The sequence below is a fragment of the Leucopleurus acutus genome, assembly GCF_964270905.1.
Source record: "Leucopleurus acutus genome assembly, chromosome: 14".
In the NCBI taxonomy this organism is placed as follows: Eukaryota; Metazoa; Chordata; class Mammalia; order Artiodactyla; family Delphinidae; genus Leucopleurus; species Leucopleurus acutus.
In genome coordinates this window covers 47,551,177-47,621,760 of record NC_139156.1, presented here as the reverse complement: position 1 = coordinate 47,621,760, position 70,584 = coordinate 47,551,177, and the positions used below count along the sequence as shown (strand labels likewise).

General features: G+C 51.3%; 4 protein-coding genes across 4 annotated transcripts; 1 reads left to right on the top strand and 3 right to left on the bottom strand.

Annotated features, from left to right (window-relative positions):
• Positions 1-10,609: 10,609 nt before the first annotated feature.
• Positions 10,610-11,584, top strand: ZNF488 (zinc finger protein 488; the record flags this gene model as incomplete). Its single annotated transcript, XM_082853850.1, has 1 exon — positions 10,610-11,584. One exon carries the CDS (start codon positions 10,610-10,612, stop codon positions 11,582-11,584), a length of 975 nt encoding a protein of 324 aa, XP_082709976.1.
• A 9,678-nt stretch (positions 11,585-21,262) lies between these two features.
• On the bottom strand, positions 21,263-40,989 carry RBP3 (retinol binding protein 3; the record flags this gene model as incomplete). The annotated part of the gene is made up of 5 exons (XM_082855176.1): positions 21,263-21,741; positions 23,238-23,380; positions 25,241-25,431; positions 27,678-30,823; positions 40,788-40,989. The coding sequence occupies 5 exons, from the start codon at positions 40,987-40,989 to the stop codon at positions 21,263-21,265; spliced, it is 4,161 nt and encodes a 1,386-aa protein (XP_082711302.1).
• Positions 40,990-44,552: 3,563 nt separating this feature from the next.
• GDF2 (growth differentiation factor 2) lies at positions 44,553-48,789 on the bottom strand (the record flags this gene model as incomplete). Its single annotated transcript, XM_082854062.1, has 2 exons — positions 44,553-45,502; positions 48,444-48,789. The coding sequence occupies 2 exons, from the start codon at positions 48,787-48,789 to the stop codon at positions 44,553-44,555; spliced, it is 1,296 nt and encodes a 431-aa protein (XP_082710188.1).
• An 8,766-nt stretch (positions 48,790-57,555) lies between these two features.
• GDF10 (growth differentiation factor 10) lies at positions 57,556-69,939 on the bottom strand (the record flags this gene model as incomplete). The annotated part of the gene is made up of 3 exons (XM_082853946.1): positions 57,556-57,747; positions 59,679-60,604; positions 69,624-69,939. 3 exons carry the CDS (start codon positions 69,937-69,939, stop codon positions 57,556-57,558), a joined length of 1,434 nt encoding a protein of 477 aa, XP_082710072.1.
• Between the last annotated feature and the right edge of the window lie 645 nt (positions 69,940-70,584).

The following is a 70,584-nucleotide window of genomic DNA, read 5'->3' as shown; positions in this document are numbered from 1 at the left end:
TCAACTCTTCAAGTCTCCACTCCACCAAAACCCTCTTGATGTTTGTTTATGATATCAACATATATACAGATACATTTGGAGGGATTTGAATCTGCAATCAGGACTCCTCGTATCAGTGAACATGGCATTGTCTTCATTTATTTAGGTCTTTTTCAATGCTTTTCATTTATATTTCCCTATGAAGATCTTCACTTCTTTTGTAAGTGCCTTCTCTAAATACCTTATATTTTTGCTGCTAGTGTAAATGGCATTTTGAAATAGAGTTTTAAACTGTTTATTGGTATTGTGAAGAAATGTATTTATTGGTTGATATATTCACTCAACTTGCTAAGCTCTCTCATTCTAAAAATTTAACTGTAAAATCCATTGGGTCAGTATAAAAATAAAAAAAACAACCACTGTCTTGATTACTTCTTCAACAAGTAGAGCTATGATGGAGGCATTTTTGATTTTAAAGAGAATGCCTCTAACACATCACCATTAAGAATGATATTTATTGGGCTTCCCTGGTGGTGCAGTGGTTGAGCGTCCGCCTGCCGATGCAGGGGACACGGGTTCGTGCCCCGGTCCGGGAAGATCCCACATGCAGCGGAGCGGCTGGGCCCGTGAGCCATGGCCGCTGAGCCTGCGTGTCCGGAGCCTGTGCTCCGCAACGGGAGAGGCCATGACAGTTGAGAGGCCCGCGTACCGCAAAAATAAATAAATAAATAAATAAAAATTAAAAGAATGATATTTATTGAAAGCTTTTGGTAGAAATCCTTTATCAGATAACGGTGTTTCACTAATATTCTTGGTGTGCTAGATATCATGAACAAGTCCTGGATTTTATCTAAAATTTTCTGTATATTTTGTGAGAAGTATATATTTTTCTCCAGTAATCTATTAATATGGCTAATTAAATTAATGCATCTGAAACAATATTGACATATTGTAAATAGACCCAGATTGGCCATGATATTTTTTAAACACTGCTGATTGAATTTAGTATTAGTTTAGATTTTTTTTGCCTATGCTCAGGAGAGAGGTTGGCCTGTAATTTCCTATTTTTGTGCTGCTCTTATCTGGATTTGATATTACATAAGTCTAGCCTCCTGAAATGCACTTGGGAGTGTTTTATGTTGTCTTTGGGAAGACTTTGAATGTGATCACAATCGTCTGCTTCTTGAATATTTGGTATGATATCTCCTATATCTGGTGTTTTCTTTGTGTAAAGTCTTTAAACTACTGATACAATTATTTAATATTTACTGAATGCTATGGACTGAATTGTGCCCTTCCTCCCAAATTCATATATTGAGCCCTAATCCTTAACGTCAGGCCTTTCAGGATATGATTAAGGCACTTGGACATCAGGCCTTTCAGGATATGATTAAGGTTAAGTGAGGTCATAAGTATTAGGCCCTAATCCTATAGGTCTAGTGTCCTCATAAGAAAAGGAAGAGACACCAGTGCTGTCCTTCACACAGTCACAGTGAAAAGGCAGTGGGTGACACAGAAGGAAGGTGGCCACCTGAAATCCAGGAAGAGAGGTCTCATCAGAAACCAACCCCGCTGACACCTTGATCTTGGACTTCCAGTCATGGTTTCTTGACTCTCTGTCCTTTCATCTGGGTTCAGTTTCCTTGCTTCTGAAATACATTCTTTAGTGGTTCCTTCACCAAGCTTGTAAGGGTGTTCAACTTAGGCTTTGTACCTCGAAAATATCTGTTTTGTGTTCAATCTTGAACAACAGTTCAGTTAGATACAGGATTCTAAGTGGACAGATTATTTTCAAGGTTTGTCTTAAATATCTATAATTTCACTAAGGCTGAGTGAGCTGCACATTTGGGATTTGATCTCTCATGTCCATATTCATTAATGGGTTCTCTTCACAGAAGAAAATTTTTGTTTTGGGGACCGTTACTCAGAGCTTTACTGTCTGTTCTGAATCTCACTTTGCCCACCTCAGACTCCTCATAATTTTGTTCCTTTACAATCTTATCTGTGTGATATATGCTCCCAACCCTTTGGGAAAAGCACAGAGCTTTGTCTGCTTATGTCTCCACACCCTCTCCTCTCAGGGGCATCCGGAACAGTTACTGAGTGACTGAAGGAAGGAAGGAAGGAGCGGGGACTCAGGGCTCCCTCTCAGTCCCTCAAGGATTCTCTCTTCCCCTATCTAGCCTGCTCTGCCCCTCTTCTGGGCTCAAACAGTGTGACTCATACACCTGGCTGCCACTGCAACAATTCTGGTTACTTGAGACCCCACTCCTATCTCCTCTCACCCTCACTACAGGGAAATGTCCTAGGTAGTCCAAGACCTGGCATGAATGTAGTCACTTAGAAGGCATTCCCTCCTGTCCCCACGCTTTAGGCCCTGACCTGTCCCACCCTCCATGGGTAGTTAAGTTCCCTGACACCTTTGCATTCTGTGAAGTCACAGAACTCACCATTATTTGGCACAATGCTGCCATTTCAGAACTGAGGAGGCTCAGGAAAGGCTGAGAGGCCGAGGATCAGCTCCAGTGAAGTCTGGAAGTTTCTCAGTGCGCCACAAAGATGGAGCTTTCGTGGCCGCTCAGCCTGGAGGCGGAAGGAGAGTCCAACGCGCTGATGGGGTCTCTGGGCTGCACGGAGGATCCGCAGTCGCAGGACACGGAACACCTGCACTGACAACCAGGCTGTTGCCCGGGTCCCCGAGACCCAAGAGGGTAGAAGTCGCGGCGCACAGGGCGAGTGAGCAGCGGTAAGTGCAGCCTCCGCCGTGGCCCGAGGGCCACCTCCAAAGGCAGGTCCGCGCCAGGGCACCCTCCTCAGTCCCGCACCTGGGAGGCGCGGGGCAAGGCCTGAACCAGCGGGGACGGCGGGCCGGGGTTTGCGGAGCTGGACTCGCGGGAGGGCTGGGCCCAGCCGAGTGGGCGCGGAGCCGGCGTGCATTCCGGCGTCCAGATCTGCTCCGGGTGGTGCCCGGGAAGCGGGTTTCCTAGGCGCCCCTTTCTGCGGGTTCAGCCCACTCACAGGCCCCTCCCCTAAGGCCCGCGGACCTCTAGGAACGGGGCGGTGCCCGAGGCCCCGCCCCAGAGGCGGGGGCAGCTCGGGAAGGCGGGGTCTGACCGGCCCCGCAGGGCTCGCGCGCCAAGTTTCGACCCGCGTGTCACTGCCCCGACCTGGAGGCGGCCGGGGCTGCCAGCGCGTCCCCAGCGCCCAGCGCCGCGCGAGAGCCGAGGTGAGACGCGCTGTCCTGCCCCCCGGGACGGACCCGCGAGTGGGCGTGGGGGTCGGGAGTCATCTCATTTCTACTGGCTTTTCCCCAGGGCAGGTTCTCAGTCCTGCCCTCGACTGCCCGGTTCTTCTCTTTCCTCTGTCATATGCTTTCTCCATCGCTCCTTCTTTTTTTTTTTTCCTCCCGTGCTACTCCTGTCCCTGCCCTCTGCCTCTGTCTTTTGTCTCCTTGCCTCTTCTGTATTTTTCTCTCATCTGTCTCACTTTTTCCTACCAATCTTTTTATTACTTGTGTCCCCTGTCCTTCCCTTTCTCTGTTTTTTCTTCTTCTTCTCTCCCTCTCTCTCTCTCTCCTCCCCACTTCTTCCCTTTTTCCTTCCCCCCATCAAGAATTCCGCCTTGGATTTTTCTGCTAGGTCAACTTTTTTGGGCTGCAATTCTTTTAATTCTTCCATTCACCCACCCTGTGCCGCTCCATTATTCTCAGCCAGGGCTTGTACTGGGCACGAGGGTAATAATGATGCATTTGCCCCAGATCCTTTCTCCAACAGATTATATCCAAAGATCTGGGCATGTAACCTGTTCAGTGCCTGTTGTGGGAAAAATACATGAAGGATCAAGTTGTAAATCTCTGAGTTTTCAGGGTGAGCTGAAAGAAATACTTGGCTTTAGAGACAGGCTTTGAATGAATCCTTTTCTTGGCATTTTGCCTTTAGTTACAGGCACAGACAGCACCAGGAAGCTAAATCTTGCAGGATCATTTAGGGAACATGGGGCCCCACACCATCCTTCTGTGGAGGCAGTGCAAGGCTAGGTTGGTGGGGAGAATGAGGGTGGGACTCAGAGAGCAGTTGTGGGAAGACAATAAGCCAGGGCTTTGCATGTGAAACATTTGGGTGAGAGTTGAAATAAGAAATTAACTATAAATTTCTAAAGTATATACTTGTCAATGCTGATGGTGTGCAAAAATTAGGTTCCATAATTACTGTTAACTGATTCAGACTTTTTATAACAATTATTGTGGTATTGGAAATTAATGTTTTTGTGTACACAGTGAAAATGTTTCATCATCATATCAAAGATTGTCTTAGATACATACTAAGTGAAGAAATACAGAAAAACAAATCTGGTTCATTTGTGAGAAATAAAGTAGAAAGTATTAAATAGCAAAGCAATTTTTTGCTTCTTAAAAATATAATCTTATCAGAGAGACATGATTTCATTATTTGATGATATTCTTATGTCATGTATAACTGTATGTTCAAACACACACATACACATACATAATATATATATATTAAGTTGGAAAAAGAAAACTTGTTTGGTTTTAAAGCTGCTAATTACTGCCCAACACTTGAAGCTTTTTGTTCTTATAATTAATCTAACCTGTCCTTTGAGTTTGTTATGGTTTTTAGTGATAATTCAGCTTATTTAACTTTTTGGTTGATATGCAAAAGGAAATTTGTCAATGGATAAATCACACAGAATTGAACAAAAATTAAAAATGATGGAAGAGGATTTCAGTATGTTTATTGAAAGAAATTTTTTTCCACTTTGTATCAAAGAACGTTGGACACATTCATAGGTATAAGCATGATTTGGGAGGCTGTTCTCTGGATTGAAGAGTTAAATTGTCTTTCACATCATTTAACCACTGACTTCCCATGTATTAGAATTTGGGGAGGGGAGGGGGAGGGGATGCTTTTCCAATGATTTAGAACCATCATGCCTGCTTTGCTTAGCAGATATCTTTTTCAAAAAATAGGTGACAACTTTTCTTTAAAACAGATCTCACATCTTTTTTCTTTTTTTTTTGATTCAAGGCTAAGTCTTGAGCTGCAGTGCTTTTAGATTTCTTTTCCTTCTTCAATAGGCTGCATCTCTTCTTTCTAGCTAATGATGCTATTGTAGAGTCTGGCTGAGTAGTCTATTGTACAAACCATGGCCTTTTCCTCTGAAGGCTGCCACAGGAATTGGTCCATGTGGCCAAGTGGTGTTAGGGCCACAGCTGACCCCACAGTGGGCCTGGGAGCTGGTTACATCCTGAGAATCCTGCATTTGGTTTTGCTTGGACATAGCAGGCATTGCTGCTAGGGGGATGTGGGCATAGATGAACATGGAGCCTTCGAGGGCTGCCTGGGAAGTCCTCTTTCCCACCTCGTGGCACCACCAGCCAGCCTCCAGGAAGGCCTGGACAACTCTGCAATTTTTCGTTTTCTCAGGGTTCTAGGGCTAGGAGGATGTCTAGAAAACATGTGTGTTTTCCTTTTCAGGAAAACACAGCACCTCACAATCCACATGTAGAAGAGGTAGATGGATGATTAATTATCCTTAGAAATCTTCCAAAAAGGTGTGAGAAGCATCTCCAGAGTCTGGGGAAACCAAAGAATTGGGGCACAGGAGATTTTTTTCTGTTCTCACTTGTTTTAGCTGAAGAGGAAGGCAGTGCAGGAAGGCACTGTTGGTGTAGATGGTGTCACTAAATAAGACCTAATTTCTGAGCTGCAGCTTGGGACAGCTGGAGGCTGACCAGCTGACTTGGGGTGGTAAGTATCTGCAGACATCTCAGTAACATACTGTCGTTCAGTTGTTTGCAAAGAGTTCTTCTGTAAAGGGAGGGGGAAGGAGAAAACTGCCCAGGCCATTTGGTCACTTGTTAAACACTCTTGTGCACTGGTCCCTGGAGGGGCATGAATGGAGGGTAGGCAACCCTGAGGCTGTCTCTAACCTTCAGAACTAGTGCAATAATAAATTGATGCTACCTGTCATTTATTGAGCCAGGCTCTTTAGCACTCTAGACATGTTAATCCATTTAATCTTCACAAACACCTGATGAAGTGGGCACCAAGGTGATCCAAGATGAGAAAACAGAGGCAGGGAGAAGATTAGCACCTTGCCCAAGGGCATGTGATTGGTAAGAGCAGAGCTGTATTTGATCCAGGCATTCTGACCCTAGAACCCACACACTTAACCTCGATGTGGATGTGAGGCTGGAAGGTTCCTGGGACGGCCTGGTTAGGACATGAACAGAAAGGTAGAATGTGGCCTGTGCTTCTCAGATGAAGCGATGATTCCTGTTATCTAGGAATAGATAATAAAGAGAAACAAGTGCTTTTATGCTATGGGGTGGGTGAGGTATCATTTCTCAGAGAACTTCATGTTTTGGGCAGTAGAATCATGGTTGGTGGCCCAGGAGGACTGAACCCCGAGGCGGAAGTACCCCATCGATAGGGAAGATTGGACATGGTCAGACACCCTGTTGGCTTGGGGAGCTCAGTTTCAGAAGGTTGCCAAGATCATCCGAGGGCTGGGAAAAGGTTCAGAGCCTGGCATTGAAATCAGGTTCTTTCAATAGGAAGACTGTGGGTGGTACTGAAGGATGTCTGTGTGACTCAGAGGGTTGTCTTGCTGAGCTCAGACTGAAAGAACCAAGGAAGACGAGAAGAGTCCCTTCTCAGGACACACACAATAGAGCGACAAGGATGAGTAAATAGTGTCAGGGGGTGAGAGCCCAGAATGAACTGAGGCTATTGAGGGGACTGGAGGACAGCAAAGGTCTTTTAATACTGGATGGGAGCAAAAGAACAAGGGCTGCATAGATCCACTCGCTGCCAGAACCGCTGGTGTCTGTGGAGGGAGAAAGAGGAGGGAGCAGCTCTGCTTTGCCCAGCGATTGTCTGGACAGAGAACCAGCCTCCAGTTGCAAAGGGCGTTGGTAGGTCCATGTAGGAAAGGGGGACAGAGGCAGCCCTGAGCAGCTGTGCATGTGGTCTCCTGACCCAGAACTCACTGTCCAGGGCCAGGAGTGACCCACACATCTGCAGAGAGGAGTTGAGGACCATGGCAGAGGTGCATGTAGCCTGGAGCTGCATGAGGCTCAAAGTCGGATGTTGACCCTGGGAGAGAGCCTGCGATCTCTCGACGAGAGGAGATGAGCATTAAGAGCTGGCAGGGCGGGGCTTCCCTGGTGGCGCAGTGGTTGGGAGTCCGCCTGCCGATGCAGGGGACACGGGTTTGTGCCCCGGTCCGGGAGGATCCCACGTGCCGTGGAGCGGCTGGGCCCGTGAGCCACGGCCACTGAGCCTGCGCGTCCGGAGCCTGTGCTCCACAACAGGAGAGGCCGCAGCAGTGAGAGGCCCGTGTACCGCAAAAAAAAAAAAAAAGAGCTGGCAGGGCTCCCCAGGAACAAGCCACGACAGACTCACATCATCTTCCATCTGAAAGACTTCCATCTGGTGATGGCCGCAGATGGAGTGGACTGAGGTTAGATGGGGCCCCAGATGGAGTTTGGTAGGACATTCTTTGCATTTGCCCGAGTGACCTTACCCAGCAGCGCTGGTGCATGAGAGAGTGGTGGCCCTCAGGGAGCGCGGGCAGCATGCTGAGGTCCCCTGGCAGGTCAGTACCTCGGTCTCCTCCTCCTTGTTCTCGTTATCCTTATTAAGATTTGGATGGTAGCATTGACAGAAGCGATTTGGGGCGGATTCGGCAGTTGGCCAGATCTACAACAAGCTGGAGGAGCACAGAGTTTAGCACTATAGCACTTGCAGGTTGGAGATGAACACATTTGGGTTGAGACCTGCAAATTTCCTCACGTGGTTGTTGTGAAAAGTCCATGAAATAAGGTGCGTTAAGCTCTTGGCATCTCTGGCATGTAGACGCTTACATAGTCAATAAGTGGTGAGTTGCATATCTATATCATGAAGCATCCTTTATAAATGAAGCAAACATTCCATCCTGAAGTAAGACCACATGTTCCAAATTTTACCCCTGAGAAGGTTGTCCCATCTGTGGCTCAGGGCACTCTGGACGGTTCTGTCAATGGGGTCTACATGGCTGTGGTTGGACGAGGTTACCTAAGCTGTGAGGGTAGTGCAGCAGGGCTGTGTGCAGAGGGCTGCAGGGGTGCAGCCGGACCAGGGTCAGCAGGGCAGCCTCCTGCCCGGGCGTGGGATACATCAGGTGGTTCTAAACTGTCATCTGGAGAACAGTGAGAGACAGAGAGTGAGACAGCGAGAGAAAGGTGGAGTTTGTGTGATGGTGTATGTGCATTTGAGTGTGTGATAGTATGTGTATGTGTCTGAGTGTGTGTGACTGTATGTATGTGTATATGAGATTGTGAGTGCGTATGTGTTGTGAAAGTGTGTGAGGGTATGAGTGTGCCTCTGTGTGTGTGTGTCTTTGTGAGCTCAGCATTAGGGCTTCAAGCAGACCAGTTATTCTTTGACAAAAGGGGAGAAGTGGCTTCATCTCAGCTGGAGTCATACACTGGTACATCTGGAAAGGACTGTGGAGATAATTAAACCCAATCCCAGGTGATGGGAATTCGAGGCTGAGAGAGGTGGGAAGGACATCTCAGGGTCAGCTGGTGGAGTGATGTGCCTGCCTCTTCCTCTTCAAGGAACATTGGTGGGCACTGATCTCTGATGTCAGTGGCATCCCCTTTGAGGACTCAGTTTGGAAAGGATGTTACGAGAGGCTCAGCTCTCCCTGGTGGCCAGTCTTGTAAGTCCTTTCAGGTTGACAAAGCTTGAGACCAGGCTCACATAGGAATGGGCTGAAAGGTAGGTCTGGCATGTGTTTCCTCAGGAGCTGTTTAAAGCTCAGAGGTTAGACAAAGAATCTGACTTTTTGATGGGGTAAAAGCTTGGGAGAAGTCGGAGAGGAGGCAGGAAAAGGAGACCTAAACCCTCAACATACCCTCATTTGGTGTTTGGGTCACATGGTTGACTTGGTGTTCACCTCTGGGGGCTCTGGGAGGGCGACATGGCCAGTGCAACCAAAGCAGGCTTGGCGACACACACTTGGGTTTCAATCCCAGCTGCGCCTCATCCTTGCAGGCGACATGGGGCAGGATGCTTAGTATTGCAGGACTTGGGTCCTCTTCATCTGTGAAAGAGGGTGATGACCCTCCATGTGTGCTGAAGATGGAAGGAGGTGACATATGCAAAACATGTGTCACAGACTCCTGTTGCCAAGATAGTGAGAAGGAGGGCAGGCACCTGTGCTTCCTTTTCCAGGTGGGGCAGTAGGCAGGGCAAGAGGAAGGAGCTCAGATGAACTCAAGTGATGTTCCTGTGAGGAAGGAGCAGAGCTGTCCCCTCCTCACAGTCCTCCTGGGCTCAGGAGACATATTTGTTAATGATGACAACTCGGAACACTCAGCTGAGTGTGGTCCAGCAAACCTCTCACAAGCTGAGGGAGCGCTTGAAGATGGGCTTGCAAGCCTTAAGAACTTGCTGGTGGAGCAGATCAGGGAAGGGCAGGGATGAATGTCTTCCCAGAAGGGCTGATGGCTCCCTTTCCTCCTGGGTACCACCCTCACTTATGGCCATTGTGTGTCTCCCCTGCAGCCGTGAGCGCCTCAAGGGCAAAGCAGAAGCTGATTCACCTGTTAGTGCCCAACAGGTGGTCACAGAGGGCATTTGACAGTTGACGGGTGAGCAGAGGGGAAGCAAGTGGATGAATGTGTGAAGAACAGTTGTGGTCACTTCAGGAGAGTGGAGAGGGAGACCCACACTTGGTGCAGGGGCAGGGCCTGGTGGAGAGATGGCTGCCCCCAGGTGTGGGAGCAGGGAACAGGAACAGCTCCAGACCCAACCCGCCATGTCTGGATGTTACTGTCCAGCTTTTACCTTCTGGTCACCTGTGCTGCAGCAGCTCCTGTGTCCAGGGGTTTAAAGTGTCCAAGCACATGTGAGGATTTGTGAGGAAAGCTGGCATGCAGAGCAGCAAGGAAAATAATCTGCTGTGAATCAGGGTGCAAGCGTATTAGAGTTGTCAACCAAGTCAGACTGACTGGTAGAAGCCTTGTGCCGCTGTTAAAAGATAGCAGCTGCTGCCTGGAGGTTGACAGATGGGGGGCAGTACTGAGCCTGGCCTCTGGGTGGGAGCATTGTGCGCTGTGGTCTTTCCCCCCCACGATGGAGTCCGGGGGGTGAAAGCATTGTGCTCTGAGCCAGGGTGAGTTGCTGCATCTGTAGTAGTCAGCGTTCTTTGGATGCAAAGGACAAAAACTGTCTCTTGCCAAGTTAGCCAAGAAGATTAATTAGAAGGGCTGCTTGTCTAATATCACACAGCTGAGGACTGGCCGAGCCTGGACTCACAGGGACACTTGTCTGCCCCGAGTTCATGCTCCTACCAGCACTTGCCCTGAGACACCAAGGTCCCAGGTGAGAGAAGGCTTTCTATAAGTTCCTACAATGTGCGTGCTCCTCCCTGAGTGGAGAGCACACTTCTCACTGCCTTTTGCTTCCTCTCTCTGCAGAGCCCTGTGGTCCGAGTGTGCCGACCCAAGCACCAGGGGAGCCCTTCAATCTCACGGCCCCTCTCCGGGCCCAGAAGCCTCAGAGACTGACAGCTGTTGGAGCATCCACCTGGCTCAGCTGGTCCAGGCCCTGCGGTCCCCATGGCTGCCGGGAAGGGAGCTCTGCGGAGCCCTTCAGCTGAAAACAGATGGCGGCTTAGCGAACCCGAGCAGGGCTGGGGCCACAAGCCAGTGCTGCTGGAGAAAACAAACTGCCTGGGCTCTGAGGCTGCCCCGGGCAGCGGTGGCCGGGATGAGGCCTGTGCCGAGATGGCGCGGTCAGCAGCCCCGGGCAAGTTCAAGCTGGGAAAGCTGAGGCCCCGGAAGGCTTGCTGGGAACAGGGGCAGAGCGCCTTCATGGAGGTGCCTCGGCTCAAGAAGAGGCTTGGGGGCAGGCAGGCCCAGGAGAGGGTGCACAGTGACCCTGCAGGCCAGCCGGGCCCCCAGCAGCTGACCCTGGACCACCCCAGGGACCCGGCTAGCATCACCTGCTTCTCAGTGGGGCCCAGTGGGGCCCACGGGGAGCAGAGAAGTGCCTTCAGTAAGCCAACCAGGAGTCCAGCAGGGAGACCGGGGCCAGCCTCCGTCTTCCAGGCAGGCGGACCCGTAGACACCCTGGGGGAGCTGCTGGGACTCATCAACACAGTGGATGTCAGTTGCTGGGGTCGACTTTCCAACTCCAAGCTTTTGGTGGGTGATTTCTGGAGCCTGCAAAGGGTGGCACCAAATGCTCCTCTCTGCGGCACTTTGCTGGGTGACCCCATGCTGTGGCTCAAGCATGCCACGGCCCAGGTGCCCACACCTCCGTCGTGCTCCTCCACCGCCTCTTGGGCCCTGCTGCCCCCCACGCTCACCTCCCTGGGCCTGTCCACCCAGAACTGGTGCGCCAAGTGCAACCTCTCCTTCCGCTTGACCTCCGACCTGGTCTTCCACATGCGGTCCCACCACAAAAAGGAGCACGTGGGGCCCGACCTGCATTCTAAGAGGCTGAGAGAAGAGGCCCTCACGTGCCCCGTTTGCCACGAGTACTTCCGCGAGCGCCACCATCTCTCCCGGCACATGACTTCTCACAGTTAACAGGTGGTTTGGAGCAAGGGCGTCCAGCACGCGGTCGTGAGGCTGAGATGGCTCACGGGGCCTTCCCCCCGAAAAGACTGGTCACAGTTGTCCGCAGGGCCGTCTCCTTGGGCGTTTGAGGATGAACAGCTCAGTCATAATTGGAAAAAGTCAACCCGCCCCCGGGACGTGCTTAAAGGAAGTAATGTTGTGAAATGATGCGCTTTGCTAATGGCAGGGTATGGTGACGAATGGCATCAAGTGTTTCTGACATTTTCAAGAGTGAGGGCTCTGCTCCCGTCACCGTAACTCTCGCTCCATGTGGAAGCAAGTCTGGCGCCCAGCACGGGCTTTGGAGGCAGACAGACCTGGACTGGGATCTTGGCCCTTTCACATACTGGCCCTGAGCCTGGGCAAATTGCTCTAGCTCTCTGAGTCCCGGCGTACTTCTCTGCAAACATGGAGATGGTGACACCTGTGTCTGAGGGATGTTGTCAGGATTGTATGGGAAGACGTGTGGGAAATGGCCAGCATGTGCCCGGCAGTGTCATCACAGCGTAAACAGTTCTATGAGCATGATCCAGATTAGTCAACTGTTGTTAAGTGACAAAGTTTCAGTGGCCAACAATGCAGAGCCCCTGTGTCTCAGTCATGGGCCTGTGGGTTGGCTGGGGTTGGGCTGGGCTTGGCTCCAAGGTTGCTTTCTCTCTCAGGACTGTTGGGCTGCCCGGTCATGCTTCTCTCATGGTTACGCCAAGAGCACAGCAGGACAAGTCCAAATACCCAAGCACAGCTCAAGCCTCTGCTTGGCTTGCTTCCACTGATGTCCCCTCGGCCAGTACAAGTAGACGGCCAAGCCCAACGTTAAGGGGTGAGGTGTGCATATGGCCAATGGGGAAGTCATGAGTGAGTGTATAATCCTACCGGGGCCGGCGGAATTGGGACCAATAATTCAACCAACACCTGGTCCCTGGTTCTTCACGTTCTGAATACGTGAAAATGGGAAAACGAAACAACGCATACATGCACACATACATGCACACACACCCCTTAACTCTCAGGAAGTGAGCGTGCACGAAACCTTAAGGCTTGAGACATTGTGAAGACTGGGAGAGTTCTGGGTACCGTTTACTATCTGATGCATGTTGAGTTTCAGTACCTATGCTGTTTGTCCACATTTGTCCTTATTCCTAACAATGCAAACCTCAGGTCATACACTCTGCTGTAACACAAGCCAGTCTGTGTGAAGGCCCTTTGTTGGAATTTCTTTCAAGTCACTGCAGTTCTTTTGAGTGGTTTCCACCTCACTTTCAAGATTTGTTCACTTGACCTGCAGTTTCCAACCCCTCCTCTGGGGCCTCGGTCACAGAGCTCAGGCTTGTGGGTGGAAAGGAGCTGGTGGGGGTCTCAGCCAGCAGCGAGCCAGCCATCCAAACACCCGCAGACTCCGCATCCCCTCTCCGTCTCCACGGCAGGCTCCCATCTTGCCCGAGGCAGCTGCATGTCCCCCCTGGCCCAGCCCACACCTGTCCCTCTCTCTCCCACTCCCCCACCTCCCACCCATTCTCCACAGCCAGAGATATATTCATTCATTTCTTGGCCTCCCTGGGCACCTGTGCTGTGCCAGATTGTGTGCCAGGCCCTGCTGGGGGCACAGTGAGTTCGACCCACTGTGTGAGTCGAACATAGTCCTTGTTCAGGGTGTGAGATGATTAGGGTGCAGTGCGACAGATGCAGAACAGAGGCCTGTGCCGGGGTGCTGGGCACGTCGGGGGGCATGCCCAAGTCAGACCTGTGGGTAGGGGAGGAGGGTACCCCTGGAGGCCTCCTGGGGGGTGGGGATGTGAGCTGAACCTCAGAGTCCAGCAGGAGCTGGTGATTCAGACAGGGAGGGCAGTGCTGGGGAGAAGGTGGTCCTGAGCTGTAGTGTCTAGGCTGCTCCAAGGCCCAGGTGGGGCAGACTTAGTGGGGAGGTGGGCCTCTGAGATGGAGACATAGGAAGGCATCGAAGGAAAGGAGTTCAGACCAGGGCCCTGGAGGGCCGGCTCCAAGAAACCCTTCCAGGGGGCCTCTGGCTGCAGCAGGAAAAGTGGGCTGGAGGAGAGGAGATGGACCCTCTGAGCCGTTTCCTCTGCATCTGGAAGGAAGCAGCAGTGCTCCACAGAGGCAACAAAGAAGCACCCCCATTTCTACAGTGAGGCTTGGAGGCCCCACCCTCCGTGAAGGAGGTCAGGAGCCCTGCAGGCCGGGCCCCTTTGGGAGCTGCGTGGGGCTACAATTTGCCCACCGGGAGGCTGTGCCCAGAAGGGGGCTGAAGCTTTGGGGAGCCTCCCTCTCCTGCCGTCCCACGTGGGGAAGAAGATTAATTAGAAGGGCTGCCGTCCCGTGTGGGACAGGAGAGGGCACCTCATGGGCTTGGAATCTGAGACTCCACACCATGCAATGATGTATGTTATGTCATTTAATCCACATGATATGCCCAGGAGGTAGATACTTTTAAAAATTAATTAATTAATTGATTGTTTTTAAATTTTGGCTGTGTTGGGTCTTCATTGCGCGCGGGCTTTCTCTAGTTGCGGCGAGTGGGGGCTACTCTTTGTTGCAGTGCGCGGGCTTCTCACTGCAGTGGCTTCTCTTGTTGTGGAGCACAGGCTCTATGCGCACGGGCTTCAGTAGTTGTGGTGTGTGGGCTCAGTAGTTGCAGCACGTGGGCTCTAGAGCACAGGCTCAGTAGCTGTGGCACACGGGCTTAGTTGCTCCACGGCAGGTGGGATCTTCCCAGACCAGGGCTCGAACCCATGTCCCCTGCATTGGCAGGCAGACTCCCAACCACTGCGCCACCAGAGAAGTCCCACAGGAGGTAGATACTTAATTCCCATTTTACTACGGAAGAAACTGAACTCCAAGAGGTCAGCTGACTTTCCTAAGACCATGGGTTCTGGAGAAGCAGTACAAGAATAAGACCCCAGGACTGCCCCACTTGTGCTCAGATCCTTCCCAGCTTGCCATGCGTCTGCTCAGCCCAGCCAGGTTGTGTGGCATTGTGGACGATGAAAAAACTGGGACTTAAGACAGGCATTGACTCCCTGTCTACAATTTCAACTTGCACCCTTCCTCCCCTCCCCAACATTTTCTATTGCCCTTCTCTTGAGCACTTTGCACCGTTTTGCTTACTCTTTTTACTGATTTGTCTTGTTTCTTGTATTTCCCATCACTAGAAGGTAAGTTCCATAAGGGATCTTTGCTGTTTTGTTCGCTGCTGTATCCCCAGCAGCTAGAGCCATGTGGGCAAATAGCAGGCATTCGACAGACCTTTGTGGGAGGAATGAACGAGATGCCCGGTTCTGGCCTCATTCCTGACAAACCAGCTTCGCACAAGGGTTTCGACATCTGTTAAAATGGATGCACAGCTGTTCTCCTCTGACTTGTCGGATTGCTCTATAATTTCTTCGGAATCAGTTTGACAGGCATAAGTGCACTATACTAAAACAATAGAAATTTAGAATTGAAAGGGATTCTACATTTCTAGTCCATCCCCTGACTTTATGGCAGTGAGCATTGAGGTCCATGATGAGCTGATGTGCAAAGCGATGCAGGGCAAGAGGTGGTGAGGTCAAGCCTAGGACCCCTGAGATGTCTGCACTGCTGTGTCCTCCCTGGCCCACCCACACTTCTCTGGGAACCTCGGCTATGGCCGCAAACAGAATGATTACTGATAGTGAGCACGTCGTTCATAAGCAAGAGAGACATTTTGAAAAAAAATTAGAGTTAATTAATTTTATGAAGAAGCACAAGAAAACATCTCCCAAGTCAACTTTTTAAGATGGAGTTCATTTTGGTAAAAATTGATGTAGATGCAAGTTGCTTTGTAGCCATTCAAATTGACAGACGCCAAGATGACTTATGGAGGTGACGACTTACAGTTTATTAATGTGGCAGTTCCTGCTTGGCACCAGGCCACGTTCTCAAAGTCCCCATGGCAGTTGAAGCCTGTCTCATCCCTTTTCTCTCCTACTCTCCTATATCGACTTGAGATCAGTCACTTTTAATCATGACTTTGCCCACGCTCTCTCTGCCACCTTCCATCCCAGTTAAGAGCTGGCAGATAATGTTGCCACAGAACATCACATCAGCAGGTATGAATTTTACTCAACAATTCTGGGGTAAGAATCATGACATTCCTTAAATTCTCTATATCTAATTTAATCTGTTCTCTACCGTAATCCTATTCTGGTAGGACAGGCAGTCTGTCTTTTTAAAATCCCTCCCCTGTCTGTCCAGTTTACAGAACATTCCCCAGCACCTCCCACCTAGGAATACCCTCTCTTAGCATCAAGCAGCGTCCGCATGCCGTGTCGGTGTCTTCGCCTCTATCCTCCAACGTGCTCTGGATCTTCTCCCAGGATCTCAGCCCTGGTGGTTTTCTGGCAATACCATCATTAGGCAGGTAACACAGGAGCCACTGAGCCAATAAACAGAAAGTCTTGGCTTGCTTTTTGGACAATGGAAGAGAAAATACCTATAGTGGCTGGAAAAATAGCAAATTATATCTCAATATATGACCTCCCAGACAGCAGCCATTCCATTAAGATTTCTAAAAGTCCCCCAAATGTGCTCATGAGGCTAAAATGAGACATTCTGAATTCATATCCATTTGAGTTCTCAATTTTTACCGAGATTTGCTTTTATTTCTGCTTTTATCTGGAAGAGAAGTAAAACCTTAACAAGGCCAGGGTCCTAGGTCCATATCTACTTCTGGCCAATTTCTGAATCTTAGACCACAGATTCTACTCAAAAGACTATATAATTATGTTAATGAAAGTGTGTGTAGCCCACTGGGCTTGGGGAGAGCGGAGGGAAGGGGAGGTGAGGGTCAACCTGACACCTGGAGCTCGTGTGTTCTAGGTGAAGGCTCCTTAGTGCCAGACCAAGTGCAGCTCTCAAGAGAGGCCAGAAATCAGGACCGTATGTGGAATTGTCTCTCTAAAAAACTGATGGCCAAAATGTCATGGACTTAAGGAAGCACGTTACTGGTGGTGGCGTGGGGAGGGGCAGGAACCACCAGCTGGAGACCCCTAACTCTGTTATGCTCCCAGCCTTTGAACCAACTGGGTGGTGGGCCTGGCCCTGCTAACCTCACAGTACTGCTCTGTTCCTCTAGGCACAGGGAGAGACCCTATAGAGGGGTGAAAGTCAGCAGGCGTTGTCCTAAGGTAAACCTCCCAGCCTTTCTTTCCTTGGGAGGTGCTGCCGCCCCCTGGTGGCAGCATGCCTTCCCTGCAGGCCACTTCTCTTCAGAGAAGTCGTTTTACATGCCCTGCCTATATGTATAATTTTGTTTTTATTCTTTGTAGTAGAAGTCATGTGTGAGGTCTAAACATCATATAGTAAGATATGAAATCCATAGAATAAAACTTTTATTTTAAAAACAAATATTCTCCAATGTGTTTTGGTTTGTGCCGCGTCCTAGAAAAGAATTTTTGGAAAGCGATTTTGTTTTTGTTTTTGCTTTTGTTTTTTTTGCGGTACGCGGGCCTCTCACTGTTGTGGCCTCTCCCGTTGCGGAGCACAGGCTCCGGACGCGCAGGCTCAGCGGCCATGGCTCACGGGCCCAGCCGCTCCGCGGCATGTGGGATCTTCCCGGACCGGGGCACGAACCCGTGTCACCTGCATCGGCAGGCGGACTCTCAATCTCTGCGCCACCAGGGAAGCCCAGGAAAGCGATTTTGAATGGGCGTTGGGGAGACAGTGCCTTCTGGAAGGAGGGTAGCCGTTCTTGTTCTTTAAATGTAACTTTTTCTTCCCCGGTCACCTTATGTTTTCCTGGAGCAGGAGACGGGAAGCCAGTAGCCTCTGATACCCTTGCTATTCTAAGCTGCCTGGATTAGCAGGCTATTTTCACTGCCAGCCACCCTGATCTGCAAGGTAGCAAGGAGGTCCTTAGGCAGCTAATCCTATAGAAACCAGGAAGTGTGAGTTGAGTGCTCTCCACTGGGGACCTTGGAGGCAGGTTTCTTTGCCCACAGCTGTGATTCGGGCTGTATCCTTTTTCTTTCGAAGTTGTATCCTTTCATTGCATTAAAGCTGTGTGGGTGGCCATGACCCTCACTGACACACAGAAGGGGCCGTCTGCTTTGTGTTGGGCTGTTTGGCAAATGGAGGCACACAGGAAGCAGGAGGGTGAGTGAGATGGGAGAAGAGCTGGGGTCCTACCCTCTGGTGCTCCAGCATGGTGCCTGAGAGCTGGGTCAAGTCTCCAGCAACGATCCTGATGGTGAAGGTCCAGCCTGTCTGTGGCTGGGGATACCCTGGGAAAGGGGGTGGACGGCCTGGTCCAGCCCCTCTCACAGCACATCAGTGGGTGCCTTGAGGGGTCCTCAAGCAGGGGGACATGGGAGGAGGTTGCATGGCAGAGCAGTGGCCCTGGCTACAGGCCGGAACACAGAAATGGGGTAGGAGGCTGTGGTGGGGATTTAGGTACCGAGCCAGGACCTCAGGACAAGGCGGGGGGCATGGACGGTGCAGTTCATTGTAAGAAAGCAAAGTCTGTGGCTGGCTGAAGCGGAAAAGGATATCTTGAGAGGAGCCAGGGCTGCACCCAGTGTTGGGTGGGCAAGCAGGGGGCCCAGGCTGAATAGTAGGCAGAAGCAAGGAGCTACTCGGCAGGACCTCAGCTGTGGTCAGGCAGGGGAACCGCCTCTGGAAGGTGCTGCTTCTGCCCCTGATAAGTCGGGGCATGGCCATGCTGCCCTGCACGCTGGACATCTGGTCATTGCTGCTACCAAGCTTCCCTGAGTCACTTGCTCCATAAAAAAAAAAAAAATGTCCTGCATAGGGGCCTCTGGTTGGCCCAGGCAGGACCACATGTCCCATGTCCATACCCCACAGCCAGAGAGCTGGAAAAGTGAGCGTCCAGGACATCTGGTTTCATGGTGGGGGAATGGTTACAGCTGACATTGGCCAAGTACTAGATTAATCATTCAATCTACACAGCCCCAAAAGTGCTATTATCTCGTCCATCGCATGGATGAGGAAACTGAGGCACAGAGATGTGAAGTAAGTTGCCCAGAGTCACACAGCCTGCAAGTGGCAGGGCTGGCCTTCCTATCTGGGCAGGCTCAAGCTGGAACCTGAGCTCCTAACCACCTCTCTGCTTCTGAGTAAGTCTGTTTCCCACAGGTTCATATGGGGAGCAATTCTCTGAACATTCAAAGCGGGTGCAAATGCTGGTGGCCTAAAGGAGGGCAAACATCCACTGTGTTAGGTGTGTGACCGCCAGTGAATAACTGATCCTGTCTAAGGCTCTGGGCGGAGCTGACTCTGGTGGAGGTGGTAACAATGGATGTCCATGTGGTGTGAAGCTCAGAAGAGAGATCTGTGTATGTCACCCACCCTAAACCACTCCGCCCCTTCCCCTGTTTAAGACCCACCAGGGTATTTGCCATCTGTGACCCCACAGTGCCTGTGGGACACCTTAAACAAATTAAGCTGCAGGAAACACCAGTGGTGCAAATCAAGGAAATCCAAAAGATGTGAAAGGAAAACCCATAAAAAAATGAACAACCACTAATGATCACTAAGGTATAGATAGTGAGTCGGTTATATAATTTATGTTATCTTATTTATTATATTTTTGGAATAATGATGGCTGCATTTGAAAATAATGATATATGCTAATTATAAGGATTTAAGAAAAAGAGAAAGTATAAATAAGAAAGTTAAAACATCACCCCAAATGCTACCATCTAGAAGAAACCATTGTTTGATTTAGGTAATCATCTCATAGCTGTGTGTGTGTATATATATATTATATATATATATATATAAAATATATATAATATATATTATATATTTTATATATATACACACACACATACATATATATGCATGTATATATATGTATGTATCTCTTTGTGGGTGTATGTGAGAGAGAGAGAAAGAGGGAGGAGAGAGAGTCCTAGAGTGTAAGCATATAATGTGATCACACATTTGCCTGGGTAGCAGTAGGTTTAATGAAGAAAACTGTGAGATCACAGTATGTATGATAACTACTAAAATACGATCATGCCATGAATCTTACTTGAATTTAGCAGGAGGAAAAGGAGCTGGAGAGAAATCTTGCTTTCCATCAGGGCTTTCCAGTTTAGACAGGGTTGTTTTGAGGTGTTCTAGTGGAGAAACCCCTAGGGATGGTGGTGGCCCAGATTCCCCAGATCTCTGAGGTCTAGGGAGGGGGCTGATGAAGTCCAGGCCATGCCTGGTGCCCTGGGGAGTCGCCTGTGGCAGCTGCAGCCTGGACTCACCAGAGGGCCGGGCCAGACAGGACCAGAACCTCATCCTCACCCCGGCAGTCCTGGAGCCTGGAGCTCTGGGAGCAGGGATTGTGCTCTGGGATCTCCCTGTCCTCCTGGCCTCGCCCCACCATGACTTTGGGCAGAGCCTCAGAGGTCTCTCATTTTTGGGTCCCTGTGACTCTAGCAGAGCAGAGTTGCATGGGCCCAGGGCACAAACCGGGACCTCTCTTTCCCCCAGGTTACCCCTGGGCTCCAGGTCTCCTCCCAGGGCTGGCCCAAAACTGGGGGAGGTCTTGGGCTCTGCCTGTCTCAAACTGCTCACCCTGTTAGGAGTCAGCTTGGTCGCCAGAGCTGGCACAGTGACAGGCTGCACTTGGATGAGCCGGGCAGGTCCCCAGGCCACCACGCAGGGCCACTCTCCCCTCTGGTAGCAACGCTGCATGGCGGGATTCTGCGTGGCACCAGAGCTCACTTTTGGGTCCCTGGCAGAAGCAGGAGAACAAGGTCATGGAAGGAACGTGAAGGAAAGATAGACTTGCTGTGTAGAATTGGATTGGGAGGGTTCAGGGCAGGGAGGAGAGGGTTCTAAGTGAAACTGAACTTGTCTCCATGTGTCTGAGGGCTGCCACTTGGAGGAAAACATAGTTTTGCAGCTTCATAAGCATGTGTGTTTACTGTGTATCCACTGCCTGTGTCAGGTGCCATGCCAAGTGCTGGGCAGTAGGAGACGAGGATGAGTAGGACGGTTTCCACCCCTGAGGACTACACAGCATGGCGGGGACAGAAATGATCCCGGGGCAGAGTGGGAGAGGTACACTACTGGGGAAGATGCAGGTGCAGGGAGGACAGAATGGGGACAGTGTAGCGGGGGAGTAGGGCTCCTGACCTCTGGGCCTGCACTGTCCCACGTGGGAGCCACCAGCTGCAGCGTGGTTGCTGTGTGCTAGACACGTGACATGTGCCAATGGAGATGTACTGTAAGCGCGGGACACACACCGGATCTCAAAGACTTGGTGCAAAAGCAACTCATTCATAACAATTTTTATATTGAATATGCATTGAAATGATACTACTGTGAATATAGTGGGTTAAATGAAGTATACTATAAAATTAATTTCACCTGCTTCTCTATACTTTCCTTAAAAATGTAAAGTGACACACGTGCCTGGCCTCCGTGGCTCACGTTATGACGTTATTGGACAGAGACGCTCTAGTTGACAGCATGAGGACCAGGGGTTGGTGATTAAGAAGCGTCGGTGGAGATAGATATGGACTTCACTTCCCAGGAGGGGGTTGACTTTGAAGGGGGTGAGCTTCCTGTCCTAAGGTGTTCCAACAGAGAGGATGTTGGCAATTGGGAAGAGACCAGGTATATGAGCTCCAAGGGTACCTCTGATTCTCAAGCCTAACCAGAGGGCAGCAGGCCCCTTTGCTGCCCTTTGGGGGCCTCAGTCAGGACCTCATGCCTGGGTGCCCCTTGGACGTGTCCCGGAGGTCCCGGCCTTTTCTGGCTCTGACTACGGTGGCCCTTGCGGCGGCCCTGCAGGCGTGGGCTCCGCCTCGCCCTTAGCAGAGTGTGCTGGAGCATCTCCTTGGCTCTGGCGAGGGCTGCCTCTGCAGGGACAGCCACGTCAGGCACCACGCCCACCCCTTCCCAGGAGCTGCCGTCTGCAGCCCCCACCGAGCGGGCAGTGGGGATGGTGATGTACAGGTCGGTGTCATCCACGTGGTAGGTTTGCGGCAGCTGGCAGCCCCCACTGGTCACTTCCCCGATGACCAGTGCCCGGCCCAGCCTCTTCAAGATGTAGGTAAATTCCTCTGCGGCGCCAGCTGTCAAACTGCTGGTCAGAATGACCATACTCTTCCTGGAGCCGTAGCGTTCACCTGCAGGATATAAGGCCCTTCAAAACAGGGAGTCAAGTCCCCACCCTGGGCACCTGCCTTCTCCATACTACTTAGACTCCAGAGAGGAGGGCCAGGGATTTAGTTCTGTGTCCTTGTGTCCACAGGCAAGTCACCCCACTTTTCTGAGCCCCCGTTTCTGCATCTGCAAAATGGGGATAAGGATGTGTGCTGTATCCTGAGCATGCCAGTGCTTGAGAGATTTTATCACCAGTGATGGGAGGAGGCTGGACTGACTTACACGAGAAAAGGGCTAACCTGACCAGACTCTCTTCACTTTGGACCCTCAGAAGAGCCAAGTTTGTGACTTAATGACGACAGCCCTCTAGGACAGTGATGTCCAATAGAAAAGCATCATGAGCCCGAATGCAAGCCACATACGTCATTTCAAGTTTTCTAGAAGCCACATTAAACAAGTTAAACAAAATTGATAAAATGAATTTTAATACTGTTTTATCTAACTCAATAAATCCAAAATTTCTTCCTCTCAAAATGTCATCAGTAAAATTATTGAGATATTTTACATCCTTTTTTCTCATAAAAAGTCTTCAAAATCTGGTGGGCACTGAACACTTTATGCCTCTCAATCCATGTGTGGCATGTGGCTTCCGTACTGGACATCGCAATTCCAAGACCCCATGATCTGCAGATCTGTTTTTAACGACTGGTCTTGAATGTCTATTTGAATTGAGAATTCATCTGGTCCTGTTTTATTTACATTTTGCAATATTATTGAATGTATATCTTGGAAGATTCCCTCCAAATGCTTGTGTGATAAGGAAGTATGCAAATGAAAATTGCAGGGTGCTTTTCTGATCGCAGGAGGCACACCCCCCATTGGTTTCCCAGCCTCCTCTTTTCAGATGGATACACAGGTTCCTTGGTTTTGCAAGCTAGGCAAGGGAGATGGAGCAAGGCTATCCACCTGGGCTGTGGCTGGAGAGCCGTGGCTCTGTAAAGCGCGGGGCCTGTACTGCTTCCTCTGGCCACTGCTCTGGGCCCAGGGCAGTTAACAGAAGCCCCATCAGAGTTATGAACTTCCTTTAGGTAGGTGTGCTGGGAAACTGCTGAGAGTTCAGGTGAGATGGAAAACCCCTGGAAACGCTGTGGGATTTGGCGATGGCCCGAGGACCCTTCTAGCTTTACGTTTGTCTTGCAGGCTGATGGCTGCTGTGGCAGGAATGGCAGGCATTTTGCTTTTAGACAAACCAGTGTTTGAGTTTGGGAGCTATCACTTATTAGCTGAGTGACCTTAGACAAGCTATTTGACCTAGCTGGGACTCATTTTTCTCATCTAGAAAATAGGTATAATGGTACATGTTTTGCAGGGATTAAAGGTCTTATGTACAGAGTACATGGCATAGGACGGGGGCTTTATATTCTAGCTACAGTTACTTTTACCCGAACCCAAACTGTCTTTCCTTGATTTCCCAGAAGCTTCTAGAATGATAATAGGAAGGAAAGGCTTCTGTACCCACCTTCGAGCTGTGCGTGGGTCCAGAGCTCGCTGACAGAGTCGTTGGGCCGGTTGTAGATTTTGTCCAGCAGAATAGGTGGGCCTTCATCGAAAAAGTAGGAGCATATGGCGGAGATGGAGGAGGTGGGACCACCGATGTTGAACCTGAGGGAAGGGAAATGTTGCCCACTGAGGGGCGGAGCCCACAGGGAAGCCCTCGGTGCCCCTCTGGGTGCCCTAATCCTTGCCCTGTGGAGGGTTCTAATTCCAGGCAGCCTCAATCTGGTGTCCTTTCTTCCTCCTACAGAATTCTTTGGTTGGCATTTCCCAGAGTACAAGATTCTTGAGAACCAGAGACTTTGTGGTCAAATTCATTTAGAAAATACTGCATAACTTACCCACCCATTCTGTTCACACATTAATACATTATGTGATACATATTGTATATGTTATATTAAAGGCCCTAAGTCCTGCAGTCTGGAACTTGTTGATAAATTTCCCCAGCTTACTGACCGTGGACTGCTCCCATGCACCCATGCTGCCTGCACATTTTGAGAGCACTGTCTTCCCTAGTTTCATGCTTGATAATTTCACAAAACCCACTAGGTATCTTAGTTGAGGTGTCCTAACACGGCTCTTAGTGTGGTGGAGTGTTCAGAGTTGTGGAACTGCATTGGGGGTGAGGGATGCTGTGATCATTCCAGGCTATTTGGATTTGTCCTGCTGTGTGACCTCGCTGGGCCCCTGTCTCCTTATTTGTGAAACGAGGAATCCTGGGCTGGCAGTGTATTAGGAGTCTCTTCCAGTTGATGGTCGAGGATGGGTTCAGGGCCCATGACTTCGGCATCTGAACCTCCAAACCTTGGCTTGGAAGGATCTTTAAGCAAAGCACCCCTATGGGCTGGGTCTCCTCTTTAGAAAAATGTGGATGACACAGTTAAGCAGAAAGGGACTTAGCATGAGGGCCATTTGGATGGTCAATAGAGCGTTTGAAGAATAAAGTCATCAGAGGTGCCACAGGAGTCCCCAGGCTCAAGTTCTGTGTATACCCAAAGCCAAGCCCTGGGAGGTGGTTCATCTTCCAGGGAGGAGAGTCCGCCTCTGGGATCCGGTGCCACCTAGTGACGACTAAGAATCACAAGAGTTTTGCAGGCCAGAAGCCAGAGCTCTCTCTCAGTCAATCCAGCAGCTGGGGATGGGGGGCAGGGCGGGGGTAAAGTGTCCAATTCCCAGGGGAGCTGGCTCCCCCCTTCCCAGTGCCCATGGAAGGTGCCCAGGGCACGTCTGCTGATGGCCCCGGGAGTGACAAGAGGTCTGGTTACTGAAGGACATTCTTCTACCCATTACCCTCCCAAGTCCCCTTCCCCAGCTCTCGGAAGGAAACCCAACCTGTATGAGGCATGCCTTCACAGAAGCAGATGAGAGGTCTAGCTGAAAGCATCCCCCCAACAATCATTTTGTAGTGTAAAGAGTTCTTTTTGCAACAATAGTGGCTAAATTGCAAATTCTCTCTGGGCCACTGGCTTTATGATTCTCACGACCAGGGTTGTCCTGGGCTGATTTCGTGAGATGTGAGACACAAGCACAGGTGGAAGCCTAGCTGTGGCAAACACGGCTGACCATCAGAGTCACCTGGATGTTAAATATACAGATCACTGGACCTCACTCCTGGGGCTCTGGATTCAGCAGGGAGGGGTCCTGGAATCAGTGTGTTCAAGGTCACCCTTCCCCTCTCTCCTCACTGAATCCTGTGACTAGGTAAGTTTGGAGACCACTGGATTAGCTCAGTGGTTCTCAGCCTTGGTCACCTGAGCTTAAAAAAACCAACAGTGGTGGGGCCCCACCTGGCTAATTAAACCAGAACCCCAGAATAGCTGGCCAGAGCCCTGAGAGCCAGGCGGGCTATTCCACTTGGGTTCTTCCCGGCGTCCCAAGGTCCTTTCATCCCTACTAGACTCATGGCTTTGACTGTCTTCCAGCAGCTGCCCCAGCCTCGCTGGGAACTGCTGAGCCCCGCCCACTGACCTCATGTCGACAATCAGGGCGTCCGTGTGTACAATCTTCTTCCAGACATGCTCCACCAGCAGCTCGGAGACCTGGGTGAGCAGCTCACAGTCCCCAAACATATCAAACCTCAAGTAGCCAACGTTGCCCTCAAGCACATTAGTGTGGAAGGAAAACTTGATCAGGTCTTCAAAGACTTCAGGGGAAGGGATCTGAAAGAGTGGGAGGTTGGCTCCGTGTCAGGAGAGGAGAGATTTGAAAGCTCAATTTTTTTTTTTTTTTTAAGGTTCTGAGTATCTTTATTTCATTATTGACCATAGTACTTAAATGGACAATTAGCTCCGCTAAAGAAGAAAGTCCAGGTCAAACTCTCCCATAGCCATGTTTCCCTGTTCTCCTGCCAAACCATGCCCAGCATCCACCCACTGTCACTTCTGCCAGATACAGTGAAAGGTCAGATTTGAAAGTGGGTGTCACGGAGGTCCTTTATATCATGAGATATATTGAGCCCACGGGAAGGGAGCTAACATTTTCTAAGGAGGTTGTAGGTGCCAGGGCCTTTCCTGATGGTATCCAGGAGGTTACATGGGTAGTGGGCCTGGGATATGAACCCCAATGAGTGGTCAACAGCCTCCTTACAGGGAATGCTCATGGGTGCCAACCTCTCACCCTGGCGTCAGAGCTGAAAGGCCCAGGCACGGTCTCCCCTGAGCTCCCCTGAGCTCCCCAGACACTTTTTGTCTCTGAGCTCATCGTCTAAAGACATCATCATCTGAAGACATGAACTACTGGGCCCTTGAGTCTTTACCAGGGATCTGGCCCTGTGCTGAGCATGTTGTAGCAGTTACTGTAGAGAAGACACTATTATCCCCATCTTTTTACTGAAAAAAATTGAAGCACAGAGTGATTAAGTAACTTGCCCAAGGGCACACAGCCAGTAAGTGGAAGAGCCAGAATATGAATCCACACCAGGTGACTGCAAACCAGGAACACCCCTGCTGACTAGGACACCCGGCCTCCAGGCCTTGTGCTGACCTCAGTCACAAGCCCTTTGGCCATGGGCCGCTCTCCTCTGTACCCCTCTGGGCCTCAGTTCCTCTTTTTGTAAAATGGGATAACAATTCGGCAGTAGATGCTTTTGGTGCCCTCAGCCCTCCTCTGATTCCAGCCACAGCTTGACCCCGGCTGACAGGGCTTTGCCTCTAGCATACCCTTGTTTTTTACTCTCTACTTCAGGACCTTCTCCAAGCTGCCCCAGAATCTGAGAGCGTTCATGTCCCCAGGGGGACCTTCAGCTAACAGAGAGCGGGAGCCGCGGGGTCACGTCTGCAGAGGCATTCCTCGCACTTGTCAGGGTGCTGTTGCAGTCTTCAGAGGCAACAGGCTCCATGATGCGCCCACACTTCCTGTCCCACTTTCCCCGCACCCTCACTGCTGCTTCAGTGACCACCTCCCACATCAACGGACCGCACCTAAGCCCCTGTCTCAGGTCCTGGCTTCGAGGGAACCAGGACAAATGCTTCCCTGCCTACTTGTTGTGACTATGCAGTTAAATCATAGATGATAAACGCCATGGACAGGTGTTGTAAAGGTGCTTTAGATCCAGCTCTTTGCTGATGGGAGTGCTTGGTGAGTCCTGCGGTGTGCTTTGGCCCTTGATCGGGAGAACTTTTCCCTCATCTACCCTGCAGCAAAACTCCTCAGCCTTGATTTACCTTTTCAGTGTTCCCCAGACCTGCAGTGCTGGCTTCAAATATCTTGACCACACAGCCTGTCCCAGAATTTCCCATTCAGTTGGCCCTTGTATCATGGTGCACGCCCACCCGGCACAACTCCTTTGGGAGACAGTACTTGGCATTGCGGGAGGGGAGGAGAAGGCAGTCGGTGCCTAACCAAGGCAGCCTCACTGCAGGGGTTGTTCGGGCTGTGCGTGGACGCTCCTGGACCTGTCCCCAGGCTCCATGCTCCAGATCCAAGGCAACTGTGATGCCAGGACCTGTGCCGATTCCCTGTCTCCATCCCCCTGACTCATTCACACAAACTGCAAACCCCTGAGGCAGGCAGGTGATGTGGGTACACACATGCCCCACATTTCCAGAACAGGAAATCACGGGGACCCATGTGACTTACCAACCTCTTTCTCCAACACTGACAACGAGAAGCCCTCCAAACCCTTGCATTCGACCCAACCAAGAGTGAAGCTCCTGCTATACTAGCACTTTTCAAACTGAGCTCCTGTGGGTACCGATGTTCTACTGAGGTGCTTAGGGACCTCGTGGGCATATGAGGGACTGGAGGACAGGGTGAGAGAGAGGAAAAGACGTGACCGGTGAAAAATTTAACATGAAAACACGTCTGGAAGCCGTTGCTTTGCATCCTGCACAGAGCCCTGGATGTGCGGACAGTTGGTTGACTCTCTCCTGGGACTGTGCTGGACCAAGTCTCCCTTGTAACTCACCTGCATGGGTACAATCCCAGGAATGCGGTCCTTGGCATCCTCAGGGATATGGGCTGTCTTCAGGTGTGGGTCCCCGGACAGCACCTGCAGGTCAGCCTCCAGCATCTCGGCCAGGGCAGCTTCTGAGGTCACCCTGGCATAGCGGCTCTGCAGACGGCTCAGTTTGGATGCCATCTTGGCTCCCAGCTCGGGGGAGGCGTAGTTATCTGCCACGAGCTTCCCAGCTGTCTGCAGCACTGTGGGCACCTTGGCACGCAGGGCCACTATGTCCTGGGCTGTGGAGAGGGCCACGCTCATGGGCACGGTGATGTCTGGCTCCACCCCAGCCAGGTCCCAGGCCTCACCGGTGCTGGCACTCAGGGCCATCTGCGTGGGCATGGAGGCGTATAAGGGGCTGCTGCCCACCTGGTAGATGCCCACGGAGAGCGCCCCTCCAGCCGTGGGCTCCCCGATGATGGTGGCGCGCTGCAGGTCCTGCATGGTGTGGGCGAAAGCCTCAGCCGCCGACCCGCTGGTGTGGCTCACCAGGATGTAGAGGTCCTTGTGGGAGCCGTAGCGCTGGCCTGCCACCTGGGGCAGGGTCCACACCTCTGTGACCCTCGACATGGCCCTGTCAAAGACGGAGTAGAGGTGCTGGCGGGGCTCTGCCTCGAAGAAGTAGGAGCAGAGCAGCGGCACGGCCGTGGAGTAGCTGCCAGGGTTGTAGCGCAGGTCGACCACCAGCGCGGGCGTGTCTACCAGCTTCTGCCACACCAGCTGTACCAGCTGCGGCCCAATGGCCTTCACCGTCTCCAGCTCAGCCATGGCGTCGAAACGCAGGTAGCCCAGCCGGCCCGGCAGCACCTCTGTCTTGAACAGGGCCTCGATGAGGTAGGAGAGCTCCTCTGGGGAGGGGACGATGGGAGGTGGTAGGGGCACTTCCTCAGCCACCATCTCGCCGGGGCTGTGGAACACCAGCAGACGGTGGTCTCCAGACATCTCCTGCAGGTCTGCCGTGAGCTGGGAGGCCAGCGACTCAAGGTCCACTGCTGTGCGGTAGGCCCCCTGGGCCAGCTTGGCTTGTAACACTGCGCCTGTCTGCCCCACGACCTCTGGCCGAGCATAGTGGGCCTCCAGCAGGTGCCCCGTGCCCTCCACCAGCTCCCCCAGGCTTCGGTGGAACTCCAGCACCTCCTGGGCTCTGTCCAGGGCTTCCTCAGCCAGTACGATGGCATCGGGGACCACGCCGCCCCCCAGCCAGCACTCGCCATGGTTGTCGATGAAGGTGAGCACGGGCACTGTGAGCGCCAGGCCGCCCTCAGGCGTCTCCAGCAGGGGCACCGTGTGCGTGTGCAGCAGGCTGCCCGCCGTGATCTCGCCCACCAGCGTGGCCCAGCCCAGCGACTGCATGAAGAAGGCCAGCTCCTCGGCTGCGGTGGCGGTACGGTGGCTGGTGAGCAGGTACACCCCGCGCTGGGTGCCGTATGGCTGGCCCAGCAGCTCGGTCTGGCTGAAGTGCTCCTGCGTGACATTGGTGCGCCGGTCGTAGGTGGTGAAGAGACGCACGGGGCCGGCGTCGGGTCCCTGGAAATAGGAGAGCAGCAGGGGCACGGCGGAGGACGGCCCCCCAGGGTTCTGCCGCAGGTCCATGATGAGGTGCTCCGTGTCCTGCAGGGGCTCCCACACCTGGCGCAAGATGTACGGGGCCAGCACTCCCAGCACTGAGGCGTCAGCAAACCTGTCAAAGCGCAGGTAGCCCACGTTCCCCGGCAGCACGGACACCTGGAACACGGAGTCCACCAGGGCCCGCCGGGCAGCCTCGTCCTCGGGCACTTCTGAGACCATCTCCGGGGGGTCTTCAGCTTCGTCCTCGGGCCCAGAAGAGGTTTCTTTGGACCTGACCACCTGCACCAGGAGCCTGGGGTCCTCGGACACGGCCTGCAGGCCGGTGTTGAGCTTAGTGACCAGATCCTCCTCGGAGACCACCGAGGACAGGTCCATGTTGGCCAGGTGGTGCAGCAGGGCGGGCACGCGGTCCACCAGCGTGTAGTATTCCCGCAGGGCCTCCTGCAGGCGCTGGATGACCCCCGGCAGGGCGCGGCGCAGCGTGAGGATGGCCAGGGCCTTCTCCAGGGCCTGCTCGGCCGGTGTCCCCACACAAGGCAGCACCCCGCTGCCCTCCCAAGTCTGGCTGCCCTTGCCCAGGGGCCCCAGGGACCTGGACACGGGCACCGTGAGAAAGAAGTCAGACTCGCCTATCCTCAGCTTCTGGAGGTCCAAGGCCCCCCCCACAGTCCGCTCGCCCACCACGATGGCCCTGCGCATTTGTTTGAGGATATAAGCGATGTCCTCAGCCACACCCCCCGTGCGACCACTGGTGAGGACCACCACATCCTTATCGGCACCGTAGTTGTCTCCTAGGACTTCGGGGAGGGTCCAGATCTCAGTGGTCGTATTAGAGGGGCGATCGTAGATGGTATCCACATGCAGGACTGTGTTCCCTGGGTGCAGGTAGGAGATGACATAGGGGATGCCGGAAATGTGGCCCCCAGTGCAGTGGCGGAGGTCCAGCACCAAGGCAGAGGTGCCCATGAGCTTCCTCCAGACGTTGGCCGCCAGGAAGCTCCTCAGCTCGCTCATCACCTCCTGGCCCGGGATGTCGTCCACCCGCAGGTAGCCCACATTGCCTTCCAGAACCTCATGGCGGAAGCCGTTCTGCAGCCCCGCAATGAGTTCCTCTAGCGTGAGGTTCATGAGTGCTGGGGCTTGCCGGGGAGCCTCGAGGGTGCTGGGCTCGTAGGAGATGACCAGGCGAGGGTCGTTCAGGGAGCTCTGCACGCCAGCTGTCAGCACATGGGCCAGCGTCTGAGGGTCGGAGATGGCCAGGATCTCACGACTCTTGATGGCCTGCTCGATGGCTTCCTGCATCCCCATCAGGTTCTCTGGGAAGCAGTAGTTATCCAGGAGGACCTTGGCCATGTCCAGCACCAGGCTCGGCTGGAATAAGTGTGTAGGGCCAGCCAGGCTGCAGAGCAGCATGGGCAGGAGCAGGGCCCATTTTCTTGACATGGGGATCCAGGGGGAGGGCTGGCTCCTGCACAAAAGCTCTCTCGACACCGTGCGCCAGGCAACAGCACTGCCCTGCGCGGCTGCCTTTCTCCCGCGTCCTTCTCAGCCAGCGGACAGAAGGTCTGGGGCTAAACACGGGAGTTGGGGTACAGCTTCCAGCTCCGGTAAGCCTTTAATCCTGTCTAATTCAAGCGCATCAGCCCTGGGGACTGGGGAGAAGTGGCGGAAGTGGTTTGACTCAGAAGGTATGTGGGGTCTCATCTTGCTGCGCCACCTCTGGTAGACTAACGTGAATAACTACCGTTTGAGTTCCTGCCACGTGCCACGCACTGTGTTCCATGCCTTACAGGCTGACAGTCTCCACCTTGCAAAGCAGAGTTGTTAACCTGCAAGTAAATAGCATTTCCCCACTGCACTGGGCGACACACCCCTCTGGAATTAGGGAGAACTTGGGGGCCTGGTGTTGCCACACTTTACTCTGTGGCCTTAGGAAAGTGTCTTACTTATTGTGTAGATTAAGTGACAAAATATGGGCAAGGCACTTGACAGCATCAGGGAAGAAGGAAGCACTCAATTACTGATAAGTTCTCCGTGTCAGATAGTTGCTCTGTTTTGTAGCTGAAGAAACAGAGTTCAGTAGCTAACGGAAGCCCACCATCCTAGGTGGGGGGATGTGAGGGCAGCCAGAAGAAGCCTGTGGGGTCACCGTCACTTAGACGGCGCCGAGGTTGAGTCTGAGGCTCCATCTACTTCACGGCTTGAAGTTTACTCCCCTGTCTTGCTAATGCATCCAGGGAACCGAAGTGGTTCCCCCCGACAGCTTTCAGATGACAGGAGTGAAATGTCTGAACTGCATTGTGGGGCATGATGAACGGGATTGGTGATTCCAGGGCAGATGAAGTTAGCGCTGAGATCTAACAAGCATCCAGTATCCTGGCTAAAGAAGACCCTCGCTGGTTGAGGGCTCGGCCCCTGGCCCGCTGCTTGCAAGGAGAACTGAGTTGGAGGACTTAGGTGCCTGTGGTCCAGACCCCACAGGTTTCCAGATCACCAGTCCCCAGAGAACTGCTGGACGCCTGCTCCTTCACATAGAAGTGACGTGGGTCCAGCTGCTGACTGATTTGGCACAGATTTCCAAGAATACCTACCACGGAGCCTAGACCCTAGAACCCCTGCTTTGTCTCCCCATCCCTCTGGGAGTGGGCATTGCCCTCACTTAACAGATGAGACAGCTATGGCTCAGAGTGTGGTCACATAGCCAGGGACGAGCGCTGGGAGAGCCGCCTGGCTGCACTCTTTTCCCTTCGCCCCGTTACCGCCAGTGCACCCTCCTGGGACCGGGTGGCCACAGGCAGGCGCGCACGTGTGCCTCAGCCGGCAGCCGGAGGAGGTGGTCTTGGGGCCGGGGGACCTTCTCAGCATGCTAGAGAGCCACAATCCACTCTCTGGAAATCATTATCTGAGGATGTTTACCAAGTGGTTGATGAAGGCCAAAGAGGTCAATTAGCTAAAACAAACATATTCTTAGCTCATTAGGATTTGTTTAATGCCCAAGTGACATATGGTCACATCACTCCACCGTTTGCAGCCAATCAAGTGAGACTGATTTATTATAATAATAAGGCCTCCTTAGTCCCCACTGGGAAGGCTGAGCCCTCTGCTCCACCGCCGCTCGGGGAATCACAACTCGGAACATGCCAGTCTCATCCTCTGAGGGCACTTCTCCATCATCGCTTGAGCCCAGGCAAAGCCTCTGGACCAGGAAAGGTGCAGATGAAGATGAGCAGGAATAAGTATCTCTCTGGGGAAAGTGTTTGCCCTGGACTCATTAAAATGCAGCCTCAGGATGCGATGCCTGGAGCTGGTGTGGGGCTTGATTTCTGTGGATGGCCCAGAGCCTCAGGGGGGACATAGAAGCAGGCCTGGGGTCTGTTGCAAGTCCCTGAGGTGCCCAGGTTAGTGCCTGCAAGGGGAGATGATGTGTCCTCCTGTGGGTGTGGCCTGAGGCCAGTGGGAGGAGATTCTGTCCCCAGAGTTCCCCAAGCTCTCCAGGAGGAAGGGGTGTCCTGGCCCCCAGATGAGGGGGGCATAAGCAGGTGGCAGCTGTCTAAGGTGAGCACGTTCTGGGCAAGTCCCATTGCGGGAGCCAGGAGGAGCTTCCACGCAGCCTCGGCCAGCTGTCAGCCCAGGGGCTACAGAGAGTCCCATTGTGATCTTGGGGGCTGAGTTTGGAGTTGGGATGCAGTCAAAGCCCCTGCCTCCCCCTCACTTGTACAAGCAGCCATGTGGGCAGAGGTGTTAAGAGCACGGGCTCAGGAGCCGTCCCCAAACCCTACTGCTTTCTAAAGTACAGGCCCAGATTAAGTGACATGACTGCTCTGTGCCTTGGCTTCCTCAAAAGGGAAACAGGATAAGGAGGAGAGCCTCACAGTATTGTTGTGACAGTGTCAGTAGGTATGATGAAGAAGCCGAGGTCACAGTAGCAGCTGATGAGTGGCAGACAGCCTGTGATCAGAGCTCCCCCGTGGGGTTGGGGAGAGATAACCCAAGAGGCAGGGGTTGTCTTAGGGACCCTGGGGGTACCAAGTGCTTCTGAAGACCCAAACCTTCCATGGGCTTCTGTGTATCTGGAGTCTGTACACCTGAGAAAGGTCCTGACACAGTGTTCACTCCAGAGCACACTCCAGGGAGATTAAAAGGGGGACAGTGGCACAGATGGTGTGCTACTGGGAGTCAAATGGAGCACACCTGGAGCCTGGGCAATCCCAGAAAAAGCTAATCTCCTGCTACATTACGGATTCCCTTTTTGCAGTGGCCAGAGGCCTTGTCTGTCTGGTTATTTATCCATTCATCTTCCTATCTATCTATCTACATACCTACCTATCTATTGTTTTATGTTAGTTTTCCCCTCAGTGTTCATTATGGTCATTTTCAAGTGGCATAGCAAATATCCATGACCTATTCACCTCGATTCTACCATTGACATTTTATTACCCTTCCTTTCTCTCACCTCTGTCTCTCTGGTCCCCTCTCTAACCCTCAAGCCAACATATTTTGGGGATGTATTTCAAAGCAAGTTGAATCTTGACTTTATTTTAATCCTTTTTCTTTTTACTTTTCTAAAAATAAAAAGAAAACATACTCATATTTGCAAGTTAAATAATTCATAAACGTATGAACAATCTTCTCCCAAAGCCTTTCTAATCCAGCCAATAATAACAGTTTAACGTGTAGCTGTCCTCACTTCACTTTTCTCTGTGTTCATATGTGGAAGCACATATGTAGGAGATCTGTCTGTCCGTCCATCCATGGATCTGCCCATCTATGATGCTCATCTATCCGTCCATCTACCTAGTGTCACCTCATAATAGCACACAGGATAATTTGCATGTTGTTTTACTCACTTAAGCATACAGCAGAAACAACCTTCCAAGTTGAAGCATAAAGTTTGTTCTTTTAATGGCTGCATAATTGTCCTTGACAATTTACTGATCTGTTTCCCTAGCAAAAGATATTTTAAGTTGTTCCTGTTTTTGCTTCTATAAACAATACTGTGATAAGTGTTCTCAAATACATGTTCTTAGGACTAGTGCTTCTTGCTTCTGTAGAAAACTTTCCAAACCTGGGCTTGCTGAATCAAATGGTTGGACACTTGTTTATTTATTTTTTCTTTATTATATTTTTAGTAACTTTACAATTATATAATAAATGTCTATTTTTTCTTTTTATATTTTTACAACTTTATTTATGTACGATTGACATACAATAAACTGCCCATCTTTGAAATGTACAATTTGGTGAGTTTTGACATGTGTATACACCCATGAAACTATCACCACAGCAAGGTAATGTATCTTGCCCTCATCCTCAAATTTTCCTCATGCCCCTTTGTTATCCATCCCCTTGCGTCTCCATCTCCAGGCAAACACTGACAAACAGATATGCTGCTGAGTGTACCATTGGGTCACTTATTTTATTGCTGAGTAGTATTCTATTGTATAGATATACCACGATTTATTATCCACTCACATGTTGATAGAACTACAGTTTGCTTCCAGAGTGTAACTATTACAAATACAGCTGCTGTGAATATTTGAGTATAAGTTTCTGCGTGGATGTATGTTTTTATTTTCACTAGGACAAGAATGCATGTTTAACATTTTAAGAAACAATCTAAATGTTTTCCAAACTTGAAATTTCTACCAGCAACATATGAGACTTTCAATTCCCCCACATTAATGCCAACAATTTGTATGCATGGTTAGACTTTTAAATTTTGACTATTATAATGGGTATATAGTACCTTCTCATTGTGATTTTAATTGGGACTTCCTTGATGACTAATTGTGTTGAGCATCTGTTTGTATATTTATTGACCATTTGTATATATTCTGTAGTAAAATGTCTGTTTAAACCTTTTTCCCATTTGTAGGGGGTAGGGAGAGGAGGCTGTTTTTTGTCTTACTATTGATCAAGTAAGAATTATTTGTACATTTTAGATATGAGTCATTTGCCTGATGTATGTATTGCAAATATTTTTTCGCAATCTGTGGCTTGTCTTTTCATGTCCTTAACAGTGTCTTTTGAAGATTAAAAGTTCTTGATGAATTCCAATTTATCATTTTTTTCTTTTATGATTCATATTCTTGGGCTATATCTAAGAAATCTTTGCCTATTCCAAGGTCACCAAGCTTTTCTTTAATATTTTGTTCTAGAATTCCATAGTTTTAGTTTTTACATTTATAATCCATTTTGAGTTAATTTTTGTGTATGTGTATATTTATTTCATTGTATGAGGGAGGGGTCAAGATTTTCTTTTTCCATGTCAATATCCAGTTGCCAACACTAGTTGTTGAAAAAACTTTCCTGTCCCATTGAATTGCCTTGGCATTAGGTCAAAAAGTGATTAACCACATTAATTGAGTGGGTCTATTTCTCTACTCTCTGTTCTGCTGTATTCTGTCTGTTTTTTCACCAATACCACACTGTTTTGGTTACTGTAGTTTATAGTATGTCTTGAAATCATGTAGTGTAATCCCCTGAACTTTGTTATTCTTCATCAAAATTATTTTGGTTATTCTAGTTCCTTTGGATTTATATGGATTTATCTAAAGCCATGTACATTTCAGATACCAATAATTGATTTTAGAATCAGACAATTGATTTGGATTGAATTGAAGCTATAGATCAGTTAGGGGACAATTGACATCTTAACAATACTGAGTCTTCCAATCTTTGAAAATGGTATAACTCCATTTATTTATGTCTTCATTGATTTATCAGTGTTGTATGGTTTCAGTATATAAATTATGTAAATATTTTGTTAGTTTTATTTTTATTGTTTTTGTTCTCAAAAGTATTTTTATTTATTAAAAGACACTGGTATTTAACTACAGAATGGGAGAAAATATTTGAAAATCATTTATCTGATAAGGGTCTAGTATCTAGAACATATAAAGAACACTTACAACTCAACAATAAAAAGACAAATAACCTAACTTTTATTTATTTATTTGTTTTTAATTTTTTTGAACATCTTTATTGGAGTATAATTGCTTTACAATGGTGTGCTAGTTTCTGCTTTATAACCAAGTGAATCAGCTATACATATACATATATCCCCATATCTCTTCCCTCTTGTGTCTCCCTCCCTCCCACCCTCCCTATCCTACCCCTCTAGGTGGTCACAAAGCACCGAGCTGATCACCCTGTGCTATGCGGCTGCTTCCCACTAGATATCTATTCTACATTTGGTAGTGTACATATGTCCATGCCACTCTCTCACTTAGTCCCAGCTTACCGTTCCCCTTCCCCGTGTCCTCAAGTCCATTCTCTAGTAGGTCTGCATCTTTATTCCCATCCTGCCCCTAGGTTCTTCATGACCATTTTGTTTTTTGCTTTTTTTAGATTCCATCTATATGTGTGAGCATACGGTATTTGTTTTTCTCTTTCTGACTTACTTCACTCTGTATGACAGACTCTAAGTCCATCCATCTCACTACAAATAACTCAATTTCATTTCTTTTTATGGCTGAGTAATATTCCATTGTATACATGTGCCACATCTTTATCCATTCATCTGTCAATGGACACTTAGGTTGCTTCCATGTCCTGGCTATTGTAAACAGAGCTGCAATGAACATTGTGGTACATGACTGTTTTTGAATTATGTTTTTCTCAGGGTATATGCCCAGTAGTGGGATTGCTGGGTCATATGGTAGCTCTATTTTTAGTTTTTTAAGGAATCTCCATACTGTTCTCCATAGTGGCTGTATCAATTTACATTCCCACCAGCAGTGCAAGAGGGTTCCCTTTGCTCCACACCCTCTCTAGCATTTATTATTTGTAGATTTTTTGATGATGGCCATTCTGACTGGTGTGAGATGATATCTCATTGTAGTTTTGATTTGCATTTCTCTGATGATTAATGATGTTGAGCATTCTTTCATGTGTTTGTTGGCAATCTGTATATCTTCTTTGGAGAAATGTCTATTTAGGTCTTCTGCCCATTTTTGGATTGGGTTGTTTGTTTTTTTGATATTGAGCTGCATGAGCTGCTTATAAATTTTGGAGATTAATCCTTTGTCAGTTGCTTCATTTGCAAATATTTTCTCCCATTCAGTATTTTGTTAGTTTTATACTTAAGTATTTCTCATTATTTTCAGGTGCTATTGTAAATGATATGTTTTTCTTACAATTTTAATTTCTAGTTATTCATTGTATATTAATCTTATATCCTGCAACCTTGTTAAACTCATTTATTCATCCACTATGTTTTTAATAGATTCCTTAGAGTTTTCTAGAGGGGTATTCATATTGTATTTCTTTCTCTCCCATCTACAGACTTCATTTCTTATCCTTGCCTTACTGCACTCCTTAGGACCTCTGGGGTCTTGATCCTGATCTTAGGGGGAAATAATTCAGTCTTTCATCATCAGTGTGATGTTAACTGTATATTTGTTTTTTGTTTTTTTTGATAGATGCTCTTTATCAGTTTAAGAAAATTCTCTTATATTCCTAGTATTTAAGAGTTAAAAAGAAAATCATGAACAGATGTTAAATATTGTAAATGCATCTTTTGAGATGATCATGTTTTTTCCTCTTTAGTTTGTTAATATGATTGATTACATTGATTGGTTTTCTAATATTTAACCAGTCTCATTTGTGGGATAAATTTCTCTTGGTCATTATGTATTATCCTATTATATGTTGTTGGATTCAATTTTCTGGGTTTTTTTGAGGATTTTTGCATGCTCATGAGGGATATCCATATGTAGTCTTTTCTTTTGGCTTTGCTTTCAAGGTAGTTCTGACCTCATAAAATGAGTTGGAAAGGATTTTTTCTCTTCCTATTCCTTAAGTTTTTCTATTTTATGGGACAGTTCATGTAGAATCGATATTATTTTAATTATTTGAAGAGCTAAGAAGTAAGGGCAAGGAAGGGCTGGTTCTGTTTATTCCTTATTCCCACTTCCCAACAAAGCATGTTTACAGTTTTGTGCCACGAAAGGAAAACAATAACTGAAGTCCCAGAATAAAGATCATTCCAGCTGTTAATCACTCACATAAGAAGTGTTCAGGAGCCCCCAGGTAACATCATTTGTCTGATGCAGAAGAGACCTAGGGTAACTGTGGGTGCAGCTCCCACTGGCACCTCCAGGAGCCGCTGTGTGCCAGACAATGAGCCGGGCGGGGCGGGGCGGGGGTGGTGCTTTGAACTGGGATCAGTTCTGAGGTGTGTCTGGCGCTCTGAGTAGTGACCAAGGTCCTAAGGGCAGTGGGAACATCACCCACATGCTTTCTCTGCAGGGGGTAAACCTCTATGAAGCGCGTGGCTGTCTTGACTCTTCCCTGCATCAAACATATTCTGTGCAGTGAGGACAGAAATTCAAGTTTACAGACAATGAAAGTTGTGGCCAGAACCAGCCTAAAGACAAAGCACAGGCGTGCAGGGCCTAAAGAGGTTCTGGGAACGCATGCTTTTTACAAATAAATGAGATTTATTTTTTATTTCATTTCATTTTATTTTATTTTTTTTTGCGGTATGCGGGCCTCTCACTGTTGTGGCCTCTCCCGTTGCGGAGCACAGGCTCCGGACGCGCAGGCTCAGCGGCCATGGCTCACGGGCCCAGTCGCTCCACGGCACGTGGGATCTTCCCGGACCGGGGCACGAACCCGTGTCCCCTGCATAGGCAGGCAGACTCTCAATCACTGCGCCACCAGGGAAGCCCTGAGATTTATTTTAAATTAAATCTGGAGAGAATTTATGCCTAAGCAGTCATTTTTACCAGAGATGTAAAACCATAAGAATAGTAAACAAGGGTCAAGTAGGTTTCCTGCTGCCCCAAGTCTGCAAGGTCTCGTGCAGTAAGTATTTGTTCACGGGTGATGCCTTCATTCACAGGTCTTGTTCACATCCTGCTTCTAAAGTGATTTCTCCTAAACCATCCTTCCTCCTATTTTATGGGTGAGGAAGCTGGGGCTTGGGGAGGTTACAGAACATGCCCAAGATCACAGAGCTGAGGAGCAGTGGATTGGCCGAAGGAAGGGAGGACATTGCCATCCTCCCTTACCTGGGCTTTGGTTCCTCTCTCTGTGTCGAAACCCCAGGCATGGACTTGTGGTGAGAGGTGGGGTTGGGGACACGAGTAGGGCCTAGATCCCCTATGGCTTTAGTAACCCCAGCAATGCCATGTCTCTGTGACTCCAGGGAAGATAGTCTGCTGGATGCTGATGTGAAGCCTGAACCCAGAACATCTCCCCCCATCCCATGGGAATCCACAGAATAAGGCGGATAAGATGGGAGTGGTGGGAATGGTGAATGGAACACAACCTTGGAAATCTAAGAGCAGGTCCACCAGGAGGCCTTGGAACAGGTCATGGGGCAGACCCTGGAAGGCCTGGGGCTCTGCTCAGGCCACTGGGCTCAGCTGTCCTCAACCTTTGATGTCCCTTGAGCATCTACCCTCCAGGAGGGCCGTCTCCTGCTCTCTCCTGTTCACTCCTCTCTCTCTCTCTTTCTCTCTCTCTCTCCCCTCCTTCTCTTTCTCTCTCTCCAGGCACTAAGAAGTCTCCCTTTTCTTGTGCCAGCTCTTTTCTGGAAGACCAGGGAGCTAGCACCCCTCATACTATAGTTCTTCCAGCTTTCCCTCTCAATGGTGCTCTTTGGCCTGGTGTACCTGTAGTCCTCTCTGTCCAGTTGTGTTGCCTGGGGTGGCCTCACCCTGTGTCTGGGGTCATCGGTACATTGCTGGTGAGCAGGGCCTGCGCTTCAGATGCTGACCTCACTTTTCCCCCATGACTTAGCCGTTCTTCTTGCATTTCTTTCTCCAGGTTTATCAGACACGTCTGTATATGTATGAACCCCAATAATTAAGAGGCATCAAGATTTTCTCCATGAGACCCCTGGGTCCAGGCAAATCAAGGAAGTAGAGAGTTGTCTTTGCAGTTCCCAGATGTCTGGCTACATTTCAGGTTTGGGTGTCCAGCACATGGAGGACCTCTGGTGCATGTGCATGGAGAGGGCACATGTAGGCAGAGGTGACTCTTGCTTCCAACCCAGGTACAGGTAGGAAGGCCGAAGATACTGGGAGAGAATGGGAAAAAACGAAGAGGAGGGAAATAAAAAAAGATAATGAGGAAAGAAATGAAGATTCAGAGTGAAAGAGTGTAATAAAAGGTAATAGTGTAGCTCTAACGTTTTTCCAAATATTACTCAGAAAGAGAAACAAGAACATACATGAACTTTTCCAAAGTACCCGGGAAGCATTTGCATATCACTTTGGGGGTGATAAGCAAGGACCTCAAGACTCAGTGACCATTGATGTGACCATGAACCAGTGAGTGACCTGGTCAGGACCTGAGCCCAGGCCAGGCAACCCCACACCTGGTGCTCTTCCAGCCACTCTGCTGTTCCCAACTGTCCTCTGCTATCGGCCCCTGAGCTGTCCCTGACTATGGACACCATATAACCTGTCATCCAAACAGAGGCCCTAATTTCAATTATACATGGACAACACATGTTAACCAGGACCATCCCAGGCAAATCAGGGCGATGGTCACTGAGCCAGAGGAAGAAGTCGGCCAAGCACTGCCCAGTAGGAACATGGTCCAGGCGAAGGAAGGACAGTTGGGCACTGATGTGGATGACCTGGAAAGCAGTGGAGGTGCGGCCCCAAATGGCCTCCCGAATGCAAGTGTGATACTGGGGTCCTGAGAGGGCCACGAAGCTCACATATTCACTGTCCAGCTCCTTAGCCCCCATCAAGACAGCTCGGGTGTCAGGCTCTCTGGGAGGAAGGGACCCCTCATCCAGAACAGAAGCTCACGGGAGAGAGCCGCAGAGGAGCAGCTCTTTGCTGCAGGCCCAGGGACATCTTTCTGAGGACCGGAGTCGTCTGCTGATGAAAAGGGTTCCCTCGGGGAGGGGTGCTCGTCCTAGTGAGAGGTGTCAGGGAAGCTGAGACAATGGTGTGAGATTTCTACCTGAGTTAGATGATCTGATTTGAAAAGGAAAGAAGTTCCAAAAGGTTTCTTCAGTCTGGTCTCACAGAAGCCATCTGTGTGCCACCAGTGCTGCCTGTCTAGTGTATAGTCTCTGGCTTCCTCTTTAAGGAGCATCTGGGAAAAGTAGGACCCCCTTTGTATCAGGCTGCTCCCATGGGAGCTGACATATAGATGGAATGGACCAGCCTTTGAGAGCCAAACAGTGTTGCTGCCTTTGATCACAGACCAGAGAAGCCCCTGGGCCCCCTCGGCGTGGGCCAGGGAGGAGGGGCCGGGCTGGTCCTTTCACTCAGACTCCAGCGAAGCTCTCAGCAGCCAGGCTCCAACACCCTGTTCTACAGGATCTTGTCAGTGTCTGGGCCTGAAGCAGCCTCCAGAGTGTCCCTGGAACTCGGGAAACCAAGATGCCGCCCCCACACAAGCATCTAGAACCAGCTGCATCGTTCGCGGGGCCAGGCACAGAACGAAAATGTGGATCCCTTGTTTAAAATTTGTTATGAATTTCGAGATGGCAAGAGCAGAACATGACACCAAGCGGCCCTGTGGGACTGCCACTTCATATCCGTGATCGTCACCCTGAGAGGGTAAAAATGAGAATGCTTCAGGACACACTACAAATGCAGCACTGACTGTGGCAGTCATTAGTCATTAGTCATTAGGGCTGATTGGCCGCGTAACAGAGTGTCCAGAGGATGGGACTGTTGGATTTCATTCTCTGGCTGGGGCTGGACAAGCTTTGGAGGGTCTGGTGGAAAGAACACAGTGAAATGGAAGGCAGAGGGCATTTCTCAGGATCTCCTTGCAAGTTCTGTCCCAGCACATCCATCCTAATCACTTTGTCCTGAGCCACAACCCACATCAGCCCGCCAGGGAGTGACTGAGGCCAGAGGCCCTTGGGCCTTGTCCCCAGAGGACTCGGTGCCCCAGAAGGCTCAAGATAAGAGGTCAGTAGGACCCCACACCAGGCCAATGGCAACCAGGAGACAAAAGCACTGTAATGTCCCTTAGAGCCAAGAAGTTCAGAATGGGAGCATCAAGAGTGGGGCTAAGGGGTGTGTGTGGGCAGCACTAGAGCTGGGCCTTCATGGAAGGTGGACTTGGGCTGCAGAGCTGGGGGCGGGGCGGCCACGGCAGTCACCTGAGGGCTGAGAACAGTGGGTGGCCTTGAGTATATCTGGCTGGAGCTGGGCGTCTGAGCAGGGATGTAGAGGGAGCAGAGGCTGGAAGGGTTGTGCAGGCCCCAGGACACCAGGCAGACAGGATTTACGGCCGGATGTGTCTTTCTGACAGAGCCCAGCCTCCGGCCCCTGACGTGTGGGGAGGTCAGGGAAGGCATGGGGCTGACTGTCATTGTCCACTTGCAAGTATCCACTTCACACCTGCTCACACCCAGGCCCGCATACCCACACACGGGCTCTTACACAGACGCGCCCATTCCCCCCAACCTGCAGAGACACCGCCCACAGGTGTCTCCTCCTCTCCGTGCCTCTCCTTTCCACTTCCCCCCAGGGAAAGAAGGGCCTGAAGGGGGGCGGTGGGCAGGGTGTGGGGCTAGGGGACCATCAGGCCCAGGCCTCACACTCCAGAAAGGCCACAGATTAGACTCTGAGTTTATTTCCAAGTGAAAATTTGATGCAGACACAGAAATACACCACCAGGACTAAAAGACGTCTGTCATCCCTCCTTACAATTGAGCAACATTGTCGTACCAGGAATTAGCATTTTCTGTAACTCCAGTAATTAAACAATAATGTTTTTATTGCATTTTTGTGTTAAAGCTGTTCTTTGGTTCCATGTAAACATTTAACACAAACCATTAAAAAAAAATATTCTGGGAACTTCAACCAGTGGGAATGGCCCAGGTCTCTCCAGGCCTCCTATAGGCTCTGCTCTGGTCAGCGGTCAGAACTTCCTAGTCCACCCCATTCCATGTGTGACCTCAAGAGTCAGAGGTCCTCTTTTGCGGTCAGTGGGGAAGGAGCCTGGTCCCAAGGCCCAAGCCCAGGACCAGGGCTGGACACACATTGCTCAGGAAAGCCAGCAAGTACAGCCATAGCCAATGCGGCCAATAAGGACCTGAGTTCGCCAGTGGCCAGGAGCCCTCACCCAGGAGGACTGGATGTCTTCACCTGAGTACATGGAGTAAGAATAGGGATGTTGCAAATACCGAAGCAAGAGCGCATTTATTCCAACACATTCAAATCCAGGTCTTGTCATCCACCGAGTCCTTGTGGGAGGGGAGCCCATGGTGTGTGATGCTGGTGAACTGGTTGTGCTAAGTAACTGCAGAGACACAGGCCATGGGCTGCCCCATCCCTCAGGGTTAACTGTGCACCCCCTTCCAAACCATCTTGCGGTTTGAGTCCCTGGTGGCGAGTGACCCTGTATGAACCAGCAGGTCAAAGTACCTCCAGCCAACAGCGTTCACTGCAACCTGAGGGCTTCCGTCCTGCCTCTCTCCATCCCGCAGTTGCTTTAGGGGATAGTTTTCAGTGACTTAGGGGTCATCTTAAAAAGCACTTGGACACTGAATCAGCACAGGCGCGGAGCAGTCGAAACATGCCCCGGATGTGACAAGCAGCCCAGTCATCCTGCTGGGTACTGGCCGGCCTCAGTTCCGTTTGCCCCGCACTCCCCAGCCACCAAAGTCTAATTTTCCTCAGCTACCAGACGACCTGCTAAACCTCAGTGGGATACTTGGGGAGGTCCCGGCCTTCGGTGATCAACAGACCTATGGAGACCCGTGGGTTGGAATCATGCCATTGACTGTTGCTACTTGAACTGCCTGAGTTTTGGCTTCCGAGTGTGTGAATTGGGAGTCACGACGCCCATCTCACAGGTTGTGGGAATAACATGGAGTGGGTGTGGCGCACACAGCCCATTCCTTTCCCCTTCACTCCCTGAGGTTCTTGGAATAAACCCCATGCCTCTCACGTCCTTTAATTTCCATTAATCTCTGTGCATCTCCCGTCTATACTCCTTGGCCTCGTTTTCGCTCAGTTTTCTGCTGACTCTGGATAATTTTTCTCTTGTCCCCTTTTCTTCATCTCCCCTTCCACCCCAGCAACACTTCCAGGCTCTCCTCTTCTCCCCAAACCCCCATTGCCCGTCGGCATCCCCTCCCCTGCAGTTCAACCCAGTGGTGTGTGCTTGGGGTGGGCCGTGAGAGGGAGAGCAGGTCTTTACCACAAGGACCTGGTGGCTCCCCTTCCTTCTCCAGGCTGCCACCCAGGTGGACTTAGTCTCTGTCATGCCCAGCAGGACACAGGACCTCTCACTAGGAGCCCCCTCCACCCTGCCTCCCCCACCCACGGGCCAGCACTACCTGCACCCACACTCGGCCACGCTCATCCCTTCATAGTGGTACTTGAGGGTGGGGACCCCCATGTCATCCTTGTAGAGGATGGAGATGGGGCTCAGTTTGGTGGGCACACAGCAGGCCTTGCCCACCTTCATGGGGAACTTGAGATGCACCAGGGTCTGCACGATGGCGTGTTTCGTCGGGGTCACATCGTCAGCGAGGGGGAAGAAGCAGCCGCCTTTACATTCAAAGGCATCGTACTCCTTGGGCGCGATGATCCAGCTGTCCCAGCCGATGTCCTCGAAGTTCACCCGCAGGGAGGTCTTCTGACAGTGGTTGTTGGCCCCGGCACTCCTCTTCCGCCTGGCCGAAGACGAGCTCACAGCCGTGTGGCTTTGCACATCCTCCTCCTCGTCGTCCTTGTTCTCACCCGCCTCCATCAGGCCGTTCTTGAACAGCTTCTTGAGCACACTCTCCTGCTCGTGGCCGATCATCTCCCTGAGCTCCAGCCTGGTCTCCTTGGTGCCATTGCTGCGGTCATTGGAGAAGACGACAAAGAATGGCAGGTTTTTGGAGCTGGGGGGGACACTGATATCCAGCTTGTCACAGCCCTTCCTGTGACTCTCCACTGTCACTTCCAGTTTGTTTTTGCTCTTAGTGGGGTCTGCTCGGACCCACCTCTTCACAGCACTGGACACCTCAAAGTTCTCCCAGCCCTCGTCCCGGATATCCTGAGACACCAGGAAGGTCTTGGTTCCCCCAGAAGCATCCCAGGCATTGGCTCCATCCAGAACATCATAAATGACCATGTTTCCTTTCAGCTCGTGAGAGGAGTCCACGTGACTTTGACAGGAGAGGTAGAGTCGGAGCTCGGCCCTGGTGATCTGCTCATGCCTGGGAATGGAGATGTTGAAGAGCAAGATGTGTTTCTGGAAAGGGAAGTCTTCTGTGGCGGCTATAGAGATGGCATCTGAAATGCAAATACACGGTGACAGTCATCTGCTGGGAGAGTCTGTTTGCATGACACCAAAGCTGAGACTCATGGTTTAGATGAAAGGGCATCTGGCATGACATTGTCTATCTCTATCAAGTCTGTTTGTTTTCCCTTAAGCCCTTAATGTAGAAGTGTATTTTATTTTATTTAAAAGCTTTTTTTATTTTTATTTTTTGCGGTACACGGGCCTCTCACTGTTGTGGCTTCTCCCGTTGCAGAGCACAGGCTCCGGACGCACAGGCCCAGCGGCCATGGCTCACGGGCGCAGCCGCTCCATGGCATGTGGAATCTTCCCGGACCGGGGCACGAACACGTGTCCCCTGCATCGGTAGGCGGACTCTTAACCACTGCGCCACCAGGGAAGCCCTAGAAGGATATTTTAAAACGTACATTTGGCATCTTCCAAAGAAAAACAGAGGCAGGAGATGCATCGCATTGAAATTGACAGCTCCAGCTGTTTATTGAGCATTTACTACGTGCCCAGCTTTGCACCAGGAGCTTTGCATATTATATTTCACTTTTCTCTTCACACTGACCCCCAGAAGATCTAATTATTATTCCACTTTTACAGACGTGGAGACTGGGACTTAGGGTGTTTAACCGCCAAAGTGCATACATCCTATGTATGCATCCAAAGTGCATATATAACGATCCTCACTTTATAAAAAAAAAGAAAGAATCAAATAAACAAAACAGAAAAGCACACTGTCAGCCTCAGAGTGCAGATCCTGAGCGTATGATTTTAAAGGAGAGATCATGGGAGGGGATGGCAAAATTCCAACATTATGGCGCTGCTAAAAATCTCAGCATCTAAATGGTGTAAAAAACCATTCAGAATTGTAACTTCTGAGCAAAATGAAAGTGGATGATTTTTTTTTAATGTTTGAGGGAAAAATATATTAACCTCAACGGCTTGGTCATTTTAGGCATACATAGGCCTTGCCTTTTAGCCGCACAACTGTTTCACTTTCCTACTCCCCTTGCTGACACCCGGCCATTAGCACATCTCTATTATACCATGGCCTGGTCGCAAAGAGGGAAGAGAAGTTGTGTTTTTTGAGCACCTACTATGTGCCAACATGAGGGGATACTGTGTGCTGTCGTGAAACCCGGCAGTATCTGACAGACTGAAGTGCCAATCCTGACTCTCTCCCTTCTAGGCTTGTGACCTTGGAGAAGTCCTGAGTCTCTCTGGGCCTCAGTTTCCTCATCTGTAGAATGGGACTCATCCTACCAACCTCCCAGTGTTGGTATGAGCCTTCAACAAGAAGGCACATGGAACTTACCCAACACTGTCCCTGGTTCACAGCAGATGCTCAATCAGTATTTCTGTGTCCTCCTAAGACCGTCTTCCCTACTTGGGCACAGCTCCCCCACCCCCAAGCACATGGCCTTTCACACAGCTCTCTGTGTCCCCTCACCCAGCATGGATGTGTCAGTCTAGCTCCTGCAGCATGTGGTGAGCCACCGTGGCATATGTGAGTCATGAGTGGGGTCCATGAGCAGTGCATTAACCACCTGCTGTGCTCTTACTGTGGCACACCTAGAAGATGCCCCTGGGACTGCATCAGACACTTAGAGAACAAGTACCCTCCCCCTCTGAGCCGTACTCAGGCCATCTGTGAAGGGAAGCATAATTGGCCTTCACAGAAGTACTGGCCACAGGCAGGGCTGGGATCAGATCAGAGCACTTGTTTCCAGGACATGGACAATGATGGGGGGAGTGGGGAGGGGTCACTGAGATGGCTGTGAATGCTGGACTCCCAGACTACAGGATTTGGTGATTAGGTCCAGCCAAAGAAGCCTGGCCTTTCCCTAAAGCAGAGGTTACAGACACGCCCCATGGGCATAGTGAGACACTGGCAGTATCTGTATGACCTGCAGACCACATTAAAAAACAAAAAATTAAGCCCTGCAGACTTCATTTCAAAAAAATTAAGTCAGTGTTTTAGAAACCAGACAAGTTCACATAAAATCCAGAATTTTCTTCTTCTTTTGGGCCATCAGAAAATACAGCCTTGCCGGGCATGCAGCATGGTCACAGCATCCTTTAGCTAGGGCGTATACCTGTTAAGAGTCTGCAGGTCTCAAGCCCAGGAGGGATGAAGCCCTGAGTGCCTGGCTGGTTAGAGAGAGGCTGCAGCTGTAGGGAAAGTGAGCTATGCAGACAGGTGGGCCTGGGTCAGAATCCAGCTGCGTAACTAACATGTGAACTGGGCAAGTTCCCTCAGAGTCTGCAAGCCTTGGCTTCCCTGCTCACAAGATCATGTCACCTACATTGTGTGAATTAGTGGACATAAGCCCTAAGCTGACATTCGTTATCTTCTAGTCCTCCTAAATCAGTGAAATTAATTTATATTTAGAAAATAATTAAGTTGTCCTCGGACAACTTCTTCTTGTTGTTGATGCTTCTGTCTCGGAGGAATTTATCTGAATTTTAAACACCTTCTGATGAGAGAGAAATAGACATTCCTTCGGTGTTTAAAAATATACCAGTTAGTTGGAGGCTAAATAAGTTGTCTGTGTCTAAGTAGGAAGGGGACAGTATGGGAAGGGGGAGGTAGGGAAGGGATGGAAGGAAGGGAACTGGCATTCCTTCAGCACCTACTGTGTTAAATGTGGCTCTGGGCTCAGGGAGGGAGAATCTTCTAGAGCAGAGCTGTCCAGTAGAACTTTCTGCGATGACGGAACTGTTCTATAATCTCCACTGTCCTATAGGGTAGCCATAGTCATGCATGATCGCTGAGCACTTGCAGCCAAGCTAGTGAAACTAAATTATTAATTTTATTTCATTTAAATTAATTTAAATTGAAACGTAAAGTCCCACGGGTCCAGTGGCCGCCATACTGGGCAGCGCAGCCTTGGACCACTGAGTCCCCCACCCCGACCCGGGGCGCCCCCGTGGAGCCGACTCTACCTTCCATGCTGAAGCTGCGCACGATATTGGAGGCGGGGGTGGATGTCTTGTCGGTGGTGTATCTGTTGTACAGGTCGATCATGTACTGCGGCGGCTCGGCTCGGGTTTTATCCTGGGAAGGGACTCCGCTCAGGTTGAGGCTGCGCAGGAAATCCACCTTCATGTTCTCCAGGAACATCCTCAGGTCGAAGGTGCCCCGCTCCCGCTCACCCCCGGGCCCGCCTAGCAGGCGGTGGGCATCTGCCCCAGCCGACCCCCGCCCCCGGATCTCCAGTGGCTTCCCCTGCGCGGAGCAGGCCAGCAGGGAGAGCACAGGCAGGGCCACCCAGAGCGCCCCGCGGCACATCTTGGGATGCTCTAGCCCTGCTCCGGAGAGTGCGGCAGCCGCGGTGTGTTAGCGGGTGCGGGGAGGAGCCGGGAAGGAGCCGGCCCGCATTGTCCTGCCCACCGCTCTGCACCGCACACCCACCCGGGCCAGTTCACAGGCTCTCACCCGCCTGCCGTCCCCGAAGTGCCCTCCGCTTGTTCTTATCTGGCCCTTGATGCTGTACTCAGGCCTCTTATCTAAGGGAGCTCTCTGTTAATGAAGGCTCTATAAACATCTGACAAACACACAGGGCTTGTGGGAAGGACACGGCCTGCTGCAAAAATCTGAATTTCTCCGTGGGGTTATCGCCCCCTAATTAGGATCCTTTCTCATTTCCTTGCCAGCTCTGTTCAGAAGAATCTCGAGACAGGGTGACATGTGCTCCATCTCCTGGGCCACAGAAACAAAGAATCCAGGAAACAAACAAGACCAAAAAGTCCTCCAAATATAGAAACAACAGCACAAAACTCCCAGAAGCCCCCTGGCTAACCACTGGAGCCAGGGTAGGTGGTAGAGTGGAGGCTGTATCAGAGTTAGTAAGAAGCCTGGCTCCTGTGGAACTGGGATGTGCATTTGTGGCTCAAGCGCTCGGTGCCTTGGTTTCTCATCTGTCAAGCGAGTTCCCGAGCCTTAGAGATCATGGGTGAAGGTGGCACGTATAATTTAGTGAGGTGGTGGGGACTTTGGAGTCAGACCAGATGTGGGTTCAAATCCCATCTCCCTCACTTATACCTCACAAGCATGACCTGGAGCAAGTCGCTTCGCCTCTCTGAGCCTCGGGTTCAGAAGAGACTTGCAAGGATTCAGGTGATTATGTGCTAACCATCATGGCGGTTGCCTTAAGCCCCAGTCAGCTGGGTGGCTGCATTCCGGCTGCAACTTCTCCACCCCAGGGTCTGACTGACCTGGGAGCTGGGGAGGAAGCCCTGTGCCGGGCTGCTCTACGAAAACACCACTTACACACAGAATCCTGCTGGCCCTGGGACCCCAGAAGAGCCCTGTCACTGGTCTGGGCGGTGCGGTCTTGGCTCACGTCAGCTGAGTGGCTGCTTGGACCACACTTGTCAGTCAGGAGAACCATATGATCTGGGAGACAAAGGAGGAGGGAAGCTCTGAGGCCAGTACATGCCCAGGAGATGTTCCCGCCTGAGGAAGCTGACAAGCCGTGGCCCAGTCGGGCCCTGCGAGACCCCAGAGTCTGTGTTGTTTTAAGGGCAGTGGGCACACACTCAGATCTGTCCATTTCCATCATGTGTGGGTTTGACCACAGCAAAGAATGAGCATAAACATATTCTGGGAGTCTACTCTGAGGAGGATTTGAATGTGAAGTTTTTTCAAGCTGGCAGCGTCCTGGGGAGAGGGTTCAGGTTCAGGAAGATGGACAAGGGGCCAGGGCGGTCGGAGTCAGAGATCCCGGGTGTGCACCCAGCTTTTCCCCACCCCTGGTGGGGGGTGGAGTGAAAACAGGAATCCCCAGTGGCCAGGCCCGGACGGAACTTGCTGTCCCCGTACTTTGGGGACACTGCCAGGGAGGATGGATGGGAAGGGTGCAGCTTCAGAAGTGCTGCTTGCAGAGGGGGCAGGAAGCATGCTGGGCTTTGAGCCAGCTTAGTGCAAGAACTCCCTGAGGCAGGGAAAAATGAACGGGTGCACAGCCCAGGAAGCAGGACTGCAGCTTCGCAGCAGGGAGAGGGCTGGGAGGAGCTGGGGAGCTGGGCAGGCATCCCCCACAGGGCTCTAGTCCCTGGAGGCAGCCCAGAAGCCTGTCACATTCAAGAGGTGGAGTCAAGGGATGTAAGTAGGGGTGGCCTGAATGTGCTCTTGAAGCTGGAGGAGTTGCTATCTGACGTTTTCTTAAAAACATGACAAATATTTTTTTCTGATTATAACAGTAATATGCAGTGCAGATAATTTGGGACGTGCGAAGTATTAGAAAGGAGATAAAAATAACTTGCAATCTCACCACCCAGTGATGGCCACTGTTACCATTTTGAGATTACATGCAGCTCCACAATCCCCTATTGAAAACCCTTGTGGCCAGGAGTGTTTTGAAGTTCAGAAAGCTTCAGATTTGGGTAATTTGGCATGGAGTGTATACTGTAATATCCCCAGTGGGCTTGGGGGTGATCCCCTATACTCAAAGACATTGACATTTCTGCAGTGAAACAAAAAAACCCACAGATAGCCATTCAGGTCAGGTTTTATCATGAAAGGAATTGAAAGAAACTTCAGGTTTTCTCTTTTGGATTTGGGGATCTCAGATATAGGACTGCAGACCTGTTTACATATGGCCGTCACCACATCTGGCCGTGGAGGCTGCATGTGAACACTGCCTGGAGGTCCTGGTCACATAGACTGTGATGAGGATGGCGCCCCCAGAACTGTGCAGGACAACATGCCTCTGTATTTCTGGAATGATCTGCCCCACAAATTCAGAGTATCAATATGTCCACATCTCCTTTATTGTTTTGAAGTAATTGCATGAGACCTCCTGATCCATATTATTGGAAAGTCTGGTTTTCTCTCTCAGGTCATCCCTTTCCTGAATTGTCCAAGAGCCCTGTAGGTTTATTTAGTCCAAAGGAGATGGAGGTGGAATGGTATCAATCCAACTTCTTAATGCTGGAAGCGGGAAGTGGGATAGAGGTCCTGGCAGGTCCCACCTGCTGTTGCTTCTCAGTGACACTCAGCTCTGCTGCTGGGGTGGGTGTCACACATCTTATAGCTGCTGGTGCACAGCTGCTGGGATGCCCTGGCTGGTCCAGGTTTCTGCCCGGGTGCCCCATGGTGTCCCCCGTTGGGCACCAAGGTAACAGCTTTCTTAGACATCCTCCTAGGCTTACCCTTTCTCTAGAAGGCACTCCCCTGTGGCAGGTGGCTGGGTTGAGAGAAGAGGTCAGCTGTGATCACACTCTCATCCCATCCTGCCACCTCCCACAAATTTCTAGGTCCTTATGGGAACCCTGAGTTAACAGCCTAAACTCCCACTTTCCTCAAGGTGATCTAGAGACCTTGCTACCTTTCTGAACATATGGGCCTTGGTCCCTCTGGACAGATCCCCTTAACTCTAGATCCCCTTAACTCTAGGTCTTGTTCTAGGGAACAAGGTTTGGGTCTTGTTTTGTTTTTCCCAGATGACGTGGGGTCCTCATAAAAAAGAACCCACTCCCTCTCCTTCCACCAGCTTTCCCTTCTTAGGGAAGGGCTGCCTTAATTGAGCCACAAAAGGTCTTATTTACCACTCCTCTCCCCCTCTTCTCTTCCCCCAAGTAGTGTAGCATGTGATGTATCAATTCCACTTCTGTGTATATATCCAAAAGAATTGAAAGCAGGGTCTCAAAAAGATATTTGTATACCCATGTTCATAACAGCATTACTCACAATAGCCAAAGGGTGGAAGCTACCCTAGAGTCTATTGATCAATGAATGGATAAACAAAACATCCATGCAATGGAATATTACTCAACCTTAAAAAGGGAGGGAATTCTGACACATGCCGCAATGTGCATGACCTTGAGGATATGCTAAATAAAATAAGCCGGTCACAAAAGGACAAATATTGTATGACTCCACTTATATGAGGTACTTATAGTAGTCAAATGCATAGAGATAGAGAGTAGAATGGTGGTGGCCAGGGGCTGGGGGGAGGGGGGAATGGTGAGTTACTGATTAACTGTGATACAGCTGCCTCTGCGGGGTCAGGAGCCCCTTCCATCACAAGAAACTTGACTACAAGACACCTGTCCTTCCGTTAACCTCTCAAGCTCCACTCTCACCCACACATTGCTCAGAGGAATGAAAACTGGACTGACCTTGAGGCTGTAAGGGGAGAGCATGAACCAGGCAGAGCAGCAGGTATGTCATTTCCCAGCTCTGGGCCTCGCCTCCCTGAGATCCTGCTTCCTCTTGGCACACGGTAAGTACTCAGCCAATGTGCACTCTGTCTCTGGACTGTGCCCAGGTGGTCAGCACATTTATTAGAACAGTTGTTCTTAAAGCATGGTCCCTGAACCACAGCAGTAGCAGCACCTGGAAACTGGTTAAAAACGCTAAGTCTTGCCCCGAATCAGAAAGTCTGATTCAGTCCAGCAATCTGGTCAAGGCTTCCAGGTGATTCTGATGCACATTCAAGTTTGCACATTGGTTTTAATAAAAGAGGAAATTCGTATGAGCCTTCCAAGAGATCAGGTGTGTGTATACTGTCTGGTATGGTATTTGGCACAGAGTAGATGCTAAATCACTGAATGAATAAACAGTTCATTCGTTCCCTTGCTCACCCACCCTCATACATACAGACAGGACTGCTATGAGAGATTGGAGGAATCTAGGATTGGATTAGCCTTGAGCGAGAAGTAAAAGTAGACCAAAGCTTGAAAGAGCGCCGTCATCTTAGGGAGTAGAAGAGAGGAGACTCGGAAACCTCAGAAGCATCAGTTTATCAGTGAAGGAGATTTTATGTTTGCAGCTTTGGGTAAAAAGAAATAGTCCTCGGCTCTAACTTCCATGTTTTGATGCACAGCTAGGAGCCAGTGCTGCCAGGCTTGTTCTGCCCTCCTAGATTTCCCGCCGAAGCCCACTCCAGCCCACCTTGGCCCGGGCTGCCATCAAACACGTCTTGCACAAGCTGGTGCCTGCAATGGCTTTATGCCACCAGCTAAGTCCAGCTCTTCCATCCTGGTGGAGTCATCTCCACTCCTCTTCCCTTGGAGTCCTCTCCTCAAACCCTCCCACCCCAGCCCCAGACTTCTGTAGGCTTCCCCATCATGGCCCTGACTCCATCCTGGCCACAGAAGGAGCCTGAGTTACAGGCTACGGCTCTGATGACATTTTTCGAGTGACTTAGACATACAGAGGCACCTATCGGGACGCCTCAGGCAAGACACCTGGTAGTATCCAGGTTCAGTGTCCCTGCTTGTTGAGTAAAAGGGTTGCATCCAAAGTTTTTCAAATTTTTCTCCCAGCCTTAACGTTTCCAGCTCGCAGCCGTACCGTTTATATTTGTCACATGAACTAAGGCTCTGCCCATCCAGAGGATGTATAACTTCAGGATTAGGGCTCAGCGGCAGGCACCACACTGCCCCCTCCAGACTGACCCAGATGCAGGTAGTGAGCTCAGGGACCCGCGCACACCAGGGCTGGGTCCTGGGACCTCTTGCTCTTGTGATCATGTGATGTTGATATTTTGGTTTTAAGGGGAAAAAAACACGTTATTGAACGTTATAAAGCCTTGCTTTATTGTAAGGCCACTTAGGGCCATTGGGACAACCTTAACTGGCTGGTGGTGGGGGGTCACTGTTCAGGAAGCTGGGAGGCAACACCAGCTACACAGGCCTTGAACCAGGCAGCCTTGCATGTCAAAGCCGATGTTACCTGTGGTCTTGGTTAAGACATTGGTGCTGTATTACTTACTTGTCTTGAGCCTGTTTTTCTGAAGCACCAGCGGGGAGTAAGCTGCAAGGCTGCTGTGAGGCTAAATGAAGTATCGTATCTAAATGCATGATGCTCTGTAAATGTGAGGGGACCCTGCTGACACTAGTTCCTTTCGTCATACGGCAAAGTCATCACCACTGGGTACCACCCAACCTGGCACAAGCACGAAGCCCTTGTCCATGGCTGGACACAGGGGTGATCCTCCCGGCCCGCCCCCTCTACCCTTGTAATCCAGAAGGGCTCAGAGAAGTTGTAGCCTTTCACAGTAACCTAGGAGATCTCCCAGAAATTGCAAATGCCAGAAAGAATAAGATAGAAGTATTATAAGACACGCCACCTTCACCAAAAAATGGAAAGGGAGCAGTTGGATGAGAAAAAAATTGAGGGGGAGAAGGGAACATGAAGAATCTAACATTGAGAAGAAAGGCATTTGGAAACTCATCAAGCCCTAATGTTTTTACTTATTTTGCTAGTAATTTATATCCTGTCATATTTCAAAAAGGATTAGACATGGCAAACCAAGCCATGACCGATTTGCAGACCAAGTTGAGACATCCCAGCAATCCAATGAAAGAATCATTTAGTCCCAGTACGAGTCCTGCAGGAATAAGGCAGTGTGTGCCTTAAGGACCGCCCCCCTCGCCTCACCTGATCTCTGCCAAGAGGCAGGGCCACGTGCCCAGGGCAGCTGTTCACACACATGTCCCGCAACCATTTGGAGCACCTCAGAGGGGATGCTGAGCATATGCCGCTGGGCCCCAGCCAGGTGTGTCCAGTGTTTTTGCTGTAAACATCTTCGCCGTAAGCGGTTTTGTAGCACGACTAATTGGCCTTAAGGCCATGTTGCTGTAAAAAAAATCACTGCTTGACAGTTATACTACACTAGAAAATGATAACACATCAATTTTTGCAAACCCTTGGTTGAGCTAATCTAAGCCAGCTTTTGTTAAAATGCTCACCATTTTCGAGAGACTTCTACTCATCAGGAATCACATAAACATTTGTTTTGGCAGGGATAGGAGGAGTGGATTCTTCTTTTGCCTCCAACTTCTAACACGGCATAATAAATTTGGTAAAGACAGCTTAAGAGAACAAGGTGTCATATCTAAATGAGCTAAAGAATCCATCACTAATGCTCTCGAAGACTGTTGTCAGTAGCTGCCTCTTTTATATCTTTGATAAATCGGTAAACTTTTGGTTTTCATGGGTGGGAGGTATGACTGTGCTCACGGAAGAATTTGTAAAAACTGATGTTATATTTTCTAGTGTAATGGAACTGTCACCCAGTTATTTTATCTTTTATGGCAAAATGGCCTCATGGCCAATTAGTTGTGCAGCAAGAATGCTTGTGAAGAAACTGCTTACAGTAGAGATGTTTATGGGGAAAATACCTAGACCCCAACCCAGGTACCCTCAGCCCTCCTTACCTACCTGTTCTGGGTACTCTCTTCAGTGTCGGCCGCTTTGCCTCCAGTGGCTGCAGTTGTAGCCTTCTTCAGAGGCTGCCTGGGCTTCCTAAGCCACAGTGGCTGGTTGTGTAGAGGGCCAGAGAACGGAGAGTTTCCATCTCTCCACTGGGGGCAGCCTGGGGAGGGGGTGTGAACATCCAGCATCCTTGCCTTGAAGCTGGACTAACCCAGAGGTATAGCTTAAGTGCCAGAGCTCCCCATAGGATCCAGGCAAGGTTGGGATGCTTGGTTTCTTGCCCTCCTGTCCTGCTGTACCCACTCCTTGCCTGTTTCTCCTGGGAGTACTTCCTCATCCATGCCTTGCACAGGAACCCTTGTTTCAGGACCCTGACCTAAGACAGATGCCTTGGGCTCCTTTTCTCCTTCTAAGTCCCATCCTGGAGAACTGCTCATGGCTTTTCAACCTTCTCCGAGTAAGAGAAGACTGGGGGCCACGGCATCCTCTGAGTTCCCAGCTGAGGGACTGTTATACACCTGCCCCCAGTTGGACCCAGTTTCTCCTTCAGAAATGCTGGTCAATCAGCTTCAGGTACTACAACTGTAAGGCGATGTCAACTCAGGGATAAGGGAGCCACTTGGGGGAGACTATTTGGGGACAGGGATGCTGACTAGGAAGCAGGGAGAAGCAGATGTTCCAGTTCCTCAGGAGCCCCCAAATCTCTGGAGAGACCCCTGACTTCTTCTACTGAATCTCTTGCTTGAACTACCCCAAGTAGAAGCCCTCTGACCAGGCTACCATAGATGTTCCTTTAAATATCTCAGGCACCTCCCCATCACTTGACATCCCCTCTGAGGCTAAGAAGTCGAGGTCACTGTGCCTGCCTGGGCCATGTCCTTCCTGGACGAGCCCAGGGTGGGGACCTGTGGTGTGATATGAGTGGGCAGGACCCTGGAAGGCATAGGAGTGGCCGGTATCTGGAGCTTAGGATAAAGATGAGAGAGTGTGGAGACGGCCTACAGGGGCCTTGGCTCCTAAAGAAGGCTGTGACCCCAGCAGCCACCCAGATGTCATACCTACACATGGAGATCCATCCATAGTTTGCAATGGGTGACATCCAGCTTTTGAAGATACCACTGTCCCTTTAATTTATTAGCTTTCCATAAAAACACATACCGTACACAATCTACAGTATAGAAAGTATAATTTACAAAAATATAAAATCTTGGTTATGTTTTAGTATTCCCGCGTATCACTGCATGGGTTATTTCAATAAGCGCGTTTAAACAATGCACGCTCAACCAGCTTGACCACCTCTGTGGGGAACGGTGTCAACGCCCTCCTTTTTGTTTTAAAATAAAACATATATTAAGAAAAAGAAACCAGCATTGGTTATATGTGCATACTGTATGTATAAAAGCGTTTGCAGTGGATTTTGAGAGAAAACATCCATTTATACCATTATTTAGGCCGTTTTGCAGCATCACACTGTGGCCCGAAGTGTTTTAAACTGATTGTTTAAACAGAGGTTGTTTCCTTGTGAAGGGAGTGAGTGCCTTCGGGTCTGTAGTCTTCTTTCCGGGTTATGAGATGATAGTCACAAAACCCAGCCTGTGGACATGTCCGGTTTTCAGGCCTTCAGGGCACAGCAGACAGGCCGTGGGCAACCGTCAGGCCAGGGCTAATTCCCAGATCCCTTCAAAGGATTCGGACCGGCATTGAGGGGGCTGAGTCACCAGCAGTGAAAGACCCCAGAATGATGCCCTGGGGTGACAGATGGTTGCCTGCAAGCTGTGCCCTGCATTTGCAGTTGCACCCTGAGTCAAGTGCTCACTCCAGAAGGTTCTGAGAATGCTGCCCTGCTGTGTGCAGGCGGGGCAGGTTCTTTCCACTCCAGAGCGGCTGGTCTTACCGGCAGGCACAGGTCTCCACAGACATGTTGGGGTACACCTTCAGAACCACATTCCGGTTCTCATCCAGGAAGAGGACCCCAAGAGAGTTCATCTTGTCGGGAACGCAGCAAGGCTCTGGGATGCCTGGGACGATGCCCACGGCCCTGACGATGCTCTGGATGGTGGCGTGGTTGGAGGGGCGGACGATCTGCAAGGGGGAAAGGAGCATGGTCACCTCCGAACTCTGCCTACCCTGCAGTCCTCACCCACCCACCACGCTGCCTGCATGCCCTTGACTGAGGCCACAGAAAAGGCACTGACCTAGAAGAAAAGGTGAGATCACAGGGTTGGGTACACATTTCTTCTGAAATCAGTGGCAGACTGAGTCCTAGGGACTTTTGCAAAAGGCCTTCCTGCCCTTCGGGCTCCCAGAGGGAAGGCACATCCCCTACATGGCACTGGCCACTTGGGGGCACCTGCGCGTCACACATCCCCGAGGAGCACCAGGAACTGGGCAGGAGCCCCAGAGGGAAGGCAGTGGAGAAGATTGGAGGTTCTGCCTGGGGCCATAGCTGCCCAGACTTTACAGTCCAGGGAGCACCGACACGCTTGCCATGTGATCATGTTCTCAGCACAGGAGGGGAAGCCCTCCAGGCACAAGTGCATCAGTGTGATGGGGCTGGAAACTCGCAGTTCCCAGGTGGGTCTGATTTTGGGGTGTCAGGCGCTGCTTCACCTGCATCACCCCATTTTGTCATTGAATCAACCTTATGGGGTGGGTACGACTTTAAGTTTCCTGGTGAAACTGAGGCTTCAAATGACTAAATAACTGGACCAGGAGCCCTCAGTTAGAAAGTAGTCTGGCTTGGAAACTATGCTCGCTGGGCCCACACCAGCTCTCTTCCCCTCCCTCCCCAGGCAGCCTCTCACATCCAGAAGAGTCTGGGTCCCAGCAGCAAACACGGCACCTCCCACAAGATGAAGAGGACCACGTCACAGGTGCTTCAGCTCATTGTCGGCCAGAGTTTTATATGCACAGTGCCTCTGGTGGGGGGAGGTGGGAGGAGAGGGACACCGGCATTTGGGGAGTTCAGGCTGGTGTCAGGGAAGGTGGAAAGACAGCCAGGCAGACTGATAAGGTAAGCGCAGGGTCAGCCAGCAGGAGCCTGCCGTACTCACCCTGCATCCCCCGGGCCGGGCCCTTCCAGCAGACGCCTGTCTCTCTGTCAGACACCTCCCTTCCTCTCTCCTGCACATGCACGGCTTTGAGCAGAAGCCTCTTAATTCCCAAACAGGTTAATGCGGCCCCGCGTCTGGGTCTGGGATTTCCCAGCTGGCTGATTTATTTACGTTCACAGTGGATTTACGCGCTGACTTCCTTTCTTGGAGAGGAAGGCATGACCTGGAACTCAGCAGAGGAGCTAAGTAGGAGGAAAGTGTGTGCTCTGTGCCGAGGTCGACATCAGCAGGCAGCCAGCCCACCGTGGTTCAGGATGTGGGGAGATGGATGGACAGAACCATGGCCCAGCCTGGAGGGAAGGAGAGCATCTGAAAACCCGGGCCAGTGCAACGGGGAAAGCAGCCCCGTGCTGTGTGTCCTGCCGACTCGTGTGCAATGAGAGCTGGCTACCCTGTGAGTTCCTGCCCTGAGTCGGGGGTGGGGGATGGACGGTCACACTGGGAAGCCACTGAGGCCAGCTCTGTGCTGGTCACAGACACCAACGCCCTGAGATCCAGGCCAGGTTTCTAGAAGAGGCTTGGTGAGGAGGGGGCTTAAGAGACCTAGCCCGTGTGCAGGGGGCCAGGCTCTCCTCAGCCTCTGTGGATATTGCTATGTGGGAACACACCTAAGGAGATGGATCTCCTGTTTTGCAAAAGAAGAAAGGTTCTGATTTAAAACTCAAATTCACTGAAGGCACAGCCAGACCCCATCCATCTGTGGGCTGTATCCACCCAACAGGCTGACATTTTGGCACGTCTGTCTACCTATTCTCTGCCTTGAGTAGATGGGAGGTGTCATTATCCCTATTTACAGACAGGAAACAGTGAGGAGGCAGAGGGACTTGCCTGCAGGGGCAGAGCTGAGAGTCACAATTAGCCCAGGGGCAGAACACAGCGGGGCGACCCCACACACTCTACCTTGGGCATGGGGAACTCGCAGGCTCCTGAGCAGTAGTAAGCGTCGAACGACTTGGGTGAGATGATCCATTCGTTCCACCCGATGTCTGCAAAGTCCACCTTCAGATACCTCCGGGAGCAAACCCGCGGCTCGTCCCACTGCTTCCTCCGGGCTTTCTGCATCGTCTTCTCGTCAAAGTCCAGCACCTGCGAGGAGGCCATGAACACATCCTGGCCCTTCTTCCTGCGGTCCTTGCGGCCCGGCCGAGGCTTCAGTGCACGGAAGGGGCTGGGCCACAGCTCGTGCTTGTGGTAGTGCTGGGCGTGGGGGGCATGTGCCGGCCTCTCGTCCAGCCCCGGCAGCTCGTTGTTCTGCAGCGGCCCCATGGCCTGTGTGGCCCGGCGCACTCGGGGGTCTGCCGAGCTGTTGGGGGCTGCTCCAGGCTCCTGGTCCCCAGCCTGGAAGGGGTCATATCTCTGCAGTGTCACTGCCACGCTGTTGGGCTCTGAGATGGCCAGGTCGTTGGCATAGATGAGGATGTAGGGTGCGTGGGGGCCGGGCCTGGGTACCCCCGGGTCCTCCTCCCCAGAATCCAGCTGGGCGGACAGGAGCAGCTCGCCATCCCGGCGGGCCGCCTTGATGATGGGGGAGATGTCCTTGGCCCGCCACAGGCCCCGTGGCGGGGGCAGCAGGGCCATGGCCCCACGGAGCAGCCCCTGCGTGGCCATGTTCTGCGAGAGGCTTCGGAAGAGCAGGTGCTGGCGTGCAGGCGGGCCCGGGGGCAGCAGGCGGCAGGATGCATTCTTGGCCCGCTGCTTGCATGGTGCCTCGCGTGCCCGGGGCCACCGCGGCTCCGAGTAGAAGTGGAATGTGGCCATGAGGATCATTTCTGAGTCCTGCATGGAAGTCAGGTTGAAGAAATACACGGTCTTCTGGTTGACCACTTCTGCGAGGGAAGGACAGACCACAGCCTGTTAGGTTGTCTCCTGAACAGGGCCCCATGCTCATAGGGTGTCCCGTCCAGGAAGTGGAGGAGGAACGCCCATTGAGGGAGCACTTTCAGGCCGGCAGGCTTTCCTCATCTCCTGTAATCCTCACATGGAACTGAGGAGGGCACCCTTTACTATTTTCAGGGACCAGATGAGGATGAGGGATTGAAGTCAGAGAGGTTGGGGGCTGTCATATCCCATTGCAAAGAAAGGAAGAAAAAAAAGGTGGCAGACAGGGTAGATGCTCAGGGCTCCTGGACCCTGGAGCTCCAGTTCCTGCCTCTGCACTCTAACGCCTCTCAGTGAACAAATGATCTCCCCCATCTTCATTCATGAGATAAGATGGAATCAGGTATTCGGGATAGTTGGGTTGGGTCCGAGCCCTGCTGACAGTAGCCCCCCTGTATCTGCACAGCTTTCTATTTTATAGACATTAAATGCAGTCCTTCTTCCAAATGAGGTAAATTAGAGTGCCTCACGCTGTCTCAGCATTCTGAGCGGCTTCTGAGGGAAACTGGGCTTAAGAACACAGCCATTTGGGTGTCTGCTAGTTATTCTGCCCAAGCCCTTTTAAACTTGTTTTTTACAAAGAAAAAGCACTGTCAGGGTTGTACCAGGTCACTCAATAAAATCTCCAACATCCAGGTTGCTCTCCAGAGGCCGGAACCACGATGAGGACCGGCCTCAAACATCACATGGGTCACTCCCATCTCCCTCAAACATCACATCTGCAGCTCGAGAATACTCTTGGCCCCTGCATCCCTGGGGCTGTCAACCACTCTTTCCTTTCTCTCTTGGTTCTACCAGGTGTACACCAGGACCCCAGGGCAGAAAGCTGCCCCAGGCCCTGGCAGCATGAGGTCTGGGAATAGCAAGCCCTCTCTAGGGTTTGGATGGGAGGGAGGCATCATCTCCCTGAGATGCTGCAGGAGAGCCGGAGACCAGAGCTGTCAGGTGGGCTGTCTCCCTCCCGCTGCCCTATTTCCTGTTGCCAGGGGTCTGTCTGCTGGGTGAAGCTGGGAGAGGTACAGGGCTTCCAAGAGTGGGAATGTGTGTGTGTGTGTGTGTGTGTGTGTGTGTGTGTGTGTGTGTGTGTGTAGAAAAAAATGGGTCACAGTTTCTCTGACACCTGCGTCCACAGATTCAGCTGGCATTTTTTTTAACCAAAATCTTCAGTTTAAGGTTACTTGTTTCTATTGGGATGAAGGCATAATTCTACTGGGAAGAAGGCATAATTCAATTGGGAACTTTCATGTACTTTTAAGGGACTACAAGAAAGAGGAAGGGAGGAAAAGTCAGAGGGCCCAATAAATGTCAGTCAAAGCTTGGGTGACATTCTAAAGACACTACCGTACCTAATTCCCAGAAAAAAACCCTCAGCATGTCCACAGCAGCCCCTCAATACGTCCACACATAAGGAGAAGCACGAGTCTTGATGACATTTAAACCTAGCTTCCCCAAACACTGCGGCCTTGAGTGTCATGGTCCTCGAGTCCTGCATTTCCCAAAGCTCAAAGATCACTGCTTTCCTCCTCTGGAGATGCTGATTCAGAGGGTCTGGGACAATGGGGCCCAGGAATTCTTATTCTAACCAGCATTCTAAGGGATTCTAAGTTTGGGAAGCAACGATGGGCGGTGGCTGTGTATCTGCAACATCTGGGGTTGACTTGTGGATGGGGTGCAAGTTCACCAACAAGGCAGCCCCTACCCCCCAAGCTGGGAAAGGCTCTAGGAACCAGGCTCCCAGGCCTCAACGGGACCATGCCTTGCTCATCTGCCTCAGAGAGACAAGGGAATCTCTATCTCACCCGAATGCTTGGAGGATTAAATAAATAACATATGTAATGTGCCAGGCACAAAGGGGGAAGCCCCCTTATGTGCTTCTGTGCCACTTTTGTCTAAATGACCAAGGCCGGCAGAGCAAGCTCCTCCTACACCAGTTCGGGCCCCTCGTACTCAATGGTCCAACTAACACAGCAGAAAAAGTGTTTTTCTTTTATCCAATTCAAGTCAACTCCATTGTTCCGCTAACAGGTTCTTTGTGCGAGAACACTTAAGAGGCTCTAAAATAGACATGTCTGACTCCTTCCAAAGAGCTGGCCCTTCACAGCAGGATGCAAGCATCTTTGGCCTAGAAACCTGTGGCTCTCGGTGAGAAGGAAAACAGCAGACTGGGGGAACCGAGATGGGGCTTCCCAGAGAAAAGCACCTTGGGCCCCCTTCCAGTGACAAGGTAAAGAAGGAGATAACTGTAAAGAAGGATAACTGTGACCACCAAGGCAGGGACAGCAACCTTGGCTTGAGGTGGGTGCGGCCCAATGAAGGTGCTGGGAGGGCCGCCCCAGGGTGGCAAAACGTGTTGTGGAGGAGGACGGGGTGCCCTCCCCTGGAGGTTATTTCTGCACGGGGTGCAGGAGAGGGACAGCAAATGCTGCCCTTCCCTTAGGATGGAGAACCACAGAGAGCACGCTCAGGAGCTCAGAGCGGGAAGAACCTTAGAGGTCAGGCAGCCGGATTAATTACACTCAGGGCAGGAGTTTTTCCTCCATTTGTCTTGAATGCCTTTGGCCATAGGCAGCTCGCTCCTCACAAGGCAGTCTGATGCGTGATGACCCTCCCCGCTGGGAACCGTGGAGGTGGAGATGGGTCACTCCCATCTCCAGGGCACGAAGGGCCACAGGCTGGCCCAGCTCTCTGATTGTACCTGCATGCCTGCATTGCAGGGGGCTCCAGGCTGTGGCTGAGAGAAGGCCACCTACCTGAAGCCTCCCAGCTTGGATGAGCCCAGGTCACAAAGGAGAATCTCCAAAGAGAAGTCCCTATTTGCTATGAACTGTGCTGGTGCCTGTGGCTCCCATCTCATGGTCAGCTAGAAAAGATCCTTCCTTCCTCCCTCCTGTCATTCCTCTCTCCCTTCCTTCGCCCCTCCCTGCCTCCCTCCCTTTTCCAGATAAATATTTGGGAAACTCCTACTCTGGGCTAAGTGCTGCGCTGAGCAGGGTCCTAGCAAAGGTGATTCCAGGCACTCAGAGGAGCTCAGCCCAAGGACGAGACAGACAGTGATGGTGGGGACGCCCACCTGCAGCGCCCGTCGCAGCTTCACAGAGCCGTGCCCAGGAGAGGCCCCCGGCGGGCTGGGTGCTTTCGACCTCAGGTCAGCATCCTGCTCAGAGCTCTCTATTGCCCCCCAAATAAAACTCAACCCTTTACCAAGGCCCTACTTGATCTGGCCTGCTTACCTCCCCAACTCCATCTGCTCCCCACACCCCCATCTCTGCCCTAGTCACCCTGGCCTTCCTGTCCTTACAAACATGAAGCTCCGTCTCAGGGCTTTGTCCCAGCTCTTCCTTCTGCTGTCATCACCTCTCCTCCAGGAATCACTCCTCTCTCCTTTGGGCCTTTGCTCAAGCGGCATCCCTAACAAAGGGTACCACTGACTCCCTTGGCTGAAGGAACAGCCCCATCGCTCTGTCTGTCCCTGGCTTCATTTGTCTTCACGTCACTCTGGGACATCCTGATATAATATATTTCCTTGCGATTGTTTCTCTTTCCCTCTAGAACACAAACTCCAAGAGGGTGGGGCTTTGCCAGCTGTGTGCACTGCTGTATCCCTAGATCCTAGCACGAGGCCCGAGTGATCATCAGCGCTCAGAAATGTGTGCTGAATGGCAGGGGAGGGGAGGGGTCTTTGCTAGATCTTTCTGCTTCACTTAACAAAGGGGGTTCCTGGCCTGCTGCCCTGGGGCTCAGTGAATATCCTGAAAGAAGTCCAGAAAGTCTCCTTTGGAAAGATGTAGCCGATTATGCAAATCCAGCTGGAGGCACTGCACAGCAGGACGTTTGTCCAGTCACTTCCCCTTGAGCCTTAGTTTTCTCATCTTTAAAATGGGAATAATATTGTTTACTGATTAGGAAGCTCCAAGTTCCAAGCATATATGCATGCTTGATTCCTCGTGTTCACAATGAGGGCAGCAGACATGGCAAATGGACAAAGAGATGGAGCTTCAGAGAGGGTACATGACTACATGACTACATAACTTGCTTAAAGTGCTTAAAGTCCCCCAGCTGGTAAGGGGCGGAGCCAGGGCATGCTTCCGGGCCTGTCTGACCCCAAGCCCACGCCCTTCCCCACCCTCCCCAACCAGGTGCTCTGGATAGAATCCGGGTCTGCTTAACAGCTAATGTAACAAAGATCATGTGCTGTGAACTCTAAAATATTTTGCAAACACAAGTCATTATTTGGATTATTTTGTATTCTGACTCTCCAGGAAAGAAAGGACTGATCTTATTTAGACAAGTTGATCTCTCTATGGTCTTTGGAAATCTGAGAACCCTAGTGAGGTCCACTCTACTAGGCACTCAACCTCCTTCCCAACTCTTTAGGGATGGGACTAGAGAGGAAAGAGGTAGGGAAGCGGTCCTAGTCCAAGGGTGCTCCCAAGCTCCCTGCTGGCCAGCTCTCAGGCCAAGACGACCCTCAGACTGCTCTGCTCTGTAGAAACAGAATCCAAGTCACCTGGAGATCTGTCCCTTCACTCATTGCCCCTGAAACAGCCATCAGGGTGACCAGAGCGAGAATGCCGGGCTGAAGATGCAAGCACCAACATAATAAACTGAAGAAAGGAAGTGGTGGGCCACCAGTGGTGGTGCAGAGAAGGAAAGAGAACTAATGTGTACCGAGTGTCTATTTTTAGGCAGGCTCCAGAGTCAGGGTTTAAACCCTGCTTCATCACCGACTAGCTGTGGGGCCTTAGGAAGTCACACAACTTCTCTGCCCCATCTGCTAATCAAACAGAACACGTGTAAGTGCCTCCTGAAGTTGTGAGCTCATCTCTGCAGTGCTCTCAGCAAGGTGTCTGGCACCCAGCACATGCTCAGAACACAGTGGTCATGTGGTGGCACAAGCTACTGCTACACTCAGGATCCCCCACCCCTGCTCCCTGCCCTCATGCCCAGCGGGAGGCACTGCCACCTGTCCACCCTCTCCAGCAGGAGCCTGAGAATTTTCACAGCCTCTTCGCCCTCCTGCATGCAATTTATCCTAGTTCCTATTTCTCCACATCCTGTTTCTCCACAACCACCCTGAACTTTGCATCTTTCCACCACTGTCTTAGCCCACAGTCTGACCTTGACCACCACTGTGACCCCAGGACACTGTCACCCTCACACCACACTCGTGCTTCACAGGGAATCATCTATTACAGATGAAGAGTTAACATCCTTCACAACCTCCACATATCAGTAGGAAAAAGACCAGAACCCCAAGTGGATGAAGTAGTTTCCACGGGAAAAATTTCGAATGGTCAAAAAGCATGAAAAACAATTCAGGATGACCAGTAATGAAAAAGAAAACGGTAACTTCAAATGAGAACGAAGATATAACAAGTTTTACCTGCTGCAACTCTGATCCCATTAGGGTAAAAACTATATAAAATATTCCACAAAATATTAACTCTGGTTATATCTGGATTGTGATTTCTTTTCTTTACTGTGATTTTCTATGATTTCTGGATAAGTATGCATTTCCCTTATAATCTCTTGTCTCTCCTTCTCCCCTCTCCTCTTTTCTTCTCTCCCTCCCTCCCCCTCTCCCTCCCTCGCCCCTCTCTCGCCATACACACTCTCTATACTGCCCCACTGCTTACGGGCCTTGGTGGCCCACTGGTTCACTTCCATTTTCTGCCTCTTTCTTCCTGTTGTTTCCTCATTGAAACCAAACGCCTCACAGTTCCAGGCAATAGGGCTCTGCTTCACTTCTACACCTGGCTAACACCCGCTGCCCTTCAGAGTCTGTCTGGGGCCTCCCCTGCTCTGCGAAGGCTTCACTGGACCCTCCCCACTGGCCCTTCCCCTGCCAGGCCAGTGCTGTCCTTTGGGACTCCTGAAGCCCACCCCCAGCCCTTTCTCACTCCATTGTCCTACCTGTGCCACTGCACACATTCTTCTGTTTACTTCTCCCTTCTCCACCAGCCCGTGAGCTTTTCGGGGCAGGGCCAATACTCTCTGCTTTTCTGTGTCCTCTGAGCTTACAGCACCTGCCACTGAATGAGGAGCTCAGGAAAGACTTGGGGAACTGACTGTGACATTTGGCACTCTCGACAGATGAGTACGTATTAGTACTCTCATTTTAGAGATGAAGACACCAACCTCAGAGAGGTTAAGTAACTTGCCCAATATCACATACGTAGGTGGAAAAGCCTAGATTTAAATGCAGGTCGTTTGAGGCTGCAGGTGTCTAACCTTAACCCTTATGGTCAGGCTCAGAAGCTCTCTCCACTGATGCACTTCAAGGAGCAACGGAAGGGAGGGAAGGAGCTGGGTGGCTGGAGTAATCATAGTAGAGCTAAAGCATTATTGAACTTACACGTGCCAGGCACTGTGTTAAGCACTGAACATACCTCAGTTCATTTAAAAAACCCTATAAGGAAGAGAGCGTTATTAGTCCCATTTTAGAAGTGAAGAAAACGGAGTCATAGACGAGTTCAGTCCCTGGCCCCAGTCACAGACTCAGGATTTGGCCCTTACCAGCCCAGCTCACAGCCTGCGCTTGGAACCTGAGCTGAGCTGCCTAGAGGCAGGCAAGGGACACAGTTCCACTGTAACACGGGTTGCAGGGAACACCCCACCGAGGCAGCAGAGGTCACCGTCACAGAGCAGGACCAGAGCTGAAGCCCCCCACATGTGTGCCTCATCCATGAAATGAGGGGTCCCCACCCAGGCTCACAGCTTCGTCGCTGGGTCACAAAGCAGGCCCTTCTGAGGGCTGGTGAGGGACTGGGTATGAAGAAACTTCAGTCAGGGGAGGAGAAGCGAAACCAAGCTGCCTGGGCCTACTCTCTGCCAGGCACAAACCCCGCCTCATCCCATTGAATCTTCACCCCACCCCCACTACGTGCACAAACAATTGATACTCAGAGAGGTAACGTGATGTGTACACACATACTAGTAGCAGGTGGAGCTGGGACTTGTACCCATGGCTGTTTCAAATGGTTCCAAACAAGAGTACTGGATTTGTCAAATAGTCCTAGACTGATCCAGAATAATTCTGATCTCCCAGGATCTGTTCCATCCTCTGTCTCCTAAGTCCTGGGCTCAGTTCTGATGGAGGTTGGGGGAGGGGACTAGCAGTGAGAACAGCATGAGCCTGACAGATGGACGGTGCCAACCACTGCCACTGTGAACAGCTTGCCCTGGCCTGGCCTCAGTCTCCTTATCTGTAAAATGGGAGGACTGGATCTGAAGTACTGTCGCCAGATCCTTTTCAGGGCTAAGTGTTGCTTGTACCACCCTCAGCCTGTGAAGACTGAAAAACAGACCGTGCACCTCCATGCCTGGGCCAGCAGCAACAGGGTGGGCTCAGTGGGCGTGCTCATCCCTTATTGCAGCAGTGAACTTGCTGGTCTTGCTTTCCTCAAGTGCAAGGCTTTGGGGACTGAGTTATGGATGCAAGGTCAAGTCTACACCTATATGAACACAAGTCTTTTGTACTCCAGGGAAACATGATGCACCAACACTTAACCTGGCCGGTGCTGGGCTTAGCGCTTACACATATCAACTCATGTCATCTTTCCTGAATTGCTACAGGGAAGATATTACCATGACCTGACCATTTTGTGGATGAGCACACTCAAGTCCACAGAGCTTCAGTGATTTGCCCAAGATCATAGTCATGCTAGATGATTCTTGAGTGACTTAATAATGATACTCCAGAAATGGGCCCCAAGAAGTGAATAAAAGGTACCAGGGAGGATGGAGTTAGATCTAGTTGGCCTGGAACCTAGTGAGTCTGCCCAGTAGAGGATGGGGGGAAGGGGCTTCTCTGCGGCAGGAGCTCCCAGTACATGTTTATGCGAGACCAAGCTTCCAGCGTCTGGCTCTGAGGCCACGGTGTGGTACCCTAAGTAACACAGCCAGTGATCGACAGGGAGGTGGCGGATCTGACTCCAAGCTGTCTGGCCCCAGTGGTGGGCTTGTCCCCCTCTACCTCAAGAGGGGGCCCTACAGACCAATGGTCTTTCTCCTGATGAATGGCCTCCTCCTTCACAAGGGCTGCAGGGGACCCCTACTCACATTTTCTGCAATGGCATTCTGAGACCATGAGTAATCTCCATGACAACCAGGGTCTTCCCATCACCCCTGCGCCTCGTCTCTGCTCACCCAGGGCCTGCAGAGGTCACCCAGCCCCGGCGGGCAGACAGCTGAGGCAGGATTCTGAAATGCTCTCGGAAGCAGGGCAGGGAGGGCTCGGTGCAGCTCCATCCAAGGTGTGGGGAAAGGGGAAAGGATCTGCCCAGGAGGGGCAAGGGCAGGAGGGGGGCTGGGAACCCCCACTGCCCAAGCTTCTAGACCTTTCCTCAAACCCCCATAGTCTGAACAATCCATGCTAGTGCCTAGCAGGCCTCAGTCCCATGTACCCAAGGCTGGGCACCCAAGGCCATTCTCAGTCCACCCCGCTTCCCCAACTGCCACACCCACTAAGTGCACCAGCTAGAGGGGCACAGCCCCTGCCTGGGCCCAGCGCCTGGCACTTCCATCAGGGCTGCACTGCACCCACCTGATGGGCTCTCTTCAGTGCCTCCTTCATCTGTCAAGAGCCAGCACAGCCTACCCCCCGAGCCCTGACACACACACACGGTGAGCTCCCCCAGCCCAGTCCCATCTCCACGCTGTGCTTAAAGCCTTGTGGATGGGGTCGTCTGTGTCCGGCAAGTGTGACACCCTCCGAGGTTTGGCGGCACCCCAGGGGCAGGAACTCTGTCACTCTGTGCCACTTCGGCGTCCCCACGGGAGGCTCAGGGCCCGGCACAGAGTGCTTGGGGAGGGCGGCGGTGGGGGGAATAGTTAATGGAAGAATGAATGAACCAGTCAATGACTAGAAGGAAGAGGCAAAGCGGAGGTGCAGAGGTGGGAGGATGGACACGTGAGGAGGACCGGGGAGGATGAAGAGAAGGGGGCCACAGGGCCGCCTCTACTTACCCAGCCGGGCCCGGAAGCTGCGGACCGTGTTGCCCCCTCCTGGCCGCGCGCCCCTTCGGCTGTATTTCTCATAAAGCCGGAGCATGTGGACAGCGACCATGTCCTGGGTGCCGGGGCCTAGCGCAGCGGCCGCGTCCCCTGGAGACCGCTGGGGGTTCTTGTACCCCGCCAGGCCGTCGGCCGCTGCGGGCGGGGCGGACCGGGCGGGGGCCGTGTGGCTGCCGCCCGCGTCCTGGAGCAGCAGCAGAAGTAGCGGCAGCAGCGGCAGCAGTTGGGACCCCGGTCCCGGGCTGGTCCGAGCGGGGCCACGGGCCATGATGGGTGGCGGTGGCGAAGGGGTCGGAGCCGGGGAAGAGGAGGAGGAGGTAGATCGAGGGCGCACAGGAGGCTGAGAACAAACCCTGCGGCGGGAGGGCGCGCGGGCAGCACCGGCAGGCGGGGGCGCGGGATGTCGAGATCCGCGCGGGGCAGAGCTGGGCGCGCAGCCGGGCGCACGGTACGGCCAGCGGTCACGGCCGTCCGGAGCCACGCAGAGCCGACCGAGCCCAAGCCGGCGCGCTGCCTCGGCGGACTAGCGGCGAAACTTTGCAGCCCCAGGCGCGCCCGGCTTGGCGGGTTCGAGGGGCGGGGCGGGGCGGGGCGGCCGGCTGCGCCCTCGCGGGGGACCCGGCTGCGCGCCCCGAACCACTCCGGGCCGCCGCCTACACTGCCGTCCGTGGCCCGGCCGCGTTGTGCGTGCGCCCGAGTGTGGCGGTGTGCGCGCGCAGGGGTGTGCGCCCGATTGTGCGCCCGAAGTCTGGGTGGCGTGGGCGTGGGCCTGCGCGCTCCCCGCTCCCCTGCGGAAAGCCGGAGACCTGGGACCCGGCCCGGCTCCTGTGTGTCGGCGCCTCGGCCTGGCCGGGACTGCGTGGGGGCTGGGCGGCATTTAGGGGGGGCCCTCCTGCCGGGTTGCCCCTGCAAT